Source organism: Lethenteron reissneri, chromosome 9 (genome assembly GCF_015708825.2).
Source record: "Lethenteron reissneri isolate LAM-NWPU_2019-01 chromosome 9, ASM1570882v1, whole genome shotgun sequence".
NCBI classification, from domain to species: domain Eukaryota; kingdom Metazoa; phylum Chordata; class Hyperoartia; order Petromyzontiformes; family Petromyzontidae; genus Lethenteron; species Lethenteron reissneri.
Window position 1 is genome coordinate 10,914,070 of NC_083787.1, and position 50,933 is coordinate 10,965,002.

Consider the following 50,933-nt stretch of genomic DNA (forward strand, 5'->3'; position numbering starts at 1 on the left):
GCAGGGTGGAGCTGGGAGGGAGGTGTGGGGAGGGGGTGGGGAGGGGCAGGGTGGGGCTGGGTGGAGAGGGCGGGGCTGGGAGGGAGGTGTGGGGAGGGGGTGGGGAGGGGGTGGGGAGGGGCAGGGTGGGGCTGGGTGGGGGGTGGGAGGGGTGGGGCTGGGTGGGGAGGAGCTGGTCACCCCGTGGTGCCCTTATAAAACTCAACGTTTAACCTACTCACGCCGGCTTGTGCCCGCCCTCACAGTCGGGCATATTTGCGGAATACACCACGCCGCCGTTGACCCTGCAGGCCATTGAGCGAGCAACCCAACGTTCCTACCAGCTCCCTCCGCAACAGGAATGTGTTTCAAGGACTTCTGTCTGAACTAACCACACGTACTTGTGGTGAACATGCAAACAAAAACATGTTCTGGTAATACAGTATATGCATTGTCTTTTAAACGAATTGGTCCACACCAGAGACAGCTTTCTTTAAAGCCTAGTCTCAAATATGCTCACCACAAGTACAGTATGTGTGGTTAATGCAGACATGATTCCATGCTAAAGGTTTCTGTTGGTGTTTTAACATCTTCACACCGCTTTTATTGCCGAAATGGGTAAAACCAATTCTTATATGGTGCAGTTCAGCAGCTCGCTGTTGTTTTTTTTGTATAATGCACAGACTCTGTGTGTGCTTTGTTACACGTCTCTTGCATGAAACGTCTGTGTTGGTCATTGCGGGAAAGGGGGGACTCCTTGTCACGGATCGTGGCGTGATTAGAAGCGACAATGGAGAGAGACTCAGAGCCAAGTTCGACCTCGGGGCGGTCACCTCCATCAGCCAATGTGCGTGCGCTCTCACGTCCACACCTCTCTCTCTCATCATCATTCTCTCGTCTCCTCCTCTTGTTTGCTGCCATCGCTGCTGCTACTGCTGTTTGCATTACAATCTACACGTTTTGTGTGCTCTTCCGACAGTCTCATTTGATGTCGTAGCGGCCGGCTCGGGTCTAGGTTGGATCAGGTCGGCGAAGGGGGTCTGACCGAGACGTTCGTGCCCGACACGTGCGAGTGCATCCAGGGAGAGGGGGGAAGGGGGTGGGAAGAGCCGGGGAAGGAGGAGAGACCCGCCGGGCAAAGGGACGCGCACAACGCGCACGTGTTGAGCCCTGCGAGACAGCCGCCATTCGCCACTTGCCGGCGACGTGGCCGCACAGCACTCGTGCCAGGCTAGGTGCACTTTGAGACACACACACAGAGACACACACAGACATGTCCCTGTCGGCGGTCCGTGGAGCGCGGCTGCTGCTGCTGGGCGGCCTGAAGGTCTCGGCGTGCCGGGGTCACCCCCGCGTCGTGGGGGTCTCGCCGGGCCCCAGGGCGGCGGCGCGGGGTCTCCACTCCACCGGCTTCGTGGCCGCAGGTGAGAGGGTCCCGGTGGGTCTGGGGGTAGAGGGGGGCAGGGGTAGGGGATCCGAGGATGTCAAGGACACCCCCTGAGGCTCGCAGGGGGTCTGGGAATCGAGGTGAGCTCCGGGGTGTGCGAGAGCCGCGTGTGGAGCGGCTGTCAAGAGAACCCGCGGGCACTCGAAGGGGTCCGAAGGGTCGGCACGACACGAGTCTGGGAACACGCGACGGGGTCGACAGGGGTGCAGGACCCTGGCGCTCGTGGGGGTGCAGAGATTAGGGGGCACGGGGATCAAGATCGGGGGTTATGGGGAGACGCAAGGCACCAGGACCCTGGGGTCCATGAGCCAAAGACGCGGGGAAAGCGGTGATCCCAAAGGGATGTAGGGGTTGAGGGGTACACAGGGATACGGAGACACGAGGGGGCTGAGGGATCCGGGGTCTGAGGCATTTGAGGACTTTGGGGCCTTGCCGCTGCCCTTCTCGGGGCTGACCGACCTGGCCTAGCCGGCCTGCCCGGCAAGGAGGAGGCTCGCCCGGCGTGGACCGCTAGGCCATCCCGGTGGGCGAGGCCACTAGCGTCTTGGATTTTTTTAAATGTTGTTGTTATTACTGCGGTTATTTGTATGCCAATTGTTTTGGGTGGTTATTCTGGCCATAGTCCTGGTTGTAGTGTGTCGTTACGGCCGATTGCATTAACTGTGTTCTGCCTTGGTTATTGAAGTTAATGCAGTTTAAGAGAGCTGCATCAGTGAAAAATAAGTTGTGGTGGTGCATGTTGCTGAAGTGGACAATTTGTATGTTTGACGATATATTTCGTTGTGTTTACAGATATGCAATTTTTATTAGACTATTTAAACAAATGCACTTTAAAAAATAAAACGTACTGCATATAGTCTGTACAAATAAGTATAGATTTGAAGCTTTCGTGACTGCATGGATTCATTCGGTAAAGTCACGTAGGTAAAAATAAAAATAATAGAAATAATAGAAAGACAATTATAAATCACGACTTGTGTTGCCTCCGAAACGTCGTGATTTATAATTTTATTTCTATTATTTTTCTTATTTATTTTTACCTACGTGACTTTACCGAAAAACCCTAAGAGTATGAATCTGTACAAATATCCTCCTAAATTGTGGACCCAGTATAAGAATGCATCTATTGCACGCTTTCCAGGAAAGCCTTTTCTTCGGACGGTCGTGTATTCGGATTTCTTGCCGTTTCCCTTTTAAAGCGCAGTACTGCGATGCATTCATTTGCATGTGGGAGGAATTGTCTGCAGAGATGAGTTTGCGAACCCACTTTGCTTACAGCCACGTGGGTTTGCACACCTTTCATCCTCTTATCAGTGCCTACCTAATGACAGACCAATTCGCATCTTATTGGTCACCCCGTGCCCTTATAAATCTCAACTTTTACCGACAACGTCCCATCACAAGGGAGAATCACAAACATTTTGCCCGTAATGAAATATTTGGACCGGGTTGTATCAGCGTAAAATTGGTTTTCCTGGCCTCTCCCACATTGCATTGTGATTCGAATTCTGCTTAAGCACTAAACACCATTTCAAGATGTGTGCCATTCCTGAGGTTGTAAACAAAGTGGAACCTCCCTTGGGGTAGGACATACAGAACTGGGGGACGGTTCTTAATATGGAACACAATGATTGTGTTTTACTTGCCAAGCAAGACTTCGCAAGAAAGGACAAATGCCGCCTCGAGGCATCGAACACCCACGTGATCGTCCCACACTTAGCTCAGCTCTTGAACAACTTGTAGGGGAAATCGCCAATGCGGTGCATAGCCAATGTTTTGTAAAAAAAAAGGTTGCTTTCCAATGCAGTCCAACAAGTAAAACAGGGCATTAGGTCTCAAGGCCCCTGTCAGTACATTACCATAATCTATTTATCGAGTTGTCCTCTACGTAAGTGAGATTGATTTCCATGACCGATGCTTTCCACCGTCTACAATGTTCAACGCCTGTCGTGTAGAGAGTCTCATCCTGACTGCTCTCATTGTCCCACAGAACGATCCGTTTCCTTCCTGTCCCCCTCCTCTCTTCCATTTTCCCCTTGCAGAATCATCTTCGTCATAAAATTAATATCTCCAGCTAATCCCCTTAATAATACGTTCAACTTGTAAGACGCACATAGTTATGTGCCACATATGCAGCCTTTCTTCTCATCAGCCCTCTGAGTAATTCTTGCTTGTAGCTGTCATCTCTCAGCAGATCTTGATCCTTCTTTGTGAAGAGTCTCCTATGGCTATATTAGTGAGATTAACTCTTCACCAGGAAGGACACAGTTCAAAAGTGATTCACCCTGATCGCCCACTGTTCATTGCTGTGATATAGTGCAAACACACCAGGTGAGTTGGGCAACTGCTTTTACCAGATATTTGTTCCTTGTTTTATGTAATTGTTTTTTTTATTATAATATTAATCTGGCCATGTGGCTAAGCAGCAGAGTGAGCGGCTCGCAAGTGAAAAGTTGCGAGTCGAAATCCTGGTTGGGGGGGGGGTTCACTCGGCCCATCATCCCTCTGGGGTGAATAAAATTTGTTATACTTTAAGGGGAATTCAACAGTGGTTGTTATCATGTGTATAGACTCGCCTCTAATGTAGGATAGGGGAGTTTCCACCACTGCCTTAAGAATGTAAACTAAGATGAGCACCTACTCAATACTGATTTGAGCAGGACAGTAATATAAGCTTGTTTTATTTTTTACTTATTCTACCTGGAATACATTGCCTCGTTATTTGAAGAGAAATGTCTTGTATGCCGTATATTCCAAGTGTTGGGTTTTCATGTACATGTTATTTCATGTCAAGTGCTCTCTCAGATGCCTTGGTTATGTGAAGTGTGCTACATAAATAAAGATTGAGTGATTGATTGATTGCTCCCTGGGTCTTCGCTCCCTGCTTCTCCCTGGTCCCCGCAGCCCGCAAATACTCAGATAAGCACGAGTGGATCCTGGTGGAAGGTGGAGTGGGCACCGTGGGCATCAGCAACTATGCCCAGGTGAGTGGCACCAGTGACATGTGGCCCTCGCCTGCTCGTTTAATCACCTCTGTAACGACGTGGATGCATCACTCAAGATTACACTTAGCCTGGTACAAGTGATCTGATGATGTCATTGTCACTCCGTGGCAAATGGAAGCTGTTGCTGTCGTATCACTTGCCCCTGTCAGTAATGTTCAAGCGAGCACCTATCATCATCATCGTTAGCCATGATCTATCCACTTCGATGAAGGCCTCCTCAATAAGCTGCCAACTTACACCAGGCAAGAATCCACTGATATCCGGCACACAAGTTGATTTAATGTGCTCCATTTCCAAAGTGGACCAACTCTTGGGCGTGTTCCCTCTGCGCACTCGTAATAACCTATGTTATAAGAGTTGTGCATAAACAAATTTCAGAATCAGAATTTGTATTTAGACTGGGAGAATCCGATGAGCTATGAAGCAATTTTTCACTGATGTCCAAATCAATGGACAAACTCTTCTGGCTGCATCTCCATCATTAGACTCGATCACCGACAGTCATCCCTTCTGGTGATGTGTCCTTCCAAAGCCCACTTATTTTTCTGAACAATCAATATGATGTGTCCAACGTGCATATGTTCTCTAATGCACGTGTCGCCCTTCCTGTTTCTTAGTGAAAATTAAAGGGGCACCTTTCTCTCCGTGCTTCTTTGCTCACTTTTCAGCGTTTCTTCTCTGTATCCCCCACCTGTGTACCAGCTGCTGAGTTCGTGCCCTGAAGGCACAAGACTCTTAAGTGATACCAATATTATCAACACTGCACTGGTGTTGTAATAATTCTTGCTTTTAAGACCTCGGAGGTGGCTGAGCTCAGCAAATGTATGCTGGTCTTGTTCTACATGTCTGCACATGCGAATGGGTCGCATAACAGGATTGACTACAAACACAGATGTGAGCCACTCTAAGCTATGCCTCCTCCAGTTTAGGCTGTGCCAGTCCAGACTGAACTGTTGTGTTTACAGCTGTGCTCAGATTAAGGGCAGACAGGTATAAACCAGGTATAAACCTGTCTGCTCAACAATGATTGTGGGAACAAGCGTATAATACAGACACCCAAACACCAATTCACGTGTTTCATCGAGCCTACAGAGGATCTGGTAACTCCATCGTGCGCATTGAACTCAACAAGATGATATGATATATATGGGACCCTTTTTGCCAGGTAGTCCTCTACTTACGATGGAGATGCGTTATGACGACCCCATCGTAAGTCAAAAATGTCGTTAGTCAAAGATGGCCTCGCCTACCCAGGAGTCTTAAAGAATGGTGATAGTTTAGCAAAACAGAGAAATTTACAGTAGCGTACTGTATAAACTATATACTGTATGTATTTATTAATTACAATAATGTATTGCACAGTAAAATGTAAAGTATAAAAAGCAAGCTAAATTCTTAGCCTACCTATATGAACTGCAATTTAATAGAAAGTTTTTTCAGGAAACAATCCTATCTGCTATAAAAAAAAACTTTTAACATGCATTGAACGTATCGTATCGCCATCGTAAGATCGAAATATCGTAAGTCGGACCATCGTAACTCGGGGACTATCTGTATATGCCAAAAAGGGTGAAGACAATATCAATTACTATTGTAAGGGTTTTGTGGTTGCACTGTATAGGTTCTGCCATGTGTTTTCGGGTTGTACCACTTGTTGTTTGGCACGATGTCCCGACGTTTCCCTCCACATGCTGGGAGCTTCTTCAGGTAGCTTTTTGTGGAAGCTCCCACCCAGCACGTGGAGCATCGGGCTAAGTGCAGTACAGCCTGAAAACACATCAGACAGCTAAGTTAATATGAGCTCAACAAGTTAATGTGCACATTTTTATAGTTGCTTCTCTGGCCAAGAGTTAATGTGTGCATGGCGCACGTGTGTTTTGCGAAGTTAACCTGTAAAAGTTGGGAAATGTTCAGCCCCTTCAACAGCAGTTGTTTTTTTAACATAACAAATTTGGCTACTGTCTCCACTGTTTATCGTTTACTGCCTTTCTCCCCCAACCCCAATGTCTCACCCTGTAAACCCCTACTCCCATCCCAGGAGGCACTGGGTGATGTGGTGTACTGCGGATTGCCCGAAGTAGGCACCAAGTTAGCTCAGTTGGGTGAGTGGCCTGAATCTTCCCAACGTCCCGGTTTGTTTCAGACAGTCCCGGTTTCAGAAAGGCTGTCCCGGTCTCCCAAAGCTTTTGCAAAAAACATTATTTTGTCCTCTGTTTAAAACGCTCTGGTCTCATGCTCGACTCCTGATATGGGCAAAGGCTGGGGCTACTTGATTAGTAACCGGGGCTGGTGGAGGAATAGGCAGGGCCTAAGAGCGAGGCCACTAACTGTTTGGGTGGAGCTCGTGATTGAGTGGGCAGACGGAGGGCTCGCCAGCTCACCAACTGGTTCTGCTCGAGTCTCCCAGGAAAGTTGTAACTCTACTGTGGCCACCTACACTCTGCTTCAAGGTAGCTTGTGTGAGAATCACTCACAGGCTGTGGCCTCATGCGAATACAGCCAGCTTCAACTGGTACCTCCTTTTTGCATGGACATTCAACTCGATTCGATCCGATTTGGCTTAATTTCTGTCAGAACTTAAATTGATGGATAAGTCAAGGTGAATATAAATAATTGGCATTTCCAAGGTTACAGAGTTGTGACACGAGTTGAGCAGCTCTTACCATTCGGCACGAATTCTAACATACAATTCAGGTCAGCTGCACAATATGCAAAATCGTCCAGGAGAATTTGGGATATGTCTCTAGACAACTCGAATTATTTAGAGAAATAGAAAACGAGTTGTGGAGGGGGGGGGGGGGGATCTTGAGGCACCACGATGGCGAAATGTTCACTACCTTGCCTGGTATACAGGAGGTCATGGGTTTGATCCCGAACCTGATGCCTGTATATTTGGAGTTTTCATGTTCTCCCTGTGGTTGCATGGATTTTTCTCCGGGTCCTCTGGTTTTCCCTGCACATTTAGAAACATGCGTCTAGAGTGTTTGGCTGCTATACATTTCAACATAAGCCACTTCGTTGAGCTATCATTTGTGGCCAGGTCACTTCTGAAAAAGAGCTAAATAAATCAGTGGGCTTTGCCTGGTAAAATTTAAATAGTTTAGTTTAGTTTGTATACTCGAGTTCTGCGGGTTCATGCAAAGCGGGATTAATTGTACCGATTCTGCCATGCATAAGCCAACCTTTCATGCCTCCGTGAAATAATTAAAAGATGGCTGTGGAAATTGAGTAAATATTTTATACACTGTGCAGGCGCTTGCTGCTGAAGCGGATTGCGTGGAGCGATAGGGGCACAGGGCTGGTGTAGTCAGGGTTTCCAAGCGGATGGAGTGAGGATCAATGCCACGGGCGGTGGTTGTGTGTTTATTCAGGCTGGAAGGGTTAAGGGTGGAATGTAGAACCCACACAAGACGTTTCGTTTGTCTATAAGCCACGTCAAGGCACCTTACACGAAGCCTGCGCCATATGTGGTCGGAGTGGTGGCGCAACGGATAGCGCACTGTCAAATGAACTTGGTGACCTGAGTTCGATTCCTGGCCATAGTCAACATCAATAGCGAGTGATATCTGAACTGGCCCCATGCACCCCTTTTCACCAACCCACACAGACCAGCGTGGTGAAGTATGGTCAAACAACCCCCATAACTGACGCCTTGGGGAAACCTTCATCCACCAGTGGATTGGCAGGAAGCTGCGAATTATATATTTTTATTTTATAAATCTTAAACTGCACATTCAAGAGTCAAGTCTGTGTCTACATTCTCAATCCAGAAATGTGGTGCCACTCATCTCCATTGACAAGTGGTGGAAATTCAATAATCGCATGACAAGGCTATGTATCTCCATAGGATGACCACTGTTGATGTGACACTGCCCAGTGCTTTTTTCCCAGTGGTGTCAGAGCAGCCAACAGATTCTCAGGACCGGTTTATAATTGCTCTCCTAGTCTGTGGGGAGCTGCAAAATTAGGAACCAATCCTCACGCTTTATTGTAAATGATAAGAAACTCATCGGGCAGATAAGCGAATGCAATCTGGAAACGAGTAAGAGTGATAATATGTAATGACAGACACGGGGAGCTCGCTCCAATGTCGCGGGACTTTGTACAGATGGGAAGGGTCGTTATCAGTGTCCATGCGAGGGGCAGAGTTCGTGGAGCAAAAGATCTTTGGCAGCACAGTAACCTGCCTGAGAAAAGGCGATTTCAACAATAATCGGTGCATTAACAGCAGCTTAGAGCGAGAGAGACGTTTCATTTGAATTGTATTAGCAGTTGCGGAGGCTGAGCGGGATAAGACCATAAGCTGTGACCACCTGGCGGTGAGCTCGGCATGCAGCCTAGAGCCCTGCTCCTGGCATCGGCACGTTTGCGTGCAGGTGTGCGTTTGCTGCTTTGAATGTGTGGCCTGAGGCGGGGTGACCTGGAGTGTGCTCATGTGCGCAGGCGTGTAGATCAGTGTTGCAGCGGCGAGCGCGCACCGCACTATGAACCCGGCCGCCTGAGTTTGATTCTCGGCCCACGGCTAACATTAGTGCTGAATGAGATCTCAACCGGTCCTGTGCCTCCCCTAAGTCGGCCCCACCTTGAATGAGTACCTCGTCTGGCTTATAAACCTCAGCATTGGGAAGACAATGGCGGCTGAGTATAGTGCTGGGCACACCATCCCCTCGTGCATCTTACTAGCTTTAATAAAGTGCTCACTAACAGCACGTGCACCAACAGCCTCTTAAGGCTATATGGAGGATCTTTGTCAATATGGCAGTATAGCAAGATTATTCATTTCCATTTGTATTTCATCGGTATGTGGATTAAATCCATGCATGAGTTTTCTCCGGGTACTCAGGTTGCCTCCTGCATGTGTAAACACTCGTTAAAAGAGTTGGCCAAACATCCCAATATAGGATCACAGAGCTGACGCAATTGTGGGCACCAGTTTTGGCTGCCTTCCCATTTGTCTGCGTTTTCCAGTGCCTCCATGTGCAAAACTGCGTGCATCACAGAATGTGTGCGTACCGTGTGTGTCTGTGGTTCGTGTGCAGAGGAGTTTGGTTCGCTGGAGAGCGTGAAGGCGGCTAGCGAGCTCTACTCGCCCATAACGGGCTGCGTGACCGAGGTGAATGCCGCCCTTGCTGAGAATCCTGGCCTCGTAAACAAGTCCTGCTACGATGACGGTGAGGAACTCTTCTCTACCAACGTCGCCTTCCATTGCTCGCTGTAATAATTATTTCTCTTGTAAGGCTGGGTGCCGTGGAACTCGCACGCTGTTGGGATATAGTGACGGGGAGCTTTTGAATCGTGCCGGGCTTTTCCCCAGCAATTTTAGACCTTTTTGCAAAAAAGCACAAAATGTTAAAGTCATTGTAATCTTTTATGGTGATGCAAAATTTCAAAACTAAACTGTGAAGAAGCCCATTAAGTGTGCGCGCGTGTTAAAGCGTCTGTACAAAAGCGTGTTGTGTAAAGTGCAGACATTTTGAGATAAGCGTCCGTGGCATGACTTTGGATAACACTCGTAGATGAATTATGAAAAGCAAAAACAAAATTAGGTTTTTGGATTGATGGGATTTTAAGATCCAAATTAACCCCCCCAAATGTGTTGACATTTTTGTTCAATTAATTCACAGCAGTCATATAAATAATATCAGTCCACCACAGTGTGTGTGACGCACAATGGGCACGTGTCTCCCCTGCTGTGCTTGCAGGGTGGCTGATCAAGTTGAAGGTGGAGCAGCCTGCCGAGCTGGATGGCCTCATGGATGAGAAGGGCTATGAGGCCTTCCTCAAATCCATGGAGGAGTGATGGGGGAGCCCTCACTTAGCCGCACACCCAGCTCCCATTCCCGTCCACCCATACCGCAGCCCTCCCAGGTCAAATAGGGAAACCTTGATGAAGTTGCCCCCACGGGTAAAATCCCTGGGGTGGATCGAAATGTGGTGTGGAAAAGGAATTAAATTAAATGATGCTGTGCCTTCTTTATAGAGCTATATTTTGGTTTGGAAATAAGTTGTGTTTTAGACGAGAGTCTCTTAGGGAAAGCTTTGGGAATTTGAGGCGGCGATGTTGTAGGCGAAGAGGTTGATCCGGGAGGGCGGCGCTTCCACATAGCCGATTATGCCGGGTGGTGCTCACGAAAGTTGTGAGGTTCCCTCCACCCCACCCTGCACATTGTAGACATGCATATGGAGCTACCATGACACTAACAAGCTATACACTAGCACATCGACTGTAGCTAAAAGTGCTTTAACTCGTAAATGTAGCATGCGAGCCATCAGCCGGTCAGCAGCCACGTCCCGAGTGATAGCGTGCTTTCGCCTAGGCACTCGGGGCTGCTACAGCTGCCCCGTGCATTGATCGGAGCACTTGTTGACCCCCGTGTGCTTTTCCGCATGTGTCATGGTTTGTGTTCTAGCATTACCGTTAGTGGCATGATTCGCGCGATGGTCGTGATGGATGTAAAATGATCAGCCGCTCAAGTCTCGGCCACCTTGACCCAGTAGGTCCAAATCGTAATTCATGCAACTGATGTTTACTTACGTTGACCTGTCATAAATCCAATCCTCAGTTACTATTGCACAAAAGATAAACCCAGTCCTATCGCCTAAACAATCGACATTGACCCTTCAGGCGACGCTTAACCTTAAATCTGGCAGTAAATGCAAAACTGAACTTTTAAATGTTCAATTTTGCCAGTAGACAATCTTAAACATGACACTAATGTCTAACCCAACCTCAATGCTAACTTTTAATCCCGAGCCTAAACCAATACACAGCCTAAGCCGCTCATGGTTAAACACAGCCTTAAGCTCAATGAGCACGACCATAGTTATACAATTTTCACTGCCTTTTGCCCTATGCCACGAGGGTCAAGGTATTTTATGAGCTCCACACAGCATGAGCATAATGCCCTCAGCCACGTGGCGTGAACTCCATTTTCTGAGGGCTGCTGGGGTCAAAAACCTACCTGGTGCATGCCTCCCGAATGCCCTAATTACCCCATGCCCCATACTGCTTGTGCATTGGCCCATACTCTGTGAAATGTCACTAATGTGCACTGTCAGTTATTGAGTGAATTGGACATCACTGTTAACTCGGTGTTTTTATCCGAGTGATAAAAAAAAACTTGCGTTGAGCAGCTTTGGTGAACAGTGTGGTACCTGCAAATGCGAGTGTTTGTGACTGAGCCGTGGTTTCAATGCTTGGGAGCACCGGGACAGAGACACGGTAACCCTGTGAGATTGCCTCTTTTTCCATGAGAACTTTCCACAGGACCTGCCATGATGACTGCATCACCTGGGCCCATGAATAATAGGGGGCAAGGGGAGCAGCTGTACGTAAATTTGGACAGGGAGGGGCAGGCCAGTTATGCTGTACCCCCTTGATAGCTGTATTTCCCCCCCCCCCCCCCCCGTTAGCTACCCAATATAGCCCCCTCCCATAGGCCCATGTGGCAGTAACCCACATTTTACATTAACACTGGGCAGACTCTTGCCCATATCTTCCGTTTCAGTTTGCTGACCTTTTGAGAAAAATGGTACTAATATGCGTTTCGGGAGGATTTAGTGATGAGTTTAAAATAACTAATAAAACGAGACGAACACGCCGTGCATGTGCATTGTGACTTGATGTGCGTCGTGTTATTGTTGGTCCTGAACCCAAGAGAGCCCAATTGAGTTGCAAGACTTGTTTTGCAACTCAATTGCAAAACAAGTCTTGGGTGGGGGGGTATCCTTGTTCGGTGGCGTTGTGTGTTGGAGGATACTGCATTGTCTGGTGAAAACTCATCACAAGTAAGAGGGGAAACCACCTAACATTTGAAGCATTGTTAAGGAGGCATATGACCAGTGACGGACTGGGACGAAAAAATCGGACCAGGTGTTGGTAAACACACCGGCCCAAATTGCCGTGCGATTTCATTGGCCCATTTGGGCTGGTTAAAAAAAAAACAAATGGGCTGGTGAGTTAAGAGTCTTTGGGGTTGTAGAATATGGGACTTAATGCCAACTGAGAGCAGAAATAAGCAATGAAGTGTACACAAAGGTAATACATTTTAAAACATTGCAAATGTTTTTTTTACTCGAATCACATTATGAGACATCTCCTTTACCAGTGGCAAAATATAGTAATAGGTTTTTACCCTTTCAACTGGTACAACAACTGACACCTTTATACAAGGCATCATGTTTGCAATAACCACAACACAAGCAGTCAAAATGCAAACAAAAGTAAACAACTTTGATGATGATAATGATATGCACTGTCTGCATAAGACAATGCGTATCATCATCATCAGAGTTGTTAATTTTTGTTTGCATTTTGACTGCTTGTGTTGTACCAGTTGAAAGGGTAAAAACCTATTACTCGAATCACATTTGCAATGTTTTCCACAGACCGGCCTTCGAAATGTGGTCCATGACTCGGCTCAGGTTCACTCATGAGTACTGTCGTCAATGCGGTGGTATTGTAGCGATGTTTATGATGACCATGGTTATGGTGATGATTATGATAAGTTGATTTCTATAGTGATTATGTTTAGAGAAAATATGTTCCGAAAATGATCATGTAATTAATTCAACAAAGCCTCACCCAGCCTTAAGACACTTTAGCAGAAGAACCCTGAGTTGGGATGTTTGGCTAATTGTATACAGTATATAGAACTGAAGTACCTGAAAAAAATCCACAGTGCTCGGGCAGTGGCATGGTTCAGCAATAACGCTGCTTGTTGTGAAGGTTTGCAGCTCGAATCTGGCAGGCTACCATGGTTAATACTGCGGGTGTATTGGCATACGAACCCCTGATGTCATTTGAAAATAGGCCATTGTGTACCGGCATCGTGGGATACATTTTTAACTACTATACCCACAAATTACCTAATTGGGATTACATATAGGGACATCGCCCCCTACTGCAGACTATGTGAAACGCAATGCCTTCGTGAATAATATTGCGCTTCTAGAATGGCGCGAATACCAACGTGTAGCAAATTAGTATTGAGCACTCAAAAAGGTTGTCGTACTCAAATTATAAATGTTGTGGCTTTGCTCTCCAACACACCAGTGTGTTTCAAGTTTAAGTTTCATTTATTAGGTTATGTGATGTGCTAGTAACGAATTGGCACGTTCTGTTTACGTGACAAACCTTACTAATTGGTTGTGTCGGGTGGTGGCGGGTTTAACGACACATTGGAATATTTACGCGATCTAATCCAAAAAAAACATGCATTATGGACTCAAAAGTCTTTTAAGAAGGTGTTCACAACTCTTTTGGCTGTACTGCCATCTGCTGGCCACGTCGCAAAATATTCGGGTTTGGGAGTTTCTTCAAATCTGTGATCCACCGACCCTGTCCTTCAAATAATCGAATCACGGGGGTGTGCCACCATCATCATCACAACAACAACAACCGCCATTCGCCACAAAGTGGCGGTGACGTCACCACGACGCTTGTGCCAGGCCATGTGCACCTTGAGGCCATGTGAAGTGTCGAACGCCCGCTGGCAGGAGGTCACGGGGCAGACCCAGCAGGTGCCAAAGGTCGACTGACCGAGATGACCGAGATAACTGGCTGATGCACCACCTGTGCCCCCTACTGTGCCAACTTGCTGTGCTTTAGCCACCCGGCGCTCCGCTCGTTGTTGTGAGCGTCGCTCCTCCGCCCTCTGTTGTTACTGGAGGGCGACTGCCTCCAACTGCCCAGCAGCGTCCTTCACGAGCCTCCTCCACAGAGGCCGATCTTGACACCGCTGGTACCGGTCATCGGCAAGTCCACTCAGCTCCACGTCCTCCTGTACCACATCACTCCATCTCTTCTCCAGCCCGTGCCTCCTGTACCACATCACTCCATCTCTTCTCTAGCCCGTGCCGCGCCCGTCTAGCCCCCTCGATCCGGCCGAACAAAAGCTGTTTAGGCATGCGGTGGCTGGGCATGCGGGCTACATGACCCAGCCAACGCAGCCTTGCCTGCCGGAGGAGCTCACCGATGGGACTTTGCCCAGATCTTTCAAGGATGTGTGAGCTCCTCACACAATCCAGCCTGGTTAAACCCAGGATGGATCGTAGGCAGGCCAGCCTAAATGTTTCTAACCGGCGAAGATGCTCCATTAGGGGGGTCCACGTTTCGCAAGCGTAGAGAAGGGAGGGAATGAATGTGGCCGAGAAGACTTGAAGCTTCGTGCGGAGCGACAGACCAGGTAGCTTCCACACAGCGTTACGCAACCGATGAAAAGATAATGCCGCTCGACTGATTCGGAGTGAGACCTCTGCTGTTAAACCGGAGCTGGTCATGAGCACACTGCCCAGGTATGGGAAACTCTCTACTCTCTCCACTACTGCCCTATCACCACCACTATCACCACCACCCACAATGATGGGCGGTGGTGATGATGGTGTTTGTACTGCAGTGATAACGGTTGTTGTGGTGATGATGATGATGGTGGTGAAATTGTCTGTGGTGTTTAGTAAGCAGGATTGTAATGCACGGCTAAGCTTCTGGCAGTAGAGGGCAGCAAATCCATTGTTCATAATAGAGGTTTGTCATGTTAACAAAATATGCCAATTCGTTACTAGTTCAGCACACCGGTGTTTTGGAGAGCAAATCCACAACATTTACAATCTTAGTACGACGTTTCACCAGTAATTACAACCGGCATCATCAGGCGGCAGCCAGATCCATTGTTTTTATAACTTTCGCGTCTATGCTCCCACATTTTCACGTAATTCGCAATGACGCGCGTGGCGAAACTAAACGAAACAATGTTTTTTTATGTTACCAGGTACGGCCCACTGAGCTATGTAGCAACTTTTTCAGAAGGGACCTGGCTTTCACAAATGAGAGCTCAACGAAGTGGTGGCTTTCGTGGAAATTTATAGCAGCCAACATCCTCTAAACGCATGTTTTTAAACGTGGAGGGAAAAATCGGAGGACCCCGAAATAAATCCACGCGAGCACGGGGAGAGAGAGGCACGCAAACTCCAAATATACAGCAGCAGCACGTGTCAGGCTCGGGATCGAACCCACGACGTCCTGCGTACCAGGCGAGGTAGTTAACATCTCCTAGCCACCGTGGCACCGCGTGTGGTAAGACAAGAGACAAAGAGCCCCCGTATAGCCTAAACTGACTTTTGGGGCAAGTGCTGTTAGCATTGAAAGGAGGCCCTCTTGACAGCAGTGAATTGCGATGATTAATCAGTACTGTAACACAGATTAAACAGCCGTGGTTGTGGTGAAAATTAACAATATAAATATGCTGATAATGTGTATATCAATGAATTCGTCTCTTCCACGTATTTGTGCTATGTATCAGGGTCATTGCCCGAAACGTCACAAATTAAATCTTGACTTAAAGCTTTCGTGACTGCAGCAATTCATATTTTTTGGGTCTTTCGGTAAAATCACGTAGATAGAAAAAAATCACGACGTTTTGATCGCAATACAAGCGGTCGTCAACCTGATGACGAATATGTCACAAATTATATTTATCTTTAATTTCAGGCCACAATGTTAATGACACACGTGTTGAGTTTGTGTTGTTTGTTACGGGTGATTGTGCACCAAATTGCCAACGCAGCATCACCAAACCACGTGTTTATCAACAGAAGCTGCTGTACACTAAAGCTCTCTGCTTGGGTGATGATGACCCCGTGATGGATTTTTTTATTCGCTCGATCGAGTTCGCCTGCGTCGTCACGCTCATCTCTCCAACCATATTACAGACTAATTCAGACCTTATTGGTCACCCAGTGCCCCTTATAATCTCAACGTTCATCCTACAAAGACCCATCAAAAGGGAGAAAAACAAATAAATTGACAAAAAAATTATGGAATTATAAAAAAAAAACTGCTTTATGCAGTAATTTTGATAATTGGTGTCAATGCAGCTACTTATTATGCTGTCTGTGATCTTGCATGCTGCTGCTTGCTTGATATGTGGATGCACACACTCATGTTGTAAATGTACAACAATAAACACAAGACAATTATGAAGGGTTAAACGGTACATTATAATTTCATTTGGCGGCACAAATGTTTTTGTTGTTGCCCGTATTGAAACGGCTGTACGCCGTATGGACCTGGGTAACCCGTATGGGTTGACAAGCTATGGGATTTCCGTTCCGTGCAACAAGTAAAGCATCTGAATGGGCCCTAAAATGTGCCTCTATTTTAAGCCCACGTTGTGTAACTCTTTGAGTATCATGAGACGGTGACGTCACGAACCATGACGTCACACCCGCCTCACCCGCGCGTGACACGGGGCGCGGCGTGACGTCACCTCATCAACACTAGCCCCACCCCCTCCACCCCCCTCAACCAATGGGAAGCGTGGATCAGCGTCGTCACTTCACGCACCCGCGGAAGTAAAAGTCTCGACATCGCCTGAGAGACTGCGTCGAGAATTTGATTTTTTTCTCTCTCTCGGCGAGTCTAACCCCCGTGAAAGCGACTCCAGAGTGCCGTCAGGAAGAAAAAAAGCCCACCGCCTTCTCGTCCAGCGAAGCCGTGAGTTGGCGCCCAGCCGTTCGTGCTGTCCGCAAAGGATTGAAAAGACTTGAGGCCTTAGTCGGGTCCCAACGGGCCCCCGTTGTGATCCTGGAACCTCTGCCGGCTCGGGGTGGGGTTTTCCGGCGGAGACGCCAGAGCGACCGGGGTCTGGCTCCCCCAAGCGGCTTGCGGCGTCTTCTTACCCACGACAAAAATTTTGTTGTTAATTGTACACCGCTGCCAACGCACTAAATACTTTGTTTCTCTTGCTCCTGATCATAATTGGTGTTGACTGCTGCTGCGTTTTGTGTAATATATTGACGAGATGACATGAGAACGCTACTATTAATAACAGCGTAATGGTGCTGGGCGTGGTGGTGCAGCCTGTGGTCTCGCGGTTCGGAGATGGGGGTCGGTAGATCGCGTCGTCGAGAGATGTCAAGCTCTAAAACCCGCTGTTCTGTGGGATAGACCACAAGTGGTATTACATCGACTGGGTTCGTGATGAACTTCGACGAATATTCCCCCGTAAGGAATATGCCAAACATCCAAACGCGGCGCCCTTGTGATCAAATCTAACCACTCCGTGAGTTTCTATTAAAATCAAATTATTGTAATATTACAGTTGTTTACAGATTCGTAACCGCGTTGGGCTGTGCTTATTTGCTGCTTACAGTCACATACCTAATGTGGTGGTGAGTTAATTCGTCGAGGAACAAATGTTGACTTTGCATAAAGTGTCATTTTTGTATCGACCCGGAGCAATCCACAGTTACATTTATTCGCTAATTACTAAACACTAGCACCCTAACCACAATTAAGACGAGTGGTACAATAGTTAACTTGAATAATTTTCAATATTTGTCCAATTCCATTTGAATGAGTAACATACGGGAGGAAACCGGAGTATCCGGTTATAACCTCACCATCCATACGATCTTAACAATGCTCAACGGCTGCCTTGAAAGCTCTTGCTTTCTGTACTGCCATCTACTGGCCAAGACACATCCCTGCAGGTTGATCACGAAGTTCGCTTCGCAGTGGACGATGGTAAAGCAATGCCCGTGTTTTGTGCTGTGGTCGTCACCAGTGCGGACGCCCAAGATGTTCGGATCCGGATACAAGTGCGAGCGGCTACGCGTCAACCTGCGCCTCGTCATCAACCGCCTGAAGCTTCTGCAGAAGAAGAAAAGTGAGTGTCTGGGGCGATGATCAAAACTGATATGTGAACTGAGAAAAGGGGCCTTGGCAAAGGTGGGCTTAGATCGTAGGGTAAGTGAAATGGCTAGTACTGTACTACCGGCTGGTTGGCTCCTTATTGTCGGAGAGAACATTAACAAATTGGGTGCCATGGTGGCGAGATGCTAACTCCCTTGCCTGGTATAGAGGAGGTTATTAGTTCAATCCCGACTCGGACACCTGTATATTTGGAGTTTGAATGTTCTGCCTGTGGTTGTGTGGATTTTTCTCTGGGTCCTCCGGTTTTCCCTCAACATTTAGAAACATGCGTTTAGCGTATTTGGCCACTATACAATTTTCACACGATAAGCCACTTCGTTGCGCTATCATTTGTAGCCAGGTTGCGTCTGAAAAAGAGCTATATATCTGAGTGGGCCTTACTTGGTAAAAGATAAAGTTAAATAGTTAGAATAGCCTGAATTGAGTGAACAAAAAAAGAGTCGCAAGCAGAGTTTCATTTTTCAGTTCTTTTTGCACTCATTTGTCCGTGTAAATCTTTTTTTATTTTGTTTGCAATTGCTACCTTACTGAGTGATTCTCTTAGTATTATTATCTCAAATACCCCTTTATTTTGGCACCTTGAGATGTACTGCACAAGGGAGTGCAACATAAGTATTTTATGTTGATGATGATCATGTAGCCGTGTTGGGGCTAATGCTTGGCGTGATGTTGTCACGTGCAGCGGAGTTGGCTCAGAAGGCGCGAAAGGAGATTGCGGACTACCTCGGCAGTGGCAAGGATGAGCGGGCGCGCATCCGCGTGGAGCACATCATCCGCGAGGACTACCTCGTGGAGGCCATGGAGATCCTGGAGCTGCTGTGTGACCTTCTGCTCGCACGATTCGGCCTTATCCAGTCCATGAAGTGAGCACCTCCCCGCCGCACGTTCACTGCTGAGACCCCAAACCATCACCCCTGGTCTCCCTTGCACATACCTAATTCACTCATCCTCAACCTGGCCACTTACACACATCAATAGGCCGAACCCAGTGGTTGGAAATCTGCAGCTCCGAAGCCGCATGCGGCTCTTTACAGACTGCTTTGTGATTAAATGTATATGTGGTATGTATGTATGCATTCAAATGGCATTGCGGCTCTTGGAATGTTGAGTTCTGTACCTAATTCGAAAAAAAGTTTTTTTGTTAGTTTGGTTGCCAACCCTTGCCCTAACCTTTACACGGACCTCAACCTCTCATTGTAGCTTATACCTTTTGCACACACTCATCTGACCCCATAACCAGCCACAACACCCCATAACTCTTAACCCTATCCTCTGGCACACTATTTTCAACTTATAACTCTAACCCATAGCTTCTCAAACACATGAACCCCAAGCCAAGAATGAATGGGACATATTCTTTTTCAGAAAATGTACTTGATACAATATAATTTGGATTAACTGTGACCATATCTCAGGAGGATGTACAGAATTGGGCATATTTATTTTCTAAATAGTGGCGTCAGTTGTAGGCTAAGGGAAAACAAAGGGAGGCCTTGATCCTTTAATTGCACAGGCAGTCTACAGCACGCACGATTGGATGGTTGGCAGGAGGGAGTTCCAGCCTCCGGGGGCAGCAGAGTAGCATGAGTCACCTCCCATTGAGCAAAGGTTTCCTGGGGGATATTTACTACCTTTCCACATCAACCAATCACGTGCTTTTAAAGGTGGATTGCGTCTTATGTGTCACATGCGTTCTGAAGTCGCCTTTCCCTGCTTTAATCCATGAGAAAGAGAGTGCGTGTTTAGCGATGACTCCAAAGTTATGCCTATCCTATGTCAGTACGATGTTGGAGTTTAGCCGTTTAGTTCAATCCTACGCCTTCTAACGCACTGTTGTGTTGGGGCGTGCAGAGAGATGGACCCGGGCCTCGAGGAAGCCATCTCCACACTCATTTGGGCTGCGCCGCGGCTGCAGGCCGAGGTGCAGGAGCTGAAGGTGGTGAGTGGCGCATGCGGTCTCCACTCGCGACGAGGGCAGTGTCACCGCAACGGGCGGCATGCGCGTAGTACACCACGTGGTTGACTTGTTCTCTGTAGAGGGTGTCGTTTCCGTCGTGATCATTGCTTGTTTATGTGAGCTCATTCACAAAAACGTGTGAGTACAGAGAAATTCTAAGTTTTTATCAAATTTTGCAACTGTGTCATAAGAGTCTAAACCGTAGGTGGCACATGACTTGCATAACAGATCACACATTAAAATAAATTACATTGTTTTTGCCAAAGTATAACTTTCAAGGGGAACTTCAGTCTTTGTACATCCAGGGCTCCACTTAATGGCATTTGAGAAGTCCTTTGGAGTTACAACTATGTCTATGGATGGCTGTGTGTGCCATATCAGCTGGCTAGCTGTGACTCTCTTTATGCTTGCACCCATGCCAGGTGTCTGATCAGCTGTGTGCCAAGTACAGCAAGGAGTATGGGAAGCTGTGTCGAACCAACCAGACTGGCACTGTCAACGAGCGGGTACGGCTGCTCTCCTACGCAAACTTCCCCTACTTTCCCTACTGTTCCATGAAGCCTTTCAAAGCCACTGAGCCATACATTTATTATGTACCCTATTTACCAAAGTTTGTTTGGTTTTCAAATTTTGTTATGTCTGTTACTGGTAATAATATGTGTACATGTACAGCTCTTTTTGTAAGTCCACTGCTGGGTGAGAATTTAAGCTTTGAAGGATGACCTAAGTGACCAATGTCACGAAAATGTCGCTGTTGCTATGGTACACTGTTTACGACAGATTATGTGACGCTGATTAATCCTTGCACAGTCATGGATCACTGGCCCTGGTTTCCACGTTGGTGAAAGTGCATAGAATATGACGTATAAAATAGACGAATGATAATAGGATTCCCAATAATTAATATGTAACTCTAAACGTAGGCTCATAGAAAAGTTTGTGAAAGTAAAAAAAAGAAAATGCATTCATTTTAAGGCGTGTCAGTAGAGGTATTCAATAAAGTCCATTGTCCTGTACGATGCTCAAATTGTCCAGCTTGGTGACGTTTGGTCACATTATGCCTCCCATGGATGGACTCATCCAGCAGTGGATTGACAATAGGGTTTTACATGTACTTTTTGGGCATCCCTTGTAAAATGTATTTTTCATGGCTGTGTTTTGTCACGTTGTCTGACGACTGCTACTGCTGTGTGTTTTTGTGTGTTCGTGGCTCTGCGTGTCAGAGTAGCTGATGCATAAACTGGGGGTGGAGGCACCGCCTAAAATGCTGGTGGAACGCTACCTCATTGAAATCGCCAAGAACTACAACGTGGGCTTCGAACCCGATGCCATCGTGCTGGTGGGTTCCATGATGACATCGCAGCTCTTCGGGTTAATCCCACAGGAAGCCAAATGCACTTTAATGGATACGTCCAAATCAGAATCAAAAGCAGTATAATTATTTATACTGGAGGAATCTGCTGAGTTGTAAAGCTCCTTTTCACAGATATCCAGTAAGGGGTGGGTCAGAAGGTTACAACAACAACAAAAAATACGAACATCCAGATGTAACCAGGACCCCCTTGAAAAAGTCTCGAGACTCGGCAAGGCTTTCCGATATAAATATATGGTTTTGTTATACTGTATGGCATAGTAATGTTCGGTATACTGCCCTGCCTATGGCTAAATCATCTGGCATGCGTTCCATCTCCTCAAATCTTAAGCGTTAAACACGGTGCGCCCTGGTGGTGAGATGTTAACTCCCTTGCCTGGTATTCAGGAAGTCATGGGTTTGATACCAACCCTCACGGTTTGCTGTATATTTTGAGTTTGCATTTTCTCCCTGTGTTCGTGTGGATTTTTCTCCAGTTCTTCCGGTTTTTCCTTCCACATTTAGAAATATGCATTTAGAGTATTTGACTGCTATACATTTCCATATGATAATCCACTTCGTTGAGATATCATTTGTGGCCAGGTCGCTTCTGAAAAGTAGCTATATAGCTCGGTGAACCTTACCTCGTAAATAACAAAAAAACATTGTTTGAGTCTTGGTGGTGCTTGGATAGGTGTTCACCAATCAGCTGAGTTGTCAGAGGCGGCTGTGGCAGCAGACCGCATTGCAGCAAAAGTCCCCTTATTTACTACGGTGCTAAGGTGATTTGCGTACTGCATGAAGAAACTGGAAAGCGGAGTTTTAGTTCTGCCCCCTATGTCGACTCAGCCTTAAATGAGTCTATGGTGCCATCTGTAAACATCAACGCTGGAGAGACAAAGGAGGCTGGGCTTGGTGCTAGCCACACTACCTACTCGTGCGGTATGCCGGCCTCTATAGGTGTTTGCTGATAACACTTGGTGTTGCTTAATGCTACTGTTAGTCTCACTTGTCTGTGCCACTGTTGGAACCGGTGTTGTTGCTGTTTTCAGTGCTGCTGTTGATCTCATTCAGGCTTTAAGTGGGGTGGGGTATCTTTGTTCACTAGGGCGAGGTCCCCGTTGCTGACGAGGCAGACCTGATTGGGGTCTACGGAGAAGTCGATGACTACAAGTGGGGGGGTGGCGGTCCTGCTGGCGGTCGCGGTGGCGGTCACGGCGGCGGTCACGGCGGCGGTCACGGTGGCGGTCACGGTGGCGGTCATGGTGGCGGTCCTGCTGGCGGTCCTGCTGGCGGTCACGGTGGCGGTCACGGTGGCGGTTATGGTGGCGGTGGCGGTCACAGCGGTGGTGGTGGTGGTGGCGGTGGCGGCGGCGGCGGCGGTGGCGGCGGTGGCGGTGGCTGCGTTGGGCCCCTGCCATTCGGGAATGCGGCGATGCCTCCTCCTCTGCCCAGCGGCATGCACCCCAATATGATGCCCATCCCCACCATGCCGACAATACCAACTGTGCCACCAGTGACTCCATTCTCATACCCGCCAGGAAATTCCCAGGTGAGTGTGCAGTATAGGAGGTGGTATCTGTGCATCACTTCTTATTTGGCAGACATGCTATACCAAAGTAAAATGCTACTTAATGATAATAGTGATGATTATCCACATATTGGAAATTGTGCCTATAAATAGGCAATTGTTAATTACTAAATAACGTATACTTTATATAATGATTGAGCTGACGCGCATGACTTCAATTTTGCATTTTCTTGTAGAATTCCAGTGGCCTGTATGAAGATGTCAGCGATCAGAAGTGCAAGCGTAAGTGTCCTGCGCTGCGTGGATAATGTTCAATTGAACTTTTTATTTCTAGAGGTTGGGTGTCAACTGTAATAGTTGAGGGATCTAGCAGAAAGAAGGGAACAATGGCAAAATGTGGTGGTATTAATGTGCAAATCAGTGAAAACCTAATTTGAAGTCCTGTATGATAATGGTTCTGAATTGACATTTGTCTTATATAGATGTATAAACTATGGGGACCTCATTTGCCAGTAAAAATATGATAATTGGTTCTTTACCCTTCTATCTGGCAACAAAACTGACACCTTTTTGCAAGGAGTCATGTTTGCATAGACCGCAATACCTGCAGTCATAAATACAAACAAAAGACATAACTCTGATAATGTGCACTGTCCTTGAAGTTGATTGGTCCACACCCGAGACAGCTTTCCTTCGAGCCTAGTCTCATATGGGTTGGACCAGATGACGCCAAAAGGCGCACAACTCAAGGACAATGCACCATCAGTGTATGAGAGCTCGGGGCAAGCATCTACACTATGGGGACCTCATTTGCCAGTAAAAATATGATAATTGGTTCTTTACCCTTCTATCTGGCAACAAAACTGACACCTTTTTGCAAGGAGTCATGTTTGCATAGACCGCAATACCTGCAGTCATAAATACAAACAAAAGACATAACTCTGATAATGTGCACTGTCCTTGAAGTTGATTGGTCCACACCCGAGACAGCTTTCCTTCGAGCCTAGTCTCATATGGGTTGGACCAGATGACGCCAAAAGGCGCACAACTCAAGGACAATGCACCATCAGAGTATGAGAGCTCGGGGCAAGCATCTACACTATGGGGACCTCATTTGCCAGTAAAAATATGATAATTGGTTCTTTACCCTTCTATCTGGCAACAAAACTGACACTTTTTTGCAAGGAGTCATGTTTGCATAGACCGCAATACCTGCAGTCATAAATACAAACAAAAGACATAACTCTGATAATGTGCACTGTCCTTGAAGTTGATTGGTCCACACCCGAGACAGCTTTCCTTCGAGCCTAGTCTCATATGGGTTGGACCAGATGACGCCAAAAGGCGCACAACTCAAGGACAATGCACCATCAGAGTATGAGCGCTCGGGGCAAGCATCTACACTATGGGGACCTCATTTGCCAGTAAAAATATGATAATTGGTTCTTTACCCTTCTATCTGGCAACAAAACTGACACTTTTTTGCAAGGAGTCATGTTTGCATAGACCGCAATACCTGCAGTCATAAATACAAACAAAAGACATAACTCTGATAATGTGCACTGTCCTTGAAGTTGATTGGTCCACACCCGAGACAGCTTTCCTTCGAGCCTAGTCTCATATGGGTTGGACCAGATGACGCCAAAAGGCGCACAACTCAAGGACAATGCACCATCAGAGTATGAGAGCTCGGGGCAAGCATCTACACTATGGGGACCTCATTTGCCAGTAAAAATATGATAATTGGTTCTTTACCCTTCTATCTGGCAACAAAACTGACACCTTTTTGCAAGGAGTCATGTTTGCATAGACCGCAATACCTGCAGTCATAAATACAAACAAAAGACATAACTCTGATAATGTGCACTGTCCTTGAAGTTGATTGGTCCACACCCGAGACAGCTTTCCTTCGAGCCTAGTCTCATATGGGTTGGACCAGATGACGCCAAAAGGCGCACAACTCAAGGACAATGCACCATCAGAGTATGAGAGCTCGGGGCAAGCATCTACACTATGGGGACCTCATTTGCCAGTAAAAATATGATAATTGGTTCTTTACCCTTCTATCTGGCAACAAAACTGACACCTTTTTGCAAGGAGTCTTGTTTGCATAGACCGCAATACCTGCAGTCATAAATACAAACAAAAGACATAACTCTGATAATGTGCACTGTCCTTGAAGTTGATTGGTCCACACCCGAGACAGCTTTCCTTCGAGCCTAGTCTCATATGGGTTGGACCAGATGACGCCAAAAGGCGCACAACTCAAGGACAATGCACCATCAGAGTATGAGAGCTCGGGGCAAGCATCTACACTATGGGGACCTCATTTGCCAGTAAAAATATGATAATTGCTTCTTTACCCTTCTATCTGGCAACAAAACTGACACCTTTTTGCAAGGAGTCACGTTTGCATAGACCGCAATACCTGCAGTCATAAATACAAACAAAAGACATAACTCTGATAATGTGCACTGTCCTTGAAGTTGATTGGTCCACACCCGAGACAGCTTTCCTTCGAGCCTAGTCTCATATGGGTTGGACCAGATGACGCCAAAAGGCGCACAACTCAAGGACAATGCACCATCAGAGTATGAGAGCTCGGGGCAAGCATCTACACTATGGGGACCTCATTTGCCAGTAAAAATATGATAATTGGTTCTTTACCCTTCTATCTGGCAGTTTTGTTTCCTTGCAAAAAGGTGTCAGTTTTGTTGCCAGATAGAAGGGTAAAGAACCAATTATCATCGATGTATAAAGTGCCTAATTCCAAGGTGCTTCACAGTAATTGTAAAATTTTACGTAAGATATTGGTTAAAAAAAAAGTGGAGTTATTAAAAGTGACGGTGTCATTATGTGACAGGAGAACAGGAGGGGGAGCTTAAGGAGGCATTAGGGTAGGCCTTTCACAATTCCAATGTATTGTATGCATTGAAGACACTATAAACTGGGTATCGTGAGCCTGGATCTGAACAAGAACCAGAGATTTGACATGAATGGCTGTGGGGATGAAACTCCAGACTATTGAGGGGCAGCAGAAGAGAGTGAGTGACTTCCCACTGAGTGCAGGTTGACTGGAGGTTTCAACCTAAAGCCTCGGTGGCTTGAGCATTTTTTGTGCGCTTGCTTGATTTTGTACATGTGCGTTTGTGTTTTCCTGTGTGCATGTCTGTTGTTGGTTTCTTTGCGTCCATACAGCACCCATGCCTGGGGGCTTTCCCGTCTTCCCCGGTGCCCCGGTTGCCCAGCCCCCTCCCGCCTACGACAACCTGGCCCCCCATTTCGACCTACCAGACCTGCCTACTGTGCCAGACTCGTTGCCGCAACCAGCCCCCCGCCGTCGCCCTCCCAACTCGTCTGGCCCGCCGCCTCCATCCGACGAGGTCGATTTTGACGACTTGACGCGGCGCTTCGAGGAGCTCAAGAAGAAGAAGTAAAATGGGGAGACGCTCCCACCTCCCCCATTCCTCGCTCTGTTTTCCTTCGTCAGCAGCATCTTCAATCTCTGTCCTATTTCTCTGCCTCCCACTCTTCCCTTTATTGATCTCATCTCACTCAATCATTTCTTTCTCCCTTCTCTCTCTTCCTGAATGATTTCCCTCCCTCCTTCCCCATCTTCCATCTCCCTCTCTCCCTCCCAGGCACTCTGGCAGACACTTTAGGGGGGGGTCATCTTGACACGAGGCAGCGCTACTCACTGAAGTGTAAAACTTGGACACGCAGTCTTGTTAGCCGCTGATAGACACTTTGCAATGAAGTTAGGAGATCCGCCCGTTTAGCCTGGGGAGGCCTTCTAATGATGAAAAGCGAGCGCGTGTGTGCGCATGTATGCGAAACAATCCTATCTTCTTGCATGATTGTAAAAGCAGTACATAGTGCTCTTTAGCCCGTTTCCTGACACAGATTCCAATGTGTCAATGGAAGCTTCTTAGTATTCCTCTTAAAAATGCAACCTAAAAACTAAACGGCTCGCATACAGTAGTTAGGTACGTAGTTGTGCTGTCAGACGCAAATAAGAATCTTTAGGAATCGGGACAAAGACTATGAAATCTGTACTAGTCATGCAAATATATTCATAATTTGTATCATTTGCGGTAATGTCAGGTCAGGTTTTTCCTATCCTCTTAAGATTAACACTCATTGGATACTCCTAGGGACAACAGGCCTGGTGTGTGGCTAGAGGATGATTTGCAGCTTGGCCTATAAGTTGCTTCTTGCATTTCCAATATAACACGGTTGCCTCAAGGTCAGCGACAGACGTGACCCCTTCCAAAGCTTGTACGACTCGTATTAAGGCGGCGTGGCTTCTCACCTTGTCGGCTACGGTACCCTGGCCAGCCTTAATAGACATCGCCTTGGCACGCTCGCCCACAGACCAGGCCTCTCGGGGACACCTAGCCTGGTACAGAGCATGGCCAAGTTTTTCCTGGTCCCTAAGTTGCCTTTGGCCCATTTGAATCACAATTGCTCTTGAGCATTGCTTCATATCGGTTGGGCTAAAAATGTGGCACAGTCTGCGGTTCTTGCCGAATTAACGACTGCAGTTGCTTCCATAGCCAAGGCAGAATGCTTCCAGTTCATATTAAAATCGTACGCTTCATTTCCATGGGGCAGCCACCTCGAGTTGAACTGGAGTTGGGCCGATTTCTCGCAGAACCCGAGTTGAAGGACAGTGGCGTCGTTCACGCGAGTTCGACGGCTCTTTCCCAGGCATACCTGCAAGCCGGAATGGCATACTTGTAAACGTGGAACGTTGGACCAACGTTGGTTCAACGGTTCCAACCACATGCCACAACGTTGGCCCAATGTATGTTTACTGGCGTCCAACTCGAGTTGATGGAAATATTTGGAAATTATCTTGCCTTCGTGGCAACTCAATTTAGTGGCTCGTGAGATGATGTTGGTGCACATTCACGACTTGTGTACGGTTTATATAGTAGTGGTTTTAAGTCGTGTGCATTTACACTTTATCTTGCTTTTGTGGATTAATTTAAATCAAAAGTTGTTCAAGAAAATGTGCCCTTGTCGCACTTTCTGTTGGGCTGCTGTGTTTGTATCTTTCCATTTCGTGTGTTATTTTAAATTGTAAAATGGTGGGTTGAGGGTTCTGTGAGTGTGCGCATGCATTTGTGAATGCATCTTATGAGCAGAATTTTGTTTGCTTTAACTTGTATCTCATTGTAGCTTTCAGCTGTGTTCGTCTCTGTGTGCGAGCATCATAAACTGGTCTGAAAGCGTGGCATATGCCACCTACACACTCCCAAGCATTTATTTTATAAAGCTGACTTTTGTAAATTAATAAACTCTTATTCTTGGGATGAAATGTATTGTCTTCCGTGAATTTATTGTGTAAGACACAGCCCTGTCGATGGGTTTTCAATTTAAAATGACTGCACTCGCACAAGCATATATCGTCAGCCATGGTGTATCCACTCCTGGATGAAGGCCTATCTGAACTGCCATGATGCCTGGAGAGCTGAATGGCGTTCAAAATAACTCAAAAGCACCATGTGAAAGACCCAACGCAGAAAATCCCTGGGTTTGATCTTCTATGAAGATCACGGTCCACCCTAAATCGCATCCAAACAAACCATGACATATGCGGATACCTGAGGCACAAATGGAAAATTGAAAACTTTCCAGTGTGCAACTGTGGTCATCCAGAACGGACCATACAACATAGCGATGCAATGCCCGATCCACAAATACAAAGGAGACATTGCAGCTATACGCCGCTGCTCCTCATGCGGTTTTCTGACTTGCCAAACTGAATGCGCAATTGTCGTTGTTGCTCTGCATCTAACATCAGCCGTCCGAAAGAATACTTGGTGCAGCAATGAATCTACGTCTTTCAAGACGAGCCGATCTCATTGCTCTACCTCAGGGGTCCTCAAACTACGGCCCGCGGGCCACATGCGGCCCGCCGAGGACATTTATCCGGCCCGCCGGGTGTTTTTGCCGCCGCTGCCTGTCTGTTACTTTTTTTCTACATGAGAAGGACGGTCATTGGTGGGAGAGGGAGAGGGGGCGGAGTTTCCCCCAATCAGACTGCATTGATGGGCAGTGCAGTCTGTATGTCTCTGTGTGGGCAAAGTTATTGCTGGTATATTGTTTTTGTAGCGCTGTATATATATTGGTATTTTACTAATAGCAATTTTGACTCCCTAGGAAACAATGATGTCAAGAAAGAGAAAAATTGACTCGGAGTGTAGGATATTCAAAGAACAGTGGACTTATGATTACTTTTTCATGCAGTACAAGGAAAGAGCTGTGTGTCTGATATGCCAGAATATAGTGTCTGTGTTCAAAGAATACAATTTACGTCAACACTATAAAACTCAACATAAAGATAAATATGCTTGTTTGGTCGGAGAAGTGAGAAAAGATAAAATATTAAAACTGAAAAATACATTAACAACTCGGCGAAATAGTTTTGTGAAGCAGAAGCAGCTAAATATTTCATCACTGCGAGCAAGTTTTCAAGTTGCCAAGCTAATAGCATGCACTGGCATACCATTCGTGGAGGGAGAATTTGTTAAAGAATGCCTTCTTTCTGTTGCCAAAGAGATGTGTCCAGAGAAGGCCGATTTATTTAGTACAGTGAGTCTTTTAGGACCTACAATTACACGGAGGATTGAAGAAATGGGAGACAATTTGCATCAGCATTTGCAAAACTCCACAAAAAAACTTTCCTATTTTTCATTGGCACTCGACGAAAGCAATGATGTTCGTGATTCTGCACAACTTCAAATTTTTATTCGTGCGACGAATGACTTTCGAAGTCACAGAAGAGCTTGCTGCACTGCAAAGTATCAAAGGAACAACTACAGGAGAGGATATCTTTCGATTTAAAGCTTTCGTGACTGCAGGGATTCATCTTCTTGGTTCTTTCGGTAAAGTCACATAGAAGGGAAGTAATAAAATAATTCTCACGACGTTTCGGCCACAACGCAAGCAGCCGTCCTCAGGTGAAAACCAGGTCTGTTGGGGAGACAGCGTCTGAATGAAACAGCACACGAGCTTGGAGCATATATAAGCTGGGTTGGAAGCGGGGGAAAGAGCGCCTTGACAAAATAATTTCAATATCAAGAGGAATTTAGCATATTTATGGGAAATGCAGGAATGTGATTAGTACTACATATGCCCGTGCTGCATATGTAGTACTAATAACATTCCTGCATGTCCCATAAATATGCTAAATTCCTCTTGATATGCAAATTATTTGTCAAGGCGCTCTTTCCCCCGTTTCCAACCCAGCTTATATATGCTCCAAGCTCGTGTGCTCTTTCATTCAGACGCTGTCTCCCCGACAGACCTGGCTTTCACCTGAGGACGGCTGCTTGCGTTGTGGCCGAAACGTCGTGAGAATTATTTTATTATGTTTTATTTTTATTATTTTATTACTTCCCTTCTACGTGACTTTATCGAAAGAACCAAGAAGAGAGGATATCTATGAAAAGGTTTGCCAAACTGTGAATGGTTTGGAGCTGAACTGGGCTAAACTAGCCAGTGTGACAACTGATGGTGCTCCTAGCATGGTGTGGTCTAAGAAAGGAGTAATTGCTCGCATTAACCAAGAGATGGACAAACATAACCATTCTCATCCAATAGCCATACACTGCCTCATCCACCAACAAGCGCTGTGTAGTAAATCACTGAAGTGGGACTCGGTTATGAAATTTGTAGTATCTTGTGTTAACTTCATTAGAGCTCATGCACTAAACCACAGACAATTTCAGGCATTTCTGTCTGAGATAAATGTTGACTATGAAGATGTTCTGTATCACACAGAAAGAAGTCCGTTGGCTGAGTCGAGGGAGAGTTTTGAAACGTTTCTATGACTTCCACAGATTACAGCTTTTCTGCTTAAAAAAAACAAAGAAGTACCAGAGCTCAATGATGCAGAATGGAAATGGCACCTTGCCTTTCTGACAGATGTAACAGAGCTACTCAACAGTTTCAATGTGCAACTTCAAGGAAAGGGGAAGCTCATCTGTGATATGCAATCACATGTCAAAGCATTTGAAGTAATATTAGGCCTCCTCATCAAACAAGTGAAGGAGGAAAACTTCTGCCATCTCCCCACAACTCAAAATCTGTTAGTGGAAAAACCATTGGTTGCATTCCCAAACAAAACGTGTGGATTCACTGGAAACATTGCAAAAGGAGTTCCAATTTGGATTTAAAGAGGTTCATCTCCATGAACAGGACATACAGCTTTTCCGTAACCCATTTTCTATTGACATTGAAAATGTGGATACAATTTACCAAATGGAACTGGCTGAACTGCAGAATTGTGACTCTCTGAAAGCAGGGTTGCGATTTCCGCATGGAAAATGCGGAAGGAGGGTTCAAATTTTCCCGCATTTTTGCTAAAGTCAACCGCAAACGGTGGAAAGACTACTCCTATGACCGCGCGCTTTTAACAACACGTTAATGCGTTCTATTGGAAAGGATACATGCAAGGCCCAGCATCACGTAGGGCTTTGAGTTACTGATTGGAATGAATATATGATTTCCGCATTTCCGCCAACCAGATCTAGACTAATGGATGCACACTTGCATCACTTGTTACGACTAGCAGTGACAAATATGGAACCGGACATTGACCATCTCATTAGCCAAAAGCAGGCCCATAGTTCCCATTGAAATACTGGCAAGTTTGTTGATTTAACTTTACTTGTTCTTCATTTTAAATATTGTATTTATTCCCGTTTTGTTTCTTCACTTCAAAATAAGATATATGCAGTGTGCATCGGAATTTGTTCATAGTTTTTTTTTTTAACTATAGTCCGGCCCTCCAACGGTCTGAGGGACAGTGAACTGGCCCCCTGTTTAAAAAGTTTGAGGACCCCTGCTCTACCTTATAGTGGGTGGGGCTGGCAGCGGATTAGGTGGGGGCTGTGAGCAAGTAGGTAGTGTCAAAGGCCACAGGGAAAGGGTTAGTAATTGAATAGATGCGGTTATGCGAACATTGGTGGGGACGACCGCTCAAAATGCGTCCAGTTGAGCCTCCCCGAAATTTTAATTGGCTGACGTTGCGTTGGCAAGCGGTGCACTCGCACAAATAACACATTCGTCAACAACGATCCCTTAAAAGGCACAATATATCGGTGGCGTTTTGGGCAATGCAGTTCTTATTTGCACACGCGTAGACCAGAGAGATGACAGTGCATAAGAGCTGGAGACTGCACTTAATACCATGGGGCCAGACTAGAATTACATGTTAAAAATATTTTCTGATCATCAGGCTGCATGACCAGGGCACCGTATGAATATTTGCACAGAGTAGCCATTGAGTAACAAACTCCCGGAAATAGTGTAGCCTTAGTCATAGGTGGTTGGTGCTGGTGCACAGGAAATACAATTCTATACTGCCACATTCTTGTACACCCCGCAGCCGAAACCTACACATTTACAACCCCCGGTATTCCTCAACAGTCTACCCGATCCAAGTACGAACCTCACTCAACACTCCTAAGCTTCCGAGATCCCGAAGAAGTCATCCCGTTCAGGGTGATGTGGTGGTGAAGTTCTAACGCATACCGTAGACAGCCCACCATTACACAGCTGCCCACTGAACTGGGTGCAAAGTCCGGGGGTGTCTGTCCACCACATTTACCCCCTTGTCCCCGTCCCTGCGCCGATGTTAGCCTGATAGCCGCGGCCCTTATCACGCCACCGGCCGTCCTTTGGACGGGTCTCTTGTGTGCGCGCGTGTTGCTGTATCGACGTTTCAGCGTTCGCTTCTCTGCACCGCGTGTTGTTTTTCAGCACGATGTCCGACGTTTCGCAGCACGCGCTACTCCAGGGAGCTGGATTAAGTTCTCTTCCGATGTTTGTATTATCCGCTCTTGTCCGTCTGGAGTTGTACGCGCACCGATTCGATGCGTCGCGTTATATCAGGAACGTGAATGATCTAAATCCGAGAATCTACACGTGACGTGGTAACAGTGTTGCACAGCTCATTTAAATCGTTACCGCACGTGGAGACAAACTTCCCCCATTCTCGCCGTGACACTGTTAGGGGCAAGTGCCGTCAGTGAGCATCTCCGAATCTGAATATTTCGGCTGGAGGAATCCGATGAGCCATGAAGCTCTTTTTCACAGACGTCCAGTGTGGACGGGTCAGCAAGTTACAACAGCAGGACCGGGACGGCACGCGACCGGGGTTGGTGGTCAGCACCACGCCCGGCCGCCTTTGTCTCCCTCATGTCGATGTTTACACATCGCACCAGGTACTCATTCGAGGCCGAGTCGGCCTAGGAGATGCCCAGGACCGGTTCAGAATCGAACTCGAGTCGCCAGGTTCGTAGCGTAGCGCGCTATCTGCTCCACCACCGCTCCCACCAGATCACCCTGGATCTTATGCAACAGACCACAATCCTATCGCACTTACCAGCGGTCATATGACGAGCCCTCTACAAATACATCTGTGGCCAGATTTTGACCATATCGGATCTGGCCAGCGATGTTGTCCTGTGGCCAGGCTACCGTCATAGTAACGTGGAATCTCCGCGACTGGCTCGGCTGCTAATGACGATGAACACGTGGCGAGCGAGACACTGATGTGAACACAACTTGTCATGCATCGTGACACATTGATACAGCACGGCGCTGTATCACGGCACGGAGTTGTGAGGTCATCATCCAGCAGTGGGACTGGCACAGTGGCTGTACAAATATTCTTATTCTGATCATCGCTAATTGATTCCGGGTCAGCGTGCTCACATCTGGGTTACACAACTACGGCACAAAACTGCTCATTACTTAACAGCACTTTGTCAATCCGCTGCTAAATAACGCCTCCCCACTCCGCCGTGACGGCCACGGCGTTGTTTGACCATACTTCACCACGCCGCTCAGTGGCTCAACATGACTTACGCTCGCCGCGTGGCCGGGAATCGAACTTAGGTCAAGAATGGTCAGCGCAGTGCACCACCGCGCGTCACACCGCTCCACATTTGAATAAAGGGCATCGATAATTGGCTGTGATTGCATCACATCTTGAGCAACGTTTGCGTATTGACGCGATCAGGAACCGCATCGGGAACGTGATTTCACAGGTACATCCATTAAAGTAACTCTACTGCATTCACAGACGACGCCAGGGGTCGGCAAACTAAATAAAGAGACATTTTAAAAAAAGAATTCAGCCAAAAAAACCCTCAATGTGTCAAGAGCCGCGATGCACGTGGACCACGAGACGTTGGTCCAGCACACAGACACGTGAAACGCGTTTCGTTTAACGCCCACAAACAGAAAAATGTCCCATCACGGCTTCCCCCCTTCACGCCTAATTAATATTCATGAGAACTCACCCCCCGTATAGCCGTGGTCGCCGGGACCACTGCCAGCCAATGAGCCACAGCGTATTCAAATAATCTAATTAATATTCATAAGACCGTAGCACACGCCCTGCTAATGAATATTCATAAGCCGCCAGGACACGCCCTGCTCATGAATATTCATCACATCGCGCCCTCTGAGCCAATGGCGCGCGAGTGACGCGTCACTAAATAATTAATTAAAGCCGCACCGCGGGTATAAAAGCGCTGAGCTCGACAACGCGCGCCCCTTTCAGTTCAGACCTCGGCACAGACGCGGCAGGCTCTTAAGTCCGGCAGCAGTGACAGCAACAACGCAACAGGCAACAAGCAACAGGCAACACTGCAACACGCAACAAGCAACAATGTCTCAGAAGCCGAACTACAAAGTTGGTACGTCGTGAGAAGCGGATTCGGCGTTCGAGTTCCGATGTCAGTCGGAAGCGTCAGCCGTTCACTCTGCGCGGTCATAATGCAATGAATGACCGGCGTGGTGAAGTATGGTGAAATTAGCCCACGGTGAGGGTTGAGGAATGATTGGGGGCTGTGCGTGTGTGACGTTATGCCTCAAGTGCACAGTTGCTATGCTTACATTTGCAAATAATTGCGCTCCATTGATGGGACGGCGCGCCAGGGTTTTGGTGTAAACTCCTGTGGCAGAGCCGCGCTCTCCACGCCACGCGCAGCGCTTCGGGTCGATCCACTGCTGGATGAGGAGGGCCACACCTGGTCGGTCGCGGCAATTTGACGCGACATCGGTGACGGCTTCAGGTGAAGTGCCTGGAGACGCTGGCAGCGCAGTGCGATGACAGCAGCTGTCAGTAAAACATCTGTTCCAAATTTTGATTTAAAATTTTCGTGACTGCAGGGATTCATATTGGTTCTTTGGGTAAAGTCACGTAGAAGGGAAATAATAAAAAATAAACCAATACAAATTCTCACGACGTTTCGACTGCAACACAAGCAATCATCATCAGGTGTGAAATCCACAGCAAGAACATTTTAATTTTTTTAAATGTCTTGCTGTGGATTTCACATCTGATGATTGCTTGTGTTGCAGTAGAAACGTCGTGAGAATTTTTATATATTTATTATTTCCCTTCTACGTGACTTTACCGAAAGAACCAATAATATATCTCCTGTTCCGGTTACGCAGTGTTGTTGTTATTATTATGCATTGTTACATATTGTGCAGGGCATCGGGTCGGAGTTTCGCGAACAAAGTTGTCGGTGAGGGTGCTGCTTGCTACTGTGGGACGTTGGACCAATTCGCCGCTTTATTTGTGTTAAATGCTAATGTGGCCGAGTGGTTTATTTTTTTCGCTCCGATGTGCGGGCTGGAATCTGAGTGGGGTGCTGAGAAAAAAAACCCCACGGCCACACACAGACGAGGGCGCCTGGCCGGTTCCCCGCTTCGCCTCGCACCGGCTGGAATCGCAGATCTCTTCGTGAGCCACCAACCCCTTTCGGCGATTCGGCTGCGCGTGCCGGGCGGCGCTTTGTGAATTTCGCTCGCACGCGGGCGAAACTTTTAACTTGCTGCGTACTTGGCAAAGCTGTAATTGTCGTTAACCCCGCCACCACCCGACATGGCCAATTAGTAAAGTTTGTCACGTAAACAGAACGTGCCAATTCGTGACTAGTACAGCACACTGGTGTGTTGGAGAGTATTCCCACATTTACAATCTGAGTACGTACGACGTTTCGCCAGTAATTGCAATCGGCATCATCAGACGACAGCCAGATTTGTGAGCTATGCATTGCATCGTGACATCGCGAATATAAGTGATGTCTTTATGTAAAACAACGCCATTTTTAACACTTGGCAGGAACCTCCTGTAAAACTTACACAAGACTCTAAAGACTTTCCTGAATAAACTCGCAGAATCAAATGTTCATTTGATGAGTAACGTGGATCCGTGGCCTCTTGAGTTGATAAGTGACACTGCCGAGTTAAGTTTAATTTGTTGAGTAAATCCATTGACGCGTGATAAGTTGATGACATACCTGTCAACCCATGCGGTTTACCTGTATTCTTGTACAGGGAAATTGAGTTTTCAGGTACCTTTTAATATGGAAAAAAATGTATATTTGTTTTTCCATTGTGATGGGGCTTTGTAGGATGAACTTTGAGATTTATAAGGGCACCGGGTGACCAATAAGGTCTGAATTGGTCTGTCATAAGTTTATAAGGGGTTGACAGGTAGGTGATGATATCTTGATACGATTACCGGTGGCATCTTCGTAAGTTGACAATGATATCGCGACGGCACTCCAAGTTAAACACTCAACACCTTTGTCAACAACACTGCGTGGCCCTATATTATTTTATATAGGTGACGTTTTGGGCAGTTACCCTTCTTCGAAGCCGAAGCACAAGGACCATTGCCCAAAAGCGTCACCTGTTATATATATTTTAAGGCGTCCGTTTTGATGAATATGAATGTTGTTTTTTGCTCTTCTGCCAATGCGGCAGCATCACCAAATAATTTATGTCCTCGCCACACGCCTGGAGGTAGGTGGCGTCTTGATGAATTTGGCAGCACCTTGATTAACATTTTGAATGCGTTGCTCTCGTGCATGGGGTCGGCAACCTTTCAAAGAAGAAGAGGCAATTTTTTTGGCTTCTGTCTTTGACCAAAATAGTTCAAGAGCCGCATCACACGCAGAGCTAATTCTACACAAACACAGCACGTATACAGCAGATGGCAAATAATTCTGACTTAACAAAGAGGTGATGGAATAAACTGCATCCATTTTAGTTTTTTCCTCCCCTTCTTCGTTAACAATACATTTTGACTACTATTTTGTCGTCAACACCACTGCCTGACATATTTGATAAGTTATTACGTTAAATTATGCTTAAGAATACTGTTTTTGTAACGGCTACCCGCAAGGGGTCAGCGAAAGAGCCCCAAGGAGGAAGCCAAAGAGCCACATGCAGCTCCGGAGCCGAAGGTTACCAACCCCTGCCCTAATGCCACGCAAGACTTAATGACCCGCCGTCCACCGCCTATCCCCTCGCCTCACAGCGGACATTTCCTTGGCGGAGTGGGGACGCAAGGCCCTCGACATCGCTGAGAATGAGATGCCGGGCCTCATGAAGATGCGCCAGATGTACGGCAAGTCCAAGCCGCTGACCGGCGCCCGCATCTCTGGCTGCCTCCACATGACGGTGCAGACGGCCGTTCTAATCGAGACGCTTGTGGAGCTGGGTGCCAAGGTGGGTGGTGCTCGTGCAGACAGGCACGCATGCACACACACGCGGATTAACGACGGAGACCTTGGTGGGTTGAGGTATCCCGGGCTGTTGGGGCAAGTGCTGGAGTCCTGATATGGTTGGCATGGCGCACGAGAACGTGGTGTGGCTACCACGGCACCCAACCTTTGCCTCCACAGCGCTGATGTTTGCACAACACACCGGGTTCAGATATCACTTGACACTGGATGTCAACTGTGGCCTGGAATCGAACCCAGGTGTCTGGGTTTGTAGCACAGCACATGAACCAGTACACCATCGCACCATTTATCAGTGTGCTCGCAAACACGCACATTGTTGTATACAAGCGCTTCTGTTCACGTGTGTACTCTTGTCTTTGTGCACACGTCTGATTGATCACCTGCTCATCCCCCCCTTTCCGCCCCCCGTCACCCTCCCTGATGCTCCCACCTGCAGGTGATGTGGTCGAGCTGCAACATCTTCTCCACGCAGGACCACGCCGCCGCTGCCATAGCCAAGGCCGGCATCCCTGGTGTGCGCAATGTCACTTGTGTGACGCACGCACACACACACATTGCCCCGATCCGACACACTGGATCAGACATCAACTGGCATGGACACACCGCCCTGATCGCGCACACCACCCCGATTGAACACGCCACACTGGAGAGACACACCGCTCGGCATGGAAACAACATCTGGCATGGACATGCCGCCCCCATCACACACACCACCCACCACGGACACACCGCACGGAATGGACGCACCGCCCAGCACGGACACACTGCACGGGACAGACTCGCACCACCCAGTTGACACGCACCGCCCAACACGAACCGCCCAACATGCACACACATCAGCTCGTCATGTGATAGCACGGTGGCCACAGGTGGTCAGGGGGTCATGATGTCAAGGGTGGCCCGTCGGCTGTGTTTGTCCAGGCGGGACAGTGTGGCGGCTGTGTGTGTCACCATGACTATGCATCTCTCCTCCTTGCCGATCAGATTGGTTCTTGATCTCTCCCCGTGTCAGCGCTGGCTGCCGATTGATTGCACAGAGCTGAATGTTGGCGATCTATCTATGATTTACTAGGGTCAGGGTTACAGGGTAGACCTTTGTAGTGACCAATGTTAGGAAAACATGATTATATTTATTATTTAAAGGTCTTGGATTCCTACACCACCTGGTGTCCCATGCTGGCTTTAATAGGTGCTTGCTCGTAGCGCTTGCACAAGTCTGTTTAACATTAGAGGAGTTGCTGATTTCATCTCCCCATATCGATGGTGGACATACTCTTGGGCACATTTTGTCTGTTTGGTTGGCTGTAGTAATCTCAGCTCTTGTAGCCCTTCTAGAATATTTAACGAAACACCCAGCAGATCAGATTCCTCATCCAAAAACATAAAAAAAAATTCCAATATATAAACAAATTAATCATAATTAATGTTTTGGTCGGATCGCCGCATATGTCGTATACCCTCCTCTACCCGACACAGCCAAATAAAGGTGTCGCGTCAACAAACTCGCAATGAAAATTCGTGCATTTGATCACCTGACTTTATTCATTTGTCTGTCAGGTGGCGGAGGGTGTACGACACACATCGGCATTTTTATTGCGCACTCGGACCCAAAAATGTACTTGCGAATCGTAACATATTGGTCACGAAAGCCCACTTGTTAAATTTATACCGGGTCTTGCGCAGACAGCTGTCCGTCGTCGTTTTCCCTTTCCGCGAACGAAGTCACAGGCGTCACATAGGCCGGTCAGCGTGGCGTAACCTGCACGCGCGCCCTCGCGGACGTCTGCCCTGACCTGTTGTCCATTATATGGAGCCCCCCCCCCCTCGGGTTTCCCCCTGTCGTTGACGAGGGGCGTGCGTGTGCCGCAGTGTTCGCGTGGAAGGGCGAGACGGACGAGGAGTACGTGTGGTGCATCGAGCAGACGCTCGTCTTCCCCGACGGGAAGCCGCTCAACATGATCCTGGACGACGGGGGGGACCTCACCAACCTCGTGCACACAAAGCACCCCGAACTGCTGAAAGGTGCGTCGCGTCCAACAGGATGGCCCACCCAACCGTATCGCCCACTTGCTGCCCCGCCGCTCATTCACTCACTCACTCACTCACCCACTTGCTCGCCAAATGAAATGCTCGCCCATTCTTGTATTCGTTAAGTCGTTTGCTCACTCGCTCGCTCACTCACCCGCTCGATCACCCTTCTTCGGGTTGCTGGCCCACACTCGTGTTCATCTGCTCGTTCGGTCACCTTCCTGGTCACTCGTTTGTTCTCTCCTGTGTTCATCCATTCACTTGCGCAATTTGCTCTTGTGCTCTGTTATTAGCTCGCTTGTTCACTTGCCCACTAGCTAGCCCATCCGATTACTTATCTGCCCACTTTCATGTCCGCCCGCGTACTCCCTCGCTCGCTCATTTGCACATTATTAATTTCTTGTGTTTTGTTCACTTGCCTCTTCACCCACTTTGCCAACTCGCCTCTTCACCGAATGCAAGTATCCTCTCCAGCTCAAGAGGGCCATGCAACAGCCGGAACAAATGAGTGCGCACGCAGATTGGTGTCATCAGCAGAAAAACACAACAGGATTCCCAACATGATGTGCATGTTTTGATGACGTTGCTATTTTTGTGCCCGGTCTGAAATGACATCGGCTTGATGGCCAGTCACCTGATCTCTACACTAAGGGGCAGCACTTTCCCACTTCCCCTACTAGAGGGAAACATATTAATCTCATGACGGTCATTCTCAGAGCTGGAATTCGGTCAAATGAAGCGCAAAACCAAAGATAATGCTATCGTTTTCTGTGTGGCCATTGGTGTCTGAGCTGAAATAATCAATTAACTTCACTGGAGCCTGTTTCATCACGAGCAGCGGGAACCTGGATTCTAGCCCTTCTCCTCAGCAGTGCTGTCTCGGTGTCTCTGACCCCTCATTGACTCGCCCACTTATCCATCCACTCACCCGTCCACTCACTCACTCACAGACTCATTCTCCCGCTCACCCAGTCATTCACCCTTCCACCAACCCACCCTCTCACCCGCTTACCCGCCCACTCGTCAGCTCATCCATTCACTCGCCTGCCCATTCGCCTGCCCACTCCCCTGCTCACTCGTCCGCTTGCCCGTTACGTGCGACTTGGCAGGCATCCGCGGCGTGTCTGAGGAGACGACCACGGGCGTGCACAACCTCTACAAGATGCTCAAGAACAATGAGCTCAAGATCCCAGCCATCAACGTCAACGACTCCGTCACCAAGGTAACGTCCCCAGCGCCCATACCCCTCTACCCCCACCCATGACGGATCTCCCCCACTGCCAGCCGATCATCCGACTCCCCCCACCCCCAACGACCCACCTCCCTCCCCCCCCATTTCCACTGCTGGTCCATGTAAATCCACCAAGATTTGTGGGTTTCTTCACAAGTCTATGGGTCTCTGCAAGTCGGAGTCTGTGTGTAATTCTGCAGTTGATTGTAAATCTAAGATTCTCTTTGTAAGTCTCCGTGCATGTTTGTGTATTAAGTTTACAGTCCTGTGCGAGTCTACGTAGGTAGGGCTCGATGCCCATTACATAATCGATGCCCATTACATAATCGGTGCCCATTACATAATCTGATAAAATGGGAGGAAAAAAGACAAAAGAATGTTTAAAAATATCGATCGTGATTAAGTAGGGGCAGATGTTTATTTGTATTTGTGGACAACTATCGATTTTGGCTACGGAGTCCATACGGCTTGGCGCAGACTTTTTGTGAACTGTTCCAAAGTCATGAACCACAACTCCAAAAAAAACACGGCTCTGGGTCGCCACACCCATGGATAATTGTGCACAGTGGCTTTAAATCACCACCGTGTGACGACAAAGGCAGCTTGCCGTGGGGCATGAGACGATGGCGCGTCAGAGTCGGTGGGAACGCGCCGTCTAAAAGTACGTCCTCCACAGAGGTGGAGCAATGCAATTGGCTTGCGTGTACAGGCACGAGAATCTCTGTTACTTCGCGGGATCGTGAGAGATGACGATGGTCTGGCAAGACTTCATCCGGCAGTGGAATGATCATGGCGGGTGATGATGATGATGATGATATGCGACATTCCTTGTTCTTGTCTGTGCCCTGATCCCTCTTATCTCCCGTTTTTTCCTGTGCCCACGATCCTTCCTCCACTACTCGCCCCCTCCTCCCTTCCCCCTCCCCTGTCGCACGGAACAGAGCAAGTTCGACAACCTGTACGGGTGCCGCGAGTCGCTGATCGACGGCATCAAGCGCGCCACGGACGTGATGATCGCAGGAAAGGTGGCAGTGGTGGCCGGCTACGGCGACGTGGGCAAGGGCTCCGCGCAGTCGCTGCGTGCGTTCGGGGCACGTGTCATCATCACCGAGATCGACCCCATCAATGCGCTGCAGGCCGCCATGGAGGGTGAGTGCGCCGCCACTATCACCACCCTCACCACCACCACCCCAGCTGCCAACGTCATTACCGACACCGTCACGAATTGTCATTGCCGCGACCGCCAACATCATCATGACCGTCACTACCGCCACTTCTGCCATCATCGCGACCAGTTCCATTGTGACCGCAACCATTATCACTAACACCATGATAGTGACAGCCACCATCGCGACAGCCACCGTTACCACCGCCATCCATGTCGATGCCATCACTGTGCCACAGCCTTTGACGACGTGACCTATCTGGCCCCCGAGAAAGGAGTAATACTGACACCAGCATTGGTGACACCAATATCACCGACACCGCCATGTTTGTTCTCACTCCGTCTCTCTCCGTCCCAGGCTACGAGGTGACGACGATGGACGAGGCCTGCAAGGAGGCCAACATCTTCGTGACGACGACCGGATGCAAGGACATCATCACGGGCAGGTGGGGGCTCGCGGTGGCTTAATTTGTGCACCTAGCCTGGCACAGGCGGCGTGGCGATATCGCCATCGGTCAGCGGTGATTGGCCGCCGTTGTCTTCGTTCGTGCGCTCGATCTGACCGTGTGGGCTCGCGTTCTTGTTGTTCCCGTGTCTTGCAGGCATTTTGAGCAGATGAAGGAGGACTCCATTGTGTGCAACATCGGTCACTTTGATTGCGAGCTGGACGTCAAGTGGCTCAACGACCATGCGGCCGCGAAGATCAACGTCAAGCCACAGGTAGGGGGGGCCCACCTGCGATCTGCGGGCCGGACGTGACCCGTGACTTCGTTTCATATGGCCAATGACTTTTAAACTATTTAAACTATTTTTTATTTTACCAGGTAAGGCCCACTGAGCTTTTTAGCTCTTTTTCAGAAGCCGCCTGGCCACAAATAATAGTGCAACGAAGCGGCTTATCGCGTTGATTATAAATGTGGGGGGAAAAAACTAGACCCAGAAAAATCCACGCGGTGGCTCGCCACTCGAACATCCTGCAGTCATGTGATGCCTACGACTTGGTAATGGCCCGCACATGATATGTATTTGTCGCTGTCTTAGCGCATTACTAGATTGCTTGCGACAGGGACTATTTTTGACCTCCCAACACTGTTTCTAATTTCGCCCCACTCAGTCACTTCTGTCACTTTTGCTTACTTGGATTGGTCAAGGAGTGGTGGGGGGGTGAGGGGTCAGAGTGGGGGTGGGGGGGGTTGCGGCAAGGATTGGTTCAGATCTCACTCGCCACTGACGTTAGCCGTGGCCAGTAATCAAACTTTACTGGCTGGGTTCACAGCGTAGTAAGCTAAGCACCGCGCTACCTGCGATTAATGGTGGCGAGATGTTAACTACCTTGCCTGGTATACAGAAGGTCGTGGATTAGATCCCAACCTTGATGCCTGTATATTTGGAGTTTGCGTGTCTCACCATGGTCGTGTGGATTTTTCTCTCCTGGTCCTCCGGGTATTCCCTCCACATTTAGAATGAACATGCGCTCAGAGTATTTGCCTGCAATGAATTTACACATAAGCCACTTCAATGAGCTATCATTTTGTCACCAGGTCACTTCTAAAAAAGAGCTATATAGCTCGGTGGGGTAAATGGAGGCACGCCGCTGCACTTTACATATTGTACAAGGCACAAAAATGTATCCTCCCAACTAATACGACCTCTTTGCCCCCCCCACTTCCTTCTGTCTCTGCCCCCCCCACCCCACAGGTTGACCGCTACCGCTTGAAGAACGGGCGTCACGTAATCCTGCTAGCAGAGGGGCGGCTTGTGAACCTGGGCTGCGCCATGGGCCACCCGAGCTTTGTGATGAGCAACTCCTTCACCAACCAGGTGCTGGCACAGATCGAGCTGTGGAAGCACACCGACAAGTATCCGCTCGGAGTCTACTTTCTGCCCAAGAAGGTAGCTAGCTCCCTTTTGTTGCTCACCTGGTCGGTCACTCATTTGTTCACTCGCTCGTGCTTGTTTACTCGTTTGCATGTGTATTTACTCACTTGTAAGAGTGACAATGCATCGATTTGTTTACGAATATCGACTCCCACGGCTCGTGATACATGGCATCAGATTGTGTGTCTGCTTGCCTTTCCGTTTGTATGTGTCCATATGTGTGTCTGCGTGCGTCTGTTCATGTGTCTATATTCCTCTGTCTAAATGTGTTTTAGTTGATGTGTCCATGTGTACCTGTGTGGTCGTGTGTGTGTGCGTCCCTGACCTCTGTATTCCATCATTTCCCACCTCCCACCCCCCACCACCATCTCCTCTCTCTGACCCGTTTCCCCCCCCGGAACAGCTGGATGAAGCCGTGGCGGAGGCTCACCTGCACCAGCTGGGCGTGAAGCTCACCAAGCTCTCGGACGATCAGGCTTCCTACCTCGGCATTCCACGTGAAGGGCCCTTCAAGCCTGACCACTACCGATATTGAAAGCTGTGCCCTGTATCCCGCTCTCTTGCCCCAAACCCCCCCATCCTGCCCTGCCCTGCCCAGGGTTGGACTAGACCTAACGACAACTTGGCATTTGTTTCCTATAAGCTGCCGGTTCCCAGAGTTTGAGACAATTCATTCTGCACGCAACTTGCATTGCCCCCCCCTCCCCGCTTGTGGCCGTGTTCGTGAGGTTTAAATGGTAAAAAAAGTGAAACTCGTAAACAAAAAGAGAAATCTTGAACTCGATTGCCAACGGTTTAATTGTCAGAAATTGTAACCGAAAGACGAGACCGAATGCGCGCGCGGCCGTCATCTCGATTCTGACCCTCGACGTCGCCACCGGAGCACTCTCGTGACGTCGCTGTGGCGACTTCTCGAAGCACAGCAGCTACTGATGCCGGGACATCACTCGAGTGCGATGGCGGTGCTCCTGAAAGTCACTTTACATTTCTTTTTGTCTCCGAAACGAAACTTTAAACCTCACAGGAGACAGCCTGACACAGCCAAGCTACCAGATTTCAGCTGTTCGATGGGTTTGCGTTATCCCCATCGGCTTTTAAGTGCTACTTAATATCCGATGGCTCAACCTGGTGTCTTTCACAGAGAAAATGCCCAATTTCCATTTGGCCCAATCCGGCCTTGATCATGTCGTGCCCTGTAGCAGCAACGATAATGCACCAAGCTCATCCCCTCTCCCGATGCAACAGCACAGTGGCCTGCATACACAATGTGGTCAGACGGAGAGAGAGTTGCTCACAATGATTCTCTTGGGTGGTTGAGTGTTAAAAATCCATCATTAAAACATAACAGGTACTTTGATGCATACATGGGGCCACCCACAGAGCGGCCGAGTGGTGTGTCACAGCTGTTGCATTCATATCAGTGGTTATCCGGTACATTCACTGCATTTAATTGACATGGTTTACGTCGCAAACTTCACAGGTTTTTATTTAATGTGGCTTGAAAAAAATCTCGTGCAGATTTTGACCAAACCCAGTTGCTCCTGCCTGGCCAATGTGCTCAAAAGGAGTAAGGACTCATTTGATTTAAAATGTATCCGTGTGCTTACGATGCACAAATTCCATCTTATATACTTAGTTCTTTCGAAAGAACCAAGAATATGAATCTCTGCAGTCACGAAAGCTTTAAATCAGAATTCCATCTTGTTTATGAGAATCGATCATTTACAATTTGCAGACGGATAAAACGAAACCTCTGTGTTAGAAGATCTATTTTGGGATCTCACTTGGCCCATCATCGTTAAAAGTATCTGCAGGTCAATAAAAATGAGTTCCGCTTTGTAGGACCATCATCAGTGTTCGTCCTATGGACGAACTGTTACTCGTCCATAGCAATGGTGAAATTTGACACCACTGGATCAGGACTCACAATGTAATTGAACAATCACCCCACACAGGCTTTGTTGGTTTCTCCACACGGGCATCAATCTCATTTCAGAAGCCTCATGTTTGCTGCAGTTAATGCTGCTGATGAATTGGTTTGTAATCGGTGATGTTGGACATTTTTAGGCAACTAAAGATTGAATAAAAGACGGCCGTGACCGAACCATTTGTGTGCGTGGTGGGGAGCGGTGGTGTAGCAGTTAGTACACTCGCAGCCAACACCAGTGATGATTATCTGAACCAGTCCTGGGCCTCCCCTAGGTCTACTCTGCCTCATGAGTACCTGGTGCAGTGTGGAAACATCGCCACTGGGAGACAAAGGTGGCCGGGCGTGGTGCTGGCGACCTACCCCCTCGTGAGCTGTCGACCGTCATAGGTGCCATCTAACAGCATTTGCCCCAACAGTCTTAAGGCTCTACGGGGGAATCTGTCTTTTTTGCGTGCGTGTGGTAAGTTGTAAGCGATGGCGTAGTGGTGTTCGTGTGCTGCGCTATGAACCCAGCCACCATAATTTGGTTCCCGTCGAGGTCGACTGTGTGTATAGAGTACTTCGTGAGGTGTGTAAACAAAAGCACTGGGGATACAAGGCGGCCAGGCGTGGTATTACACCACCCAGTTGTGCACCCATACCAGCTTCAATAGGCGCTCCCTAACAGCGCTTGCCCCAACAGTAAGACTTTTTGAGGATTTCTTTGGTAAATTAATAACACCGTCATCATCGTTGCAAAAAGTGTGGACCGACTAAAAGGGATGACGAGAAACGAATGCCCAGAGACTAACATGGGGAAATGAATCTCCATCGGGTTACATGGGAAATCAGAACGCCCGTAGGCCAACATTGAATAACGAATGCCCAAAGGGTTACATTGATAAACGAATGTCTTGGAATCCTGACGTTACAGGTACGATTTCATCTCTTGGGGTGACAGGTGAAATAATTGGCAAGTTTCTTAAAGTCATCAAGTCTCCATCCAGCGATATAAATGGGTACACCACGGCCAAAAATGCAGGTCGTGTGTGGTGGGGTGAAGTGTGGTGGGTACTCCGACATTCTTCTCGCACGTCTGCTCGGTGTGGAAGATTTGGCAAAATACCCAAATAGAGGCCACTCCCTTCCGCCAGCAGTGGCGTAAGCGCAATTGCAGGCCTGCACCTTTGACTTTAGCATCTCGCTGTAATGGCACATGGATCAGCAGGGCCACATTAACAACCAAATGTCACAAAAACTTAAAAGTTTGCGCAAATCAGCGTGGGGAGATGCACGCCGGGCGGTGGTGGCTGTGCACGTGGCTTGCAATTCAGCAGTGGAGGCGTCAGCGAGGGTCTGTGGATCACCACACAAATGTCGTGAAACTCCCTTCCCGTGGGCAACGAGGACGTGCACATACCTTGGCTCGCCAGGAGACGGCAGTACAGCAAAAGGTGGGCTCCACCTGCACCGTGTGTATGGGGTCGAGGAAGTTGGTTCTCGACCGGGAGTACCCCTTGGGGTACGTGCGGTGAATTGTGTGAAATAATATCATACATGAGTCACTGGTGAGTAATCACGTATGAATCTGCCAATATAAAATAACGACGATACAAATTAATGCCATATGGTAACCGAGGATGATATAAAAGACGAAATTTGAAGCTTTCGTGACTGCAAGGATTCATACTCTTTGGTTTTTTCGTTAAAGTCACTTAGATAAAAATTGAATTAAATGAAATCCAAATTAAATCACGACGTTTCAGGCACAACACAAGAAGGACACTTGTGTTGCGCCCGAAACGTCGTGATTTAATTTAGTTTTCATTTATTTGATTTGATTTTTTACCTACGTGACTTTACGGAAAAAAAACAAATAGTGTAGATATAAAAGACCTTTCTAAACTCATTGATCGTAAACTATCTGGTTTCCAAAAGGAACGTTGCGAGGGTGAACAAATTACGTCCTGCGTGCAGAACGTCCGTTACGCTTTTATTAATTCGCTTGCAGCTACTAAGCTCGCTAGTTAGGATATCTCACAAAACGGACAATAATTAAACTATTGATGTTCATTCTTCGTACATTTATTTCTCAAAACCATGTTGGGTCAGGCAAGGGGGTACTGGGTTGAAACTAAATGTAACCTGCGGTACAAGAGCCAGGAAAATGTTGAGAACCACTGGCATAGAGTGTTGCCCCCTCGCATGCGTTGGGTTTTCTGCGGGTGATCGGGTTTCCTCCCACAAGGTAAACAATCGATTAGCCGAACACATTCCTGCAGAGGGAGCTGGTAGGAACGTTGGGTTGCTCGGTCAATGGCCAGGGTCAACGGCGGCGTGGTGTATTCCGCAAATATGCCCGACTGTGAGGGCGGGCACAAGTCGGCGTGGGTAGGTTAAACGTTGAGTTTTATAAGGGCACCACGGGGTGACCAGCCCCTCCCCACCCAGCCTCACCCCTCCCACCCCCCACCCAGCCCTTCCCCACCCTCCCTCCCCACCCAGCCCCTCCCCACCCTCCCCACCCAGCCCCTTTCCACCCTTCCCACCCAGCCCCACCCTCCCCTCCCCACCCAGCCCCTCCCTGCACGACGGACGGACACAATAATCCCCTGTGGGCTGGTGTAACCAGGAGGTTCCTAACAGTATAACACCTTTATAGAAGGCCGCAGAGCTTGGGCAATTGTTGGTAGCGCCGGCTCACCGCGTGGCCGCTGCTGCCTTCCCGTCCGTATGTGGTTCCTATGTATGTTGGACTTATTTCGCACCGTACATAGCCAACCGTGCTAATCAGAGGGAAAGTTCCTCCTCCTGGCGCCTCCCTCCAAGAGCGAACGAATCCTTAGACACAAAAAGGAACACGTTCATTATAGAGGGCATACGCAGGTTAATAATGAGGCAAACTTAAGAAACGAATTCCGTGCTTCAAGTTCATTCAAACAGAGTTTGCAACACTCCCAGGCCACGCGCCTTACGATGACGATCGATTGTGTGCTCTCACGCCCAGTTAGCATCACCTTGCATCGTCTGTTCACCCGAGTGTGGACCTCTGGGTGGGACCCAGCTGACTGGAGTTGTATCGTGATTATCTCGAGAAGTGGGAAAGGTTTATCAGCCGATTGTAGCAGCTATCGTCTCATCATCCTCGTGATTGTTCTGGGGGGAAAATATTTTTGCCAACTTCCCAATTTGAAAAAAGTGGCGGTTTTCAAATTTTCTTGCTGTGGATTTCACACCTGATGATGATTGCTTATGTTGCAGTGGAAACGTCGTGATAATTTAAATTGTTTCATATTTGTATTATTTTATTATTTCCCTTCTATGTGACTTTACCGAAAGAACCAAGAATATGAATCCCTGCAGTTACGAAAGATTTAAATCAAAACTTAACACTGGTTCACTTGTCCCCACTCTCTACTAGACATCTGGGAAAAAGAGCTTAATAGCTCATCGGATTACTCCAGTATAAATAAATATTCAGATTCTTCACGAGAAAAGGCCACACAGAAGTCGCTTGATTTACGTCTCGTGCTGATTTAGATACTGCGAGACCCCGGTGTACGACTCCTCCTTTTACGTTGTTTCGCAAATACGTCGCCACGTCAAGGCCGTAATTATAATAGATATTGAGTGGGACACATCCCCCCCAATATTCAAATATCCTCAAAATGTTTTTAAAAATACTTTTTATTATTTTATTATTTTCCTTCTACGTGACTTTACCGAAAGAATCAAGAAGATGTCCCTCTCAATATATTGCTATAAAATAGATTTCAGTTTATATGATTGTGGTTAAACAAAGGTAAAAAAGAGAAAAAACTGAGCAATGTAATAACAATACACTATTAGTCATTATTGTAAAACATTAATAGAAAGTCCATCCCATGTGTTAGTGAATATTTTAGGCAGGAAATTAGTTTTCAAATTTAGATTTTTTTTCTGGGGGGGGGGACCCCCAGACCCCCTGGAAGATTTAGTCCCCCCCAATGTTGACTCCATGGCCACGTTATTTATACCGCTGTCTGATTTGCATCGACTCGACTCCCACACTTAACGTCGCCGACAGCATCGTCCGTCCTTTCTGGCATCTGTCGCAGCGGTCTTCGCCTCCACCACCGACTACCCCGTACGTCGCTTTGTATTTACGTCGTTCCGACGTTCGTCGTCCCGACGTTCGTCGTCGCACATTTCAGGGACGCATCCACAACTTTAACCGGGGTATTACTGCACACCGTAGTACCGTACAAATTGGATGGTTCTCCCATAGTGCTCTGAATAAGATGACAACATCGCACTGCGTGGATAATGCAAGGCAGCCTCAGACCACTGAGTCCAAATGAGATCGTTTCAATCTCTACAGCAGCTGCCTGCATGCTTTACCACAGGTGATGTGTGGTCAATGCAGGTTTAATGCCTTGTAAGAGGCGTTAAAGCATTTTAAAAACGTTTTTTCATCAACTTGATACTAAAAAAGGGTCCCCGTAGTTATAACGTCTTAACCCGTGCTGTGAATAATAGTAGGTTTTTACCCTTTTAACTGGTACAAAACTGACACCTTTATTCAAGGCATCATGTTTGCAATGACCACAACACAAGTAGTCAAAAAAGCAAACAAAAAGAAGCAACTCTGATAAGGATGATAATATGCACTGTCCTTGAAGTTGATTGGCCCACACCCGAGACGGCTTTCTTTAGAGCCTAGTCCCCATTGGTGTAGGGCCAGATGACACCAGAAGGCGTACAACTCAAACACAGTGCAATATCAGAGTATTGAGAGCTCGGGGTAAGCATTTACACTATGAGATCTCTTTTACCAGTGGCAAAATAAAATAGTAGGTTTTTACCCTTTTAACTGGTACAAAAAAACAAAAACCTACTATTATATTTTGCCACTGGTAAAAGAGATCTCATAGTGTAAATGCTTACCCCGAGCTCTCAATACTCTGATATTGCACTGTGTTTGAGTTGTACGCCTTCTGGTGTCATCTGGCCCTACACCAATGGGGACTAGGCTCTAAAGAAAGCCGTCTCGGGTGTGGGCCAATCAACTTCAAGGACAGTGCATATTATCATCCTTATCAGAGTTGCTTCTTTTTGTTTGCTTTTTTGACTACTTGTGTTGTGGTCATTGCAAACATGATGCCTTGAATAAAGGTGTCAGTTTTGTACCA

General features: G+C 47.7%; 3 protein-coding genes across 3 annotated transcripts; all 3 read left to right on the forward strand.

Annotated features, from left to right (window-relative positions):
- The first annotated feature begins 889 nt into the window (after positions 1-889).
- GCSH (glycine cleavage system protein H) lies at positions 890-12,032 on the forward strand. The gene is made up of 5 exons (XM_061548259.1): positions 890-1,403; positions 4,331-4,410; positions 6,470-6,533; positions 9,471-9,602; positions 10,134-12,032. The coding sequence occupies exons 1-5, from the start codon at positions 1,253-1,255 to the stop codon at positions 10,229-10,231; spliced, it is 525 nt and encodes a 174-aa protein (XP_061404243.1). The 5' UTR covers positions 890-1,252; the 3' UTR covers positions 10,232-12,032.
- Positions 12,033-16,761: 4,729 nt separating this feature from the next.
- Positions 16,762-28,307, forward strand: IST1 (IST1 factor associated with ESCRT-III). The gene is made up of 9 exons (XM_061548260.1): positions 16,762-16,924; positions 17,997-18,098; positions 18,828-19,008; positions 19,997-20,084; positions 20,525-20,608; positions 21,331-21,441; positions 22,562-23,005; positions 23,221-23,266; positions 26,183-28,307. The coding sequence occupies exons 2-9, from the start codon at positions 18,011-18,013 to the stop codon at positions 26,419-26,421; spliced, it is 1,281 nt and encodes a 426-aa protein (XP_061404244.1). The 5' UTR covers positions 16,762-16,924; positions 17,997-18,010; the 3' UTR covers positions 26,422-28,307.
- Positions 28,308-34,573: 6,266 nt separating this feature from the next.
- Positions 34,574-45,957, forward strand: AHCY (adenosylhomocysteinase). Its single transcript, XM_061548261.1, has 10 exons — positions 34,574-34,704; positions 37,344-37,534; positions 37,988-38,063; positions 39,421-39,573; positions 40,689-40,801; positions 41,752-41,959; positions 42,334-42,421; positions 42,578-42,695; positions 43,674-43,868; positions 44,257-45,957. The coding sequence occupies exons 1-10, from the start codon at positions 34,677-34,679 to the stop codon at positions 44,386-44,388; spliced, it is 1,302 nt and encodes a 433-aa protein (XP_061404245.1). The 5' UTR covers positions 34,574-34,676; the 3' UTR covers positions 44,389-45,957.
- Positions 45,958-50,933: the final 4,976 nt, after the last annotated feature.

Excerpts from the sequence above, each read along its gene's own strand:
- AHCY (XM_061548261.1), top strand. The coding sequence starts at position 34,677 with ATGTCTCAGAAGCCGAACTACAAAGTTG. Across the intron at positions 38,064-39,420 it reads AGCCAAGGCCGGCATCCCTG|TGTTCGCGTGGAAGGGCGAG; the intron begins GTGTGCGCAATG and ends CGTGTGCCGCAG. Across the intron at positions 42,422-42,577 it reads AAGGACATCATCACGGGCAG|GCATTTTGAGCAGATGAAGG; the intron begins GTGGGGGCTCGC and ends CGTGTCTTGCAG.
- GCSH (XM_061548259.1), top strand. The coding sequence starts at position 1,253 with ATGTCCCTGTCGGCGGTCCGTGGAGCGCGGCTGCTGCTGCTGGGCGGC. Across the intron at positions 1,404-4,330 it reads CACCGGCTTCGTGGCCGCAG|CCCGCAAATACTCAGATAAG; the intron begins GTGAGAGGGTCC and ends TGGTCCCCGCAG. Across the intron at positions 9,603-10,133 it reads CAAGTCCTGCTACGATGACG|GGTGGCTGATCAAGTTGAAG; the intron begins GTGAGGAACTCT and ends CTGTGCTTGCAG.
- IST1 (XM_061548260.1), top strand. The coding sequence starts at position 18,011 with ATGTTCGGATCCGGATACAAGTGCGAGCGGCTACGCGTCAACCTGCGC. Across the intron at positions 21,442-22,561 it reads AACCCGATGCCATCGTGCTG|GGCGAGGTCCCCGTTGCTGA; the intron begins GTGGGTTCCATG and ends TTTGTTCACTAG. Across the intron at positions 23,006-23,220 it reads ACCCGCCAGGAAATTCCCAG|AATTCCAGTGGCCTGTATGA; the intron begins GTGAGTGTGCAG and ends ATTTTCTTGTAG.